General features: G+C 55.1%; 2 protein-coding genes across 3 annotated transcripts; both read right to left on the reverse strand.

Annotated features, from left to right (window-relative positions):
- Positions 1 to 9,846: 9,846 nt before the first annotated feature.
- On the reverse strand, positions 9,847 to 34,960 carry FBLIM1 (filamin binding LIM protein 1). The gene is made up of 9 exons (XM_026660079.2): positions 34,894 to 34,960; positions 24,936 to 25,039; positions 21,554 to 21,821; positions 18,544 to 18,719; positions 14,876 to 15,002; positions 13,597 to 13,763; positions 12,350 to 12,528; positions 11,366 to 11,483; positions 9,847 to 10,357 (listed from the first exon to the last, which is right to left on the reverse strand). Exons 3-9 carry the CDS (start codon positions 21,804 to 21,806, stop codon positions 10,244 to 10,246), a joined length of 1,134 nt encoding a protein of 377 aa, XP_026515864.1. The 5' UTR covers positions 21,807 to 21,821; positions 24,936 to 25,039; positions 34,894 to 34,960; the 3' UTR covers positions 9,847 to 10,243.
- Positions 34,961 to 53,300: 18,340 nt separating this feature from the next.
- TMEM82 (transmembrane protein 82) lies at positions 53,301 to 65,366 on the reverse strand. 2 transcript variants are annotated; one of them, XR_003370204.2, is made up of 7 exons: positions 65,075 to 65,366; positions 64,919 to 64,991; positions 62,437 to 62,611; positions 60,089 to 60,497; positions 58,912 to 59,099; positions 56,128 to 58,235; positions 53,301 to 53,483 (listed from the first exon to the last, which is right to left on the reverse strand). XR_003370204.2 is itself a non-coding variant. In XM_026660132.2 (6 exons), exons 1-6 carry the CDS (start codon positions 65,160 to 65,162, stop codon positions 58,113 to 58,115), a joined length of 1,056 nt encoding a protein of 351 aa, XP_026515917.1. In that variant the 5' UTR covers positions 65,163 to 65,366; the 3' UTR covers positions 56,098 to 58,112. The 2 variants fall into 2 exon arrangements, 1 of the variants encoding a protein (XP_026515917.1); XM_026660132.2 differs by lacking the exon at positions 53,301 to 53,483 and having other exon boundaries at positions 56,098 to 58,235.
- Positions 65,367 to 69,278: the final 3,912 nt, after the last annotated feature.

Genomic DNA, 69,278 nt, shown 5'->3' on the forward strand with positions numbered 1-69,278 from the left:
CTCCCATACTCTGAATCCCTCGGCTCCCCCCCCAGCACCCTTCTGCACCCCAAACCCCTCATCCCTAGACTCACCCCAGAGCCCACACCCCCAGCCAGAGCCCTCACCCCCCTAACCCTCCTGCCCCAGCCCGGAGCCCCTCCCACACTCCGAACCCATCAGCCACCGCGTGGAGCACCCTCCTGTACCCCCAAACCCCTCATCCCTGGCTCCACCCAAGAGCCCGTACCCCAGCCGAAGCCCTCACCCCCTCCTGCATCCCTACCCACTGCCTCAGCCCGGAGCCCCCTACCGCACCCTGAACTCCTCATTTCAGGCCCCACCCCGGAGCCTGCACCCCCAGCTGGAGCCCTCACTTCCTCCTGCACCCTAACCCCCTGAGCCAGCCTGGTGAAAATGAGCACGTGAGTGAGGCTGGGGAGAGCAAGCAACAGAGGGAGGGGGGATGGAATGAGGGGGTGGGGCCTCAGAGAAGGGGTGGGGCCTTGGCAGGGCTTCAGAGGAAGGGCAGGGCAAGGGTCTTTGGTTTTGTATGAGTAGAAAGTTAGCAACCCTAGCTGCTGTCAAACAACTGCCACATCCCTGCCCAGCAGTGGCTGCATTCCAGGTGCGGGTGATACTTCTGTATACTAACAAAAGGTGTCCAGACCCTTCAGGATAAAATATGCTATTATTACTGACAACCCGCAGAACGCGATTTAAGATACCCTTTGTAGGAGTGCCTGGCTGTCCCTCCCCATCCGTCTTGGAAGGAGGCCATGCCCCCTCGCTACACCTTCTACTGAAGGCCTGGGCTCCATGCCTGGGTGAACAGTCTTACCCATGAGCCAAAGGTGACAGTGGCGTTTTGTCCTGAAGAGAGACACTGTCTAGCTGAGGTAATTATATGGGGCCCTTCAATGGATTTGTCCTAACAGCTCTGGCCACTGTCCGGGTGAGGAACTGAGACGCTTAGGGGACGTCTACACTGCAATAAAACACCTGCAGCTGACCGGCGTCAGCTGACGTGGGCTCACGGGGCTTGGGCTGCAGGGCTATCAAATTGCAGTATAGATGTTCAGGCTCAAGTCCTGGCTCTGGGCCCCTCCCCTCTCCCGGGGTCCCAGAGTCTGGGCTCCAGCCCAAGCCAGAACATCTACATAGCAACTTTATAAATCCCCACCCCCCGCACGCCCAAGTCAGCCGACATGGGCCAGCTGCAGGTGTTTTATTGCAGTGTAGACCGATCCAGAGAGGCTAAGGGACTTGCTCAAGGGCACAGAGTAGCCTGTGATGGAACAAGGCCACGAATGCAGGTCTTTTAAACCCCCGGCTAGCACCCTAACCACTTGGCCAGCAGGATTCTGGTTTTTGGCTGAAACCAAAGCCAAACACTAACTTAACAACTCCTGTACATTTGAAAGAATCACTGTAAAAAAATCCAAACAGTGAATAAATAAGTAAATAAAAAAAATCAAATAAAAAGAGGGCTTTTCAGTAGAATTCCCCCATCTTCCATAAAAGCTGTAGAAACCCCTGTCAGTTCTCACCACACTTCCTGGTTGTGCATCAGACCAGGGTTGTCAAATGGCTTCTTTCTTTTTCGGTTTGGTGCCAGTGTGGGAACAGAGGAAGCCCACAGTAAAAGTGGCTGTTTAACTTTCAGTTTTATTTCATTGCTAATTAAAGATCAATTTCTCCTCTCGTTTATGTCATCACAGTTAAAATAAACCTCCCCAAAACCTACGCCTTTTTCTAGGAAGTTACAAGGAATGCAAGTGGCCAGATAAACAATGAAAAAGAGTAAAAACAGAAAGCTAAATCCAGGATCCCAGTTACAGCTGTGAATGCTGCTTCTTTTATCTCTGTAATTAGAGGGTGGAACAGATGGTGGAGACTTGGTTTAAAGGGATGTGTCCATTTAAAAACCCATAGTCCTGCGTGCTGCCAGATGACTCCTGAGTAGGGGAGCGTTTGTTCAGCTGGAGCACGGGAGGAGGAAACCAGTCCCTCAGAAAATGGCCAGAACTTGGAACAAGGTTCGCTAGATCCTTGTTCTCTGTATGAATGATAACAATGTCAAGCTTAGTAAACGTCAAAAAGGGATTGGCCATTTATAGGGGGGCCAAGTATATCCAGAGTTATCATAATGGACCTCGGGTGGCATATTCAGCTTCATGCTTCAGGGTTTAAGGCAATCTCGGTTAGATTCGGAGGAGAGCAGTGGCGTGGCTACTGCAGGGTTTTGCAACTTCTCGGACCTATCTGGCACTGGCGGCTGTCAGAGCCAGGATCCTGGACTAGACAGCCCTCGGGTTGGATCCAGGCTGGTGACTCCTGTTCCTAGAGAGGATAGGTGCTTCCGAAAACGTCAGCTGTAAAGTGCTACCAAATATTACTGTCATGGACAGCATGTGAAACTGTGGCTGAATACATACAGCCCTCCTGATCTATGTATTCAACCGCAGTATCGAACCCGGGACCTTCACCGCAAGCGCAAGCGTACACATGCGGACAAGTGAGGCAAAATAGCTCCCAGTTTATGGCTGCAGATGCTTCCCTCCCAGGTTGCAAGGGTCATTACTAGGAAAGCAGGGGCTGGTTCGGGGTAGTCCGGCAGGCTGAAGGCAGGAGATATATGGAGACGACGATAGCGGAGGGAAAGCGGCCTCTGTTTTTCATAACTCAAGCCTAACGTGCTGTGCAGAAAAACGCATTAGACCTCCCTTCTGACTCGCTGCTCTCACTCTCCTGGTCCCCTTGTATCAGCTGCTTCCCTCGCTGGAGGCCCAACACTACCACATCAGCGGAGGCTACACGTTGTCTCCCTTTTGTGCAGCGTAGATACCGGGGATCCCTTCATTCCCAAAGAAAAGTGCGCTCCATTCTTCCACGGACCTTTGCTTCCAGCACGCGCCGTTCCCCAGCCCCGGGTCTGACACTGCTCACCCTGCTCCAGCTGCCCCGGATACAGCCAGGGTGCTGTCCAGGAGGTGGAACGTGTCCAACCAGTAACCCTGTCACTACCTTTCAGGATGTACAGGATGGTGCTGAGATGCCCTCCTCTCAGCACAGGCGGAGGCTCTGTCAGGTGGCATCTGAACAGTGGGAGGCTTAGACTGAAGCTGGCTTTGTATGAAGCCCCTTTCACGCCGACATAACGCAGCCTTCTTTGCATTAGCCGCTTGTCACCCTGCTTATCGTCCAGCCCCGAGGCTGCGCCAAGCTGTTAACACAGCGCTTGGAAGGACCACGCCAGTCACAATGGAGTATACTGGCCCTTCAAGAGTAGAGGGGGCCAGAAGGCCCTGTTCCAGGGAGCTGGGATGAACAAAGGCCCAGGAGATGCCCTGCTAGCAAAAGAGAGGAAGTGAACCCAGGGAATTAGGAGCTGGGGAAAACCCCCAGAACACTGCTCCTTTAGAGGCCTGGCCTCAAGCCCCCTAGGTAGCAGGGGGCAGCCGATCAGGAGGAGGATGGCAAATAGACTGCGTTCTCCCTCAGAACAGGGGAGATGCTGGTGAGAGAAGGACCCTCCATGTGACTCTGTCCCCAGCCCAGGGCCCCCACACTCTCCCCATCCCCTCTGACACCCTCCCTCTTTGTATATACACAAACATCAACATGCTTAACTACTCACTTCTCCCCCCCATATGTAGTATTTCAGTCTGTTTATATGGAATATGGGAGTTGGGTGAGGAGCCATTTCAGCATATGTATGACTTATTAAAAGACAAATTTTAAGTAGAACTGTATCCTAAACTACTCTATGGTATTGGACCCAAACATTGCATTTCAATGGGGGATTGTAACAGGGTCGACACTCACCGGTGCAGCGCCTCCTGCTGGTCGTCCTGGGAATTAGCTCTTTTCCAGCATATGGAGTGCCCTATGCTGGCCAGTGGCTCGCCTGCCTCAGGCCCCATGTCCCTCCCAGACCCCGGCGTCCTTTACTTGGGGGTTCTGCCCCAGCAGTAACCCACACTCTGGGTCTCCCCTCCCAGGGGAACCCCCAACCCTCTAAACCCACCTTGCCTCAGTGGCTACTGCCAGTCATCATCTAGCCCCCACCCCCTGGGGCGGGCTGCAGTCTGTAATGGCCCCTCATCATTGTTAAGGGGTTAGGACCAGCTGCCTCTGCCTAACCCCAAACTACACCTCTGTAGCCCCAGTACCTTTGTAGGCCTTCACCAAAGCCTGCAACCTGGGGGGTGACCAGGCTGGAGCACCCCAGCTCCTCTTTCCCAACACTGCTCTACTTTAAGGACCTTGCTCTCAGGCAGCTAGCCCTTCCCACACCAGGGCTAACATGAGACTCCTCAGCTCCTGGCCCACAGCCCTCTTATCAGGGCCAGCTGGGCCTGATTGAGCTGGCCGCACCTGTGGTCAACTACTCAGTTTGCTTCCCTCAGCTGTTCTCACTCCTCTTATCTCAGGAGTGGGGTAACTTCCTTTATAGGAACAGACTCCTGAAACTTTTACCAGCCCACAAAAGTGGTCCATAGTCATGCAAATAGTCCCATTGTCTTCAATGGGATTGATGAAAATGATTAAGGGTTTACAGGATTAGGTTCCAAGTTTGTAAATTGTTCTGGATGAAACTGACAATGCCTGAGCTGTCAGATCAGAAGGAGCTTCATTCGACTAAAGGTGGGCAAATGTGTAATAAGTCTTAGCTCCGTTGCTAAGATGAGGAACATATTTACAGCGAAGTTCTTGGCAGATTCCTGAAGCAGCTGGCGTAAGGCTGTCAGTGTCCAGGCATTATAATCTTCACTCTCTCACCCACAAAGCTGGAAAATGAGGCATTTGTTTTCTTTGTTTTGCGGCTCCGGTTCCAGTTAACAAAATGCATGTTAGTTTGGCCTCAAAGAAGAATTCTAGGTACACTGGGGACAACGCCTGATTCCCATCAGGCTGCAGAACTGGGCTGACATCAGAATCCAAGCATCCTCTGGTCAGTGCAAGCAGAGGCATTCCTCTAATGATTTGGACTTGATGTGATGCAATATGGATGTCATGGATAATTCAGACCAATGGGGAGAAACAGAATCAAAAACACTGTTTAAACACTTTCGTCCCCCACACCCCTCCCCTCTTGAGGACTCCTGGCCAATGTAACAGCCCAATACATATGCTAACAAACTTTAACGAAGCCTTTGTTTAAATTTGTTAGCATATGTATTGTGCTGCTAAAGCCATATAAAGAATGAATGAATGTCCTCCCTAGCAGCGTTCTGCCCCTTTAAGGAGCAGAGTGCAGCGCCCCTGTCTTTCCGGTACCCCGTACCCGCTAAAAATCTCTTGCTGGTACTGCGTACTGGAGGGTACCGCCCTACTTGCACTCCTGCCTGTGAAGCACAGGCCGCGGCAAGGGGAGAGCTCTGTGCGGCTGGCAGAAGAACCAGACCAAAGGGAAAACGGGACACCGCACAGGGCCGGCCCGAGCCCCCCTACCCCTCCCGAGTCCTCCTTCCTGGGTGGGGCCACCCCCACACAGTCCTCTGTGCTCTGCTAGGGGTCACACCCCACTTTTTTTGACAAAATGAGACAAATGCCTGCATTTGCCAAAAAAGTCGGGGCTGCCGGAACAGGGCTTGAAAAAGGGCCTGTCCCAGCCAAAATGAGACGTATGGTCACGCAAGCCAGACTTCAGTATGAACCTTTGGGATGCAGTGATGGACTTCACTAGGTTGCCTGCTGGGCACTGAACTAGCCTCCCGCGGTGGGCGGTAGGACTTACAAGAAAGGCAGCAGGGACTCTGACGAGGGAGGCTGCCGCGAAGGGAACTCTGGCCATGAGGGACAGTTCAGGCCGGAGAAGCCTCCTTACCGTGATGTTGCTGATGAGGGACAGACTGGCAGGAACGCTACCTACAGGACTTCCAGGACTGTGTGACTCCAACCCCACCGTACAAATACTAACTAGTATCAACAGTTGGTCGAATCTACAAAGACCATCCACAGCTGTAGCATCTCTGCCACCATTTCAGATGCTGTGACCAGAATCAGAGCTGCTCCTGTTGATGGGAGCAGGGGTCAGACAGTCCTGCCCTGACTCCTGCGGGCATGGACTCCAGAGAAGGAGTGTCTATAGCACAGTAGGGCTAGCACCTGTGACGTTGCACCCCATAACGCTTTATGGAAATATGCTTATGAATGTAAATATGACATAACTGGAATATGTTTTATGCTACATATGCCATGTAACATATCTCTGTAAAGGTTATGATCTACTGAATTTATTCATCCTATTTGTAGGCAAGTGTCATTTTTGTATTCAAAGTTATGAATATTGGCTGTGTACTTGTTTGATTTTAAGTAGCCTTAGTAAGGCATTCAGGCGGCTTCTTTAGAAAGGAATGTGCAGGTTAAGTGCCCAATCAAGAAACACTTAACCGACAATGGATCTTGGAAGGCTCCAATCCACATAAGAAGTCTACTTGAGGACGTTCAAGGTAGCATGTGAATAATGGCTGCTACTTGTAAGTTCTGAGTCATGCATGGACATGTGACTTGCTCATGTGACTCCAAAATTCCATCTTGTAGCTGGGATTCTACACAGGGGGAGGGAGGGGTGTCCACCTACAAGAGAAAGTCTATTTAAAACCCTGGGAGACCCCTCCATTTTGTCTTCAGCTGGCTCAAGAGGATACCTGAAAGAAAGTGGAACAAAGGACAGTAACAACAGGGGGTGTGAGTGATTGCTGGACCCCGACTAGAAGGAGATTAGTCTGTAAAAGGAAGCTTATTGGAACTCCTCTGAGGGTGAGGTTTTATCTGTATTCAGTTTTCTTACTGTATTAGGCATAGACTTGTGTGTTCTATTTTATTTTGCTTGGTAATTCACTTTGTTCTGTCTGTCACTTCTTGGAACCACTTAAATCCTACTTTCTGTATTTAATAAAATCACTTTTTACTTATTATTTAACCCAGAGTATGTATTAATACCTGGGGTGGGGGGAGCAAACAGCTGTGCATCTCTCTCTATGAGTGTTACAGAGGGTGAACAATTTATGAGTTTACCCTGTTAAACTTTATACAGGGTAAAACGGATTTATTTGGGGTTTGGACCCCATTGGGAGTTGGGCATCTGAGTGTTAAAGACAGGAACACTTCTTAAGCTGCTTTCAGTTAAGCTTGCAGTTTGTGGGACGTGGTTCAGACCTGGGTCTGTGTTTGTGGCCGGCAAGCGTGTCTGGCACAACCAGGAAGGGCTCCGGAGTCCCAAGCTGGCAGGGAAAGCAGGGGCAGAAGTAGTCTTGGCACATCAGTTGGCAGCCCCAAGGGGGTTTCTATGATCCAACCCGTCACAGCACCTTTCTTAAAAAGGGAGAAAAGCAGCTATCTGCACCGGCACGGGAGTGCCTGTAAAGCTGTATGGAATACAGGTGACCACTGGCAAGAAGCATGTTTAAACACTGGTTCTGATCCTGGTATTGCCAGGACTTCGGTGCTGATACCCTGAGCAAGTACCTAAACCACTGCCCATTCCCCAGTAGCAAAAGAACGGAAAGAGCATCGTCCAGGGTCCGAGTGCTCTGTAGCTGCTGGCAGAAGCTCCATCAGTTCCGAATGCTCAGTTATTCCTTTTGAACTGCAAAGGCTTGTCAACACAGGGACCCTCAGGAAAGGTAATCCAAAAAAGTGATTTAAAATAAACTGAATTAAGGTCTCTCTAATTCTGAAAAGAGTGTCTACACAGGGTTTTAATGCAGGTTTAACTAATCCCCTTCAAATTCACACCTTTTGTTAATTCAGCTTAACTTTCATGAACATCCCCAGGAAGAGAAGCCCTAAATTTCATCAGTTTCCAAAAAGAAATCCCCAGGGAAACGAGCATATGCAATTACTTTCAATGAGCGGAAACTTTCCCTGCCAATAATTTACAGTTCTTCTGTGGGGTTTCCCCGCACTCCAAAGAACTCCACAGCCATTTCGCTCAGGGAGCGTTCCACTGCCTATCAAAGCAGCTTAATTTTACAGTGTCACTGCTACTTATGGAAAGTGATCATCACAACCAAGGTCCCAAGTTCTTTTCTCTTGAGGAGTGTTGATGAGGACAGGAGGGACGGCAACACTGAATGGAACCAGCTAATGGTCCTGCCTAGAACGCTGGAGTCTCTTGGTGGTTGAGCCCAGTGCAACAAGCGTGGTCTCCTGGCCTCCCTGTTCAGCCTGAAGCACAAAGCCAAGGGGACCCCATGGGAATGAGGAAGGGCTCTTTAAGAGGCCATGCACAGCCCTGCTAAGATTCTTCCTCTCATTTAAATATCTTTTCAGATACTGCTCTCCCTCCGTGATGTGCCGCTGGTTAAAATCCCACCCCTGAAAGGAGAGGAGAGGCTGGTGGAGTTCTATCTCTCACCAGCTGTTGTTGAGTAGCCAATGCTCAAAATAACCACCAAAGAGCAAACTGTGAGCCTTTGGCGGCGTAACGTGGGACACCGCAGGTAATTTTCCAGGGTGAAGATCCTCCCCGCCCCCCAAAGATGGTACATTTCCCCTCCCACCCATTTCAAATGGCACTCGTTTAACGTTGTGTTATATGGATCAATACACTCATGGCCGCATCCACCAACGATCGCCATCCCCGAGCTCCTATCTAGCGCTTTTCATCAGTAGAACTCAAAGCACTTTACACAGAAGATCAATCTCATTATCCCCATTTCACAGATGAGGAAACTGAGGAACAAAAAGGCAAAGTCACCCAGCAGGCCAGGGACAGTTCAGACGAGAACCCAGCTGTCCTGAAGCCCATTCCAGTGCGCTACCCACTAGGAAACACCCATCAGGCTTACCAGGACCTTTTTGGCCTAGTGATACTGCTCTCTTCTTTGACTACAGTTGAGAATGGCGTTTTGATCTAAATAGGGAAACAAATGAGCTGCTCCCCTCGGAGAGCACCCCCATTCCCACAAGCCAGAGGGTTTATCCCAGGCGAGGGGGAGAGGGATGTTAAAATACTGGCAGCCCATCAGCTGCTCTCTCTTAGTTGGGGATCTTGTATCTGGCGTCATTTCCTGATGCTGGCAAGAAAGACGTGTGATTGGCCAGCGGCAGATGAGAGAGAATCCAGCGTCTTGGCTTGTTTTAGGGAAGCTGGTGAGGCGGTGTATTTGTCAACTCCTTAAACGACGCTGAATTCTTTCCACTCCCAGCCCCCAGGTTGTGTCATGACTCACAGCCTGCGTCCACTCACCACAGAGATGAAACTGCACATCCAGTAATACCAGGAGTCAATTCCAGAACCGTGGCTCCGGCAATTCTATGTGCACAGGGCCAGCGGCTTGTCCGGCGCAGATCTGCAGGCAGCTACCTCTGATATCTGTCACTGAGGCACCGCAGCATTTCAGGAGACATGATCTTAATTAGGGGCCGATCCTGCAGCCTTCGCTCCCTCAAGTTACGACCCGAAGGCTCAGGCCCCAGGTTGCCCCTGGTAAGGGGTCATTTTCAGAATGCGTAGTGGTGTTCAGCTGCTGCTGTACAAACCTCTTTGGCACTGCTGGGTCATAATTCATAGCACTATTGCGGGGTGCAGTAAAGCAGAAGACTGTGTGTGTACATATGTGACCTGGCTCTGTGGGTAAAAGTCACTCCTGGGCAGGAGACCAGTAAAAACTTACGCACCGCTTAGGTCCTACATTAGCCCTACTTTGAGGGTGCACTGGCCTTCTGCACAGGGGTGGCCTTCACGCAGTTTTAGCATCGACCACTGTGCGTGTCCCTTCCCTTGCCGTGCTCCCAGAGCTGATAGCACAGTGCTCTCCCCCGGCCCCTCTGCAGTTTAGCAAGATCCTCCCAGAGTCTTAACTTAAAAGCAGCAGGGGAGTTATTTACACGGTGAGGAGACAGAGCCCTACCTGCTTTGAAACATCATTTTAATCAATCTCACTCGTCCCATCAGCAGCTGCTGGTTTGGTCCCGTGCACGGAGCCATTGGGGGGCAGAGGAAGCCAGCTGGCGGAGCCGTGGAAGATAAGCAGAGCCAGACTGGAGGGAAAGAGAGAAGAAGACGGTTCCACTGCCACCTCTCAGGGCTGGTCGCATGGCCGATTAGGAAGGACTTTGCTGCGTGGTAGGACTTTGCTGCTAAAGCTCAGAGCTACTAATATGGTCCTACCATAAGAGAGACAGTCAGGACAGAAAGTTGGACATAAATGAATGCAGAGGATAAGAACACTGCCATAGTACAGAGATTCGGCTCATCTCAGCCATGCGACTGCATCCACGGTTTTCTGGGGAAGCCCGCCTGGCTCTCTTAGCAGAACGATTCATTCTTCTGTTTGATGTGACAGGGCTTGCAGAGGACGTGGCTGTCCAAGGGGTAGCAGCCGTTCTCCGCTGGCTCGGTGGACAGGGGAATCCTGCAATTCTGTGAGGTAGAAAGTACGTCAATCGAAAGTCAGTCCGAAACTCGGTCATTTCTAAAGCCTCAAGCATCACAGGAATTTCTTTCCTTTGCTGGCCACACGCTACTTCAGTTTTGTCACTTTCATTCATTTGGAACTCCAGGAGCGAGCCCCATTGGTTCCAGTACACGTAGTGCTCTGAGCACCTTCTCCTGCAGACTAGCTAGCTCAGCCCCCACATTCGTCAGTTTCAATCAGCCTGTGGCATCCTGGTCATGACACCCAGACTGTCAAGCCAATGAGATGCTGCCTGGGCATGAGGATCTGGGCCCAAACCCCTCCTGCACCGGAGGAATTCAATTAAACCCTGTGCAGTGAGCCACAGACGGTACCGGCTCCCACGCCACACTTTGTGAGGTGGCAGCAGATGTGCTGGTCTTGGAACATAGCCGGGTACCCACTGCCTCCAGAAGCAGGCACCCAGCTCCACGGACCCAGCCGCCTCCAGGGACACGCTCCACGCACCCAGCCGGGCACCCGCCGCCTCCAGGGACACGCTCCACGCACCCAGCCGGGCACCCGCCGCCTCCAGGGGCACGCTCCACGCACCCAGCCGGGCACCCGCCGCCTCCAGGGACACGCTCCACGCACCCAGCCGGGCACCCGCCGCCTCCAGGGACATGCTCCACGCACCCAGCCGAGTACAAGGGGTGGGTGCTCAGTAAAGCCAGCCCGCTGCAGAACCAGGAGGGGTTCCTGGAACTCTCTGAACTGTGTGTGCTGCAGAGAGGAGGGGAGTGGAAAGCATCCCTGTTCGCCTGCATGTCTGAGCAATGGCTTGGCCACAGGAAGTGACGTGGCCGTGAGCAACCTGCTTAGTTCTCCAATAACCCAGGGAGAGAACCTGTGTTTGTGGAATAAAATCCTGTTTGTTTGGGGCTGCCTCCGGGTGGTTTCTAGGACTTTACACCCTCCGCCACCACGCGTTTATTTAAAAAATAAAAAATCGGCAGCATCCCAGCAGGACCTACCTCACAGCGATAGCAGCTTTCATGGAAGGTTCGCCCCATGCATTCTATCCTATAGGCATCTTTCCCCTCCTGTGGGATGATGGGTGTCTCACAGACGCTGCAGATGGAGGCGTACTTCCTGATGAAACAAACGGCCAACCTCTTACGCCACAGCCCATTAGCTGTAGCAATTCGCAGCACAATTTAAAGCTAGATCCACGTTACTTTACGTGGCTTCTGTATTATTGCACGTGAAACGGAAGTGGCAGACGGACTGGAATGAGCTGGGTGCCAGGCCAAGCTATCCAGGAAATCACTTGTGGCCCTGTCTCTGCTCTCCTTGACGCTAGGTTTACACTGGTGGAACTCCACTGACGACCACAGCGGCGTGAATGAGAGGAGAGTCAGCCCCGGTGTTTAGGAATACTGCAGTGTGAACTAGACGGGGGTGAATAATGGGGACATTGAACTAAAGGGGGAAACTGAGCAAAAAAAAATTAAGTCCTGCACACAAGACACAAAGTGAAGGACGCTACCCTGAAAAGCATCCCTCCAGCAGAGGGCCGTTACTCACCCTGGTGGCATCGCAGGGCCCCGGTCAAATGCTACCACGGGGGTGAATGGAAGATTCTGATTGGGTGTCGCTCACCCCCACTTTGCCCAGGGGAGTAACGCCTCCCTGAGATGCAAAGTGGGGGAGAATCGGATCTATTGCACCTGCGGGCTTGGCATCCAACCCTGCTCCACTGGCTTCGGTAGCAGCATACTAAGGAGGCACTCCTCAGGCAAAGAGTCCTGGTGAAGCCTGGTGAGTTGGGTGAGTAAAGGCTACTTGCTGGAGGGAAGGTTTGCAGGATCGGGTCCTTCAAGTTGTCTCACGTGCGCAAGACTTACCTTTTGAACAGAATCGGGCCCTCTAAGCTGCAGAGGAGGGTAGTTTAGGTGCAGAGGCGATTTCGCTCTAGCTTTCTACCCCTCTGACGCGCCACGTATAACATATCGCACCTGTAGAAATCATCCACGCAGTGCACCTCGTTCTGGTCATTCACGGCAAAGCTCTCGTCCCCGATGCTCCGCCCACACACGGAGCACATGAAACACTCGGGGTGGTACCCGTTCCCCAAGGCGCGGATGATGTGCTCCAGGATCAGACCCTGGCACTTGGCACATTTCTCCAGCGTGTCCTGCGGGAAGGAGAGAGGCAGATAAAGCGCAGAAACCAGAAGTGGATGGTACCATTCGCCCCTCGCTGCGCCCCCAATTCAGCCCTCACCTACGCAGTGAGGGAGGTCGTCCAGGCCAGAGAGCTGAGAGGAACCAGAGTTCAGTGCTGTGCGTGGTCTCAGAGACCCACCCGGCACAGTGGCAGAGCCATTCACGCCTCCACGCTAGAAGCTGCCTGCTATGCCCTGTGGCTCTATGGTCACCGTAGCCAATGGAAGACTGCAGCCTTTGCTGCTTCGCAATGAACGACACGAATGGATGGGAAACGCTCCCAGGACACAAATGTCCTTCTGGCCTGGAACCATGAGAATCCCTGGCCTTCCTGTAGCACTTTTCAGCTAGGTATTTCCAAGCCCATTCCGAAACATTCATAAATTAAGTGCATGTTGGCTCTATTTTGCAGGGGGTTCAAGTTAAGGCCCGGACATGAAGATCTAGATTGCCAAAAGCGGCCTGGATCAGGGCTGGCCGATGGCACGAACCTGGGGCCGGATTTTCAGAGCGCTGAAGCTGAAGACACTCAGTGCCACTGCAAACCAAAGCCGGGTGCCTCAAGCTGAGCTGCCAGAACTGGGGGCGCATGGAGCAAGAGGCCACTTCTGGAAATGCTGACCTACACAACTTGCTGTAGGTGACACGGAGCTGGGGCTGGAACGTGGACTCCCAGTCCCCAGCTCTCAGCACCAGGCACGTTCCCTGCTTTAGATCTGCTTGGGACTGATCCTCAGGCTAACCTACCCCTCACGACTCCTCCTGAAGATCCTGGGAGTTGAGACCACCCCGCACCCCACAGGATCAGGCCCTTGTTCTGTACAGACCCGTGTCTGAGCCAGTATCGGTGGCATTACAAAGATGGGTCTTCCCAGAGTAGGGCACTTCTGTATCTGAGGGACCCTTGCAGGTCAGCTAGTCTTGCCGAACTCTGAACCCCTCCTCCTTTCCCAGGGGCTCCCTCGGAAGCCGGATTTGACTCCTGAGAACAGAACGACATTGGCCTCTTGGGACGACCAGGAGCCAGTTGCGCTGACCTTGTAGCAAGAGTTGCACATTGGCCGGCCCTCTTTCTGGTAGTAGCGCTGCCCCGCTAGCAGGCCGTGGCACGTCCGGCACGTGAAGCAGTCCGCGTGGTACTGTCTGTTCATGGCTTCTATGGTCGGGGTCCGGGGGGCAATGGCCTTGTGGCAAAAGGCACAGACTGGAAGAAAGAATCAAGTCACTTTACTATGGCTAAGGATAGTAAATCACCTGGCACCTGCCAGCCAGTCAGACGCTGCAGAGAGCTCACCGGGGGAGGGGGCATGGTGGCACCACGGGGATAAAGCCAGGCTGTAGGGCTGGTCTTGTATATTTTGTAGAGGGGGTGAGGATCACCTAGGAATGCACCAGTGTCTTCAATCCCCCACCTCCCCCTCTCCTCCAATCACAGGCCCCAGCACCAGCCAAGCTCCTCCCCCACCAGTGCTCCCCGCATTCCTGCTACCCCTCTTCCCAGCCCCAGGCTCCCAATGCCCCCTCCCCCAACAGCTTTGCTGCCACTCCCAGGCCTGGTGCTGCTGATACCAGCGCTCGGTTCTGCCTGCTTGCTGGGCACAGACCGGACACACCGCCCCCTGCACAGGTTATGATTAACATTTGCATTCGAGTAGCACCCAAAGGCCAGAGTCGGGGCCCTGCTGTGCTGGGTGCGGTACAAACACAGCAGAAGGGATGGTGGGCCCTGCTCTGCAGGGCATTTTGCTGTGGGTGCCACATGGGTCTGTACTCCAGCCCTTACCCACTAGCTGTGCAACTCCATTTGATAGCCAAGTGTCCCTCCGGTTCGTTGAGGGTGCGTATCCCTGAGCTAACTAGACATTCTCAGCACGGCTGCCCATTCTCCCTGCAGCTTCCCATTCACACCGATGGCCAGGACTCTGCCTGAGAAACTCCTTTGCTTAAACGCTCTGTGTGTCCGGGGCCAGGAGAGCGCTGACGGGAGCTAGCAAAACCCGATCCTTCCATTACTGCACGATCGGTCCTCGCTAACAACCAGGTGAATGCCGCCCCACTGAAGTCAGAATTGAGACCTGTAGGGACAGTTGGGATCTGGTAGACAGAGCATGAAGCTGGGGATCCTGGCAACCTGGCATTGACTCTGCCGCTGACTCACTGCGTGGGCTTGGTTAAGTCACTTATCACCATGCCTCAGTTTCCCCATCTGCAAAATGGGGCTAGTAAAGCACACGCAGCTTTGCAAAGCATCATGGGATCTATGGAGGTCAAGCGCTGTCAAAGAGCGAGATATTATTAATGGACTCTGGCAGTTACCTGTGGAAATGTCTCTTTCCAGGAGCCCATTCACGTTCTGTTTCGGGGCCTGGCGCTCGTCCGCTTGCTCCAGACTGGTCGGCTGGATTTTATGCTGCCTCGGTGCCGCTGGGAAGGTGGAGGAGGCCTGATGAAGAGGAAAGAGGCATTCCGAGCTGGGGCGGGCGTCTGGCTGAGGCTTTGCGAGGGCTCCGTTGTGCAAACCCAGCCGGTCGAAGGCTTGGCTAACGACCGCAGCGTTCTGGGCCTGTGACAGCCGGTGGGGGACGATGGGGTTTGAATCCTGCCGGCTCTGAAGGCTGCCAGACAGACACGCCAGCAAGGCACCGGGGACATAGCGAAGGGCTGGAAAATTCATCCCGTTTTAAATGAAAACCTCTGCCCGGAGAATAGCGACATTTACCTTTAGAATGACACTGACCTTTGGCAAGAGCTTTGAGATCTGCTGATGACAGCGCTATTTATTACAGTAGCACATAGCAGCGCCATCACACAGTGCGAGACCGTTCCTGCCCCCGAGAGCGCAAAGTCTAAATAGCCAAGACAGACAAAGGGGAGGAGAAAGCGAGTATCGTTACCCCCCATTTCCAGATGGAGACACTGAGGCACGGTGCGGGTGTTTTGTTTTAAATGACTTGCCCACGATTGCCTAGACAGTCCAGTTGTTGAACCCAGCTCTCCTGAGTCCCAGCCCTGCCCTCGCCACAAGACCATCCTTCCTCTCATCTCAAAAAGTCCCTGACTCCCAGTGGCCACAGATCTGCATTGACAGTAGAAATCACCACCATAAACAGACAGAACCTTCTCACCCTTGGGTAACCCCATTGATTTCCCTGGAATTACACCAGGGAGGGAGGTGGCTGGAAAGGTTCCTGTCTGGCTCTGTGTTTTATTTCTGCTGTTTAGAACAAGGCCGGCTCCTTTATGTTCTTGGAACCGCTGCGGAGATCTGCCAGCCTGGGCTTGTGGCTGCTTCTCGGAGTTTGTGCGCCGTGACATCGCTGCATCGCCTCTGCACGTTCGGACGTGCCGGGATGAAACGCGATTGGGGCAGAGAATTGTACCGTGGGGCTGGACGAAACCTCGAGAGGTCAGCTGGGCCAGCCCCCCGGGCGAGGCAGGACTAAGTAAAATTAGATCATCCCTGACAGGCATAAGCAGTACCGGGTTTACAATGGCGCCCAGGCCCCAGGCCCACACTCAGAAGGGGCCCTGGCACCCGGACCGTGGCCCCGCCCCCTGCTCCACCCAGGCTCCGCCCTGAGGCCCCACCCCCACTCAGCCTCTTCCCCCCCGAGGCCCTGCCCGGTCCTCTCCGCCCCCTCTCCCCCCGTCGCTCCTCTCTGCCCCCTTCCCCCTGTGCGAGCGGTGGGCAGGGCCTTGGGGGGAAAAGGCCAAGCGGGGGCGGGGCCTCATGGCAGAGCAGGGCCATGGTTCAGGCACCAGGGCCTACAAAAGATTAATCTGACCCTGGGCATTAGTCTAGTTTATTCATAAAAATCTCCAATGACGGGGACTCCACAACCTCCCTAGGTAACCTGTCCCAGTGCTGAAGTCTCCTTAGAGTTCGAAAGGTTTCCGAATATCTAATCTAAATCTCCCTTCCTGCAGATTAAGCCCCCATCACTTCTTGTCCTACCCTTGGTGGAGGTGGAGAACAATTGATCCCCATCTTTCTAACAGCCCTTAACCTATTTGAAGACTGTTATCAGGTCCCCCCTCAGCCTTCTCTTCTCCAGACCAAACACACCAACTGTTTTCAACCTCTCTTCATAGGTCAGGTTTTCCAAACCTCTGATCATTTCTGTTGCTCTCCTCTGGACTCTCCAATTTGTCCACAGCTTTCCTAAAATCCCGATACAACAATGCTCTGTGGGCTCGGGTGGTTACTGGTCACTGCACCCATAGAGGGGACCTGGCATGGAGGGACAGAGACAAGGCCCGTGCCAAGAGCAGAAGGCGCAGGGAGAGCAGGAGAGAGAGACAAGCTTGGCTCGGGCAAGTCCATAGGGCCTCGGGAATGCAGCATGCAAACAGCAAACCAGGCAGCGGCCTAGCTGGCAATCTGGGTGTACGTGCAGCAGCTGATCCACCGTGAGATGGGAATCCAGAGAGCTTGGGATGGCGGAAGCAGGACGTTCACTGGCTGGAGCGAAGGAGCCAGCTGCTCTCTGCCTCAGGTGCCCTGGAGAGGGGCAGGGGATTGCTTGGCGCCTCCATACAAAGAGAGACGGCAGAGAGCCGTCGATGACAGAATCAGACTAAACATCCGCATCCTTCAGGCGCTGTTATTTTGGGTCAATTTCACTGCCCAAGACGGGGAGGGAAGGGGGGAAGGACATGAATATGCAGCTGACTGGACCCGTAGGGGGGAATATGCTCAGGTCTTCAGAGCCAGGGAGTTTAATGGGCAGCACAAGAGAGATGGTTGCTATTACCCTGTGGGCGAAGGCTGGGTTTGCCGGCTCAGTGCAGCTCCAAGGAAAATCTTGTGGGGTTTCTCAGGGGAATGAGTGGGTCCTTTCCGGTAAGATGTTAGGCTTGGAGGGATCTGGACAATATTTGTGCCTTGAATTTAGTGCTGATGAAAGCGAGGGACTGGATTAAGCCAAGAACGGCGCAGGTTGGAGCTGTGCCGATGTCCCTCAGTCCCAACCCAGGCCCCTACTGTTCCACCCACAGCTTTGCCGATGCCCACGGGTACCAACCGCAGCGCAGGCAGCTATCCTGGGCCTTGATCCCCGGCAATGCGGCACGCTCCTGGGGGTGGTACGTCCTCCCCAGAGAGCGGGGAGCACAGAGCCTCTATGAAGCGCTCACCCTTCAGCAGGAAAGATGCTCAGTTCCAAAGGCTCTGGGCTCAAATGACTGGAGGCTCTGCCCTAGTGCACAATTTGGGCTGATTTAGCTGAACGTGATCGAAACCCCAAAATACCAACACGCAGAAGGTCGGCTTTCTGGCGCTTCTCCTCAGAGCGGCTCCAGGCTGCATTAAACCACAGGCTGGGCCAGCGTCAGGGCTCTGGCATGGGGAAGAGAGGGGCCCAGGCTCTCTGGACCTCTGCAAAGCCTGCGGGTAACGCTTAAGGGGCCTGATTCTCCACAGATTGCTCTGGCGCTGCACCGGCGTAACAAGGCCCTGCAGGCTTGTGTCTCTAGAGCTGCGAGGTTCAGATCTCGACTCTAGCCCCCGGGACAGCAGACTCAGCACTAGGGTACGCGAGGAATTGTGACAGATTAGACAGAACAGCTGTTCAAACATACACAAGGGAGAAGGGGGAAATTCCTCCCTGAGTCTCCCAACCAATCAGCTTCTCTAGTGTAGTGACTCACACGGCCATTGCCATAAGCTCCTAGCAGCTCACAATATTTGTGCATCTCACAGTCCTCAGCACGTGTCCTCACAACACCTCAGTGTGGCAGGGCAGGACTGTTATCCCCATTCTACAGATGGGGGACCTGGGGTCCAGAGAGGCTAAGTGACTTGCCCCAGGTCACACAAGAAGTCTGTGGCAGAGCAAGGCTTGTCCCCAGGTCTCCCAAGTGAGTGACATGACCACCAACCGGCCCTCCTTCAGGGTTCTCGATGCTGTTCTTTGGGCACCAGGGCTAAAAACATCCAGGCAAGCCATGACATGAAACCTCCTCCTCCCACCTTCCATCAATACCTGCCGGCTCACAGGTGAGCTCATGTGCAGCTTCTGCAGATCAGGGCAAAGCGTCTCCAACGACGGGGCGTTAAGTTCATCGGACAGAAGATACGGCGGAGGAGACGGCAGGGGGCTCTCTGGGTCCGAGCCTGTGGGAATGTCGGTCAGGACAGGACGAGGAAAGGAGGAGAAACCTGAAACAAGCAAGGAACAAGGCTGGAGTCTGGCATGAAGTAGGGTGTATGAGGAACTGACCTGCTGAGCGAAGGGGCCCTGAATCACACCAGGTTAATTTTGTGCTGGTGAACAGGGCCGGATTGGAGATTAAAATCCCTTACCTACCCCTGGGGCTGGCAGGCGTGTGTGTTTACAGCATGTGTGTGTCCCAGGCCTGCCCCTGCTCCTCTCCTGGGAGCCCTGTCCAATCTCCCCCTTCCTCCTCCTTCGGCCCGAGACACACGGATGCCTCCACTTCTGTGCAGCAGAGGGGAAAGCTGTGTTTGGAGCAGGGTGCCCTCCCCCCTGGATCCAGGCCTTGGGGCTGGTCAAGTTTCCCAGGATTCTTGGATGGTCCAAAAGTGTCTCACGTTGCAACAGTCTCCAGGTAGCAGTGACACCAAGGGTGCCCTGGGTGATGAAACCACTTCTAACCCAGAGCTGAAGGGCCCATTCTTATCTTTGCTGATATGAAATTAACAAAGTTGATCATTACTAACGGAGAGTCCTGCTCTTGGAAAAGCACCCCCCGCCAAGGAGCATTAGTGGTGTTGGATAATTGGCAGGAGAAAAGTAACGAATGCAGCTCCCCTGCGTAGAACATCTGTTCATCACAGCTTCTCTCCTGCTGCACATCAAAGCGAGGACCCTACATCTAGAAAACAGGGCCCGTCTGTTGGGATCAAGAGGAAACAAATGCTCATTAAAGCATAAAAGAAATCACTCCAGGCAAGGGTGCAGGCGTTACAGCAGCCCCAGGCCAGCTGTGTCTGGGTACCGGGTTTGCTGGTTACTTATGCTGGATCGGCACTGTCAGGTGTGGGTTTGATCTGGCTCTTCGGTCAGGGTTTGGGCAGCATTAGCCCCAGCATCACTGAACCTGCACCGTCAATACTGCAGCCGCGTAGTGCGTCTCCAGCACGTGCTCCTGGCGATGCACAGGCTGTGAGTGATCATGCCACCCTCAAAAAGGACGCACGCCGGGCCACTGCTGAGGACTAACGGAGGTGATCCTTCAACTCCAGCTGTGGCTGCCTGTGCTCCAGCTAACCGAGCTCTCCTTTAGATCACGTGGGAGAGGCCTGTGGGTCCAGGTTCTGGTCCCACTGCCCCACATGGCCTCTTTGTGGACAGGGCTTGAAAAACCTACTTCCCAAAGCCAGGGGGAACTTTGGACAGGCGCTTGCAGGCTGCTGGGAGCTTTGCAGGAGAGAGAGGAGGCGGGAGCAGCCCCCGTACTGAGGTAGAGCTGCTGGGCTGACTTTGTGGGTTAGTGACTGATGGGCATGTTTCTCAGCCTGTGTGCGGCAGGTGTGTCGTGTGTGCCCATGGGTCATTTAACAAGCGTGCCCAGCTGTGCCCAGCCGGGAGGGGCCACGCATTCCCAGGGTGCTCGGAACAGGAACTTCAGCGATACGTTTGCCCTGGGGAGACACGGGTGAACGAACCCAACTGGTTTCTGTGCTGATGCCCACTGCGTTTTCACCTGGAGATACGAGGGGGAAGGGGGGGTGCTAAGCTGCGCTGGGCTTTGATAGTGCATCCCCACTCCCATGCTGCATGGGGCCATGGCTTGTTTGGGGGAAACGAAGGCCCTGCCCCCAAAGACTCCACTATTTTATTCAAAGGAAAATGTCTCTCGAGCTTGGGAACGGGGGGGGGGGGGGGGGGGGGGGGGAGCAAAGTCAAATTGTTAGCTTCCTTCTCAGCAAATGCCCTAATAAATCTCCTCTCCTGCTGTTTGTTTGACTTGCAGCCAACACGCAACCTGCCCACAAAGCAAACTGCCTTTACCATGCAGCAGGCAGCCGGGCTGATTTGGCCTGGTGGCTGCAAACACTGCTGATAACCGATCAGTGATAGAAAGCAGATGGCAGCCGGGAAGATGGGGGGCCCCGGCCGCGGGGGGGGGGGGGGGGGGGGGGGGGAGACGGGCCGGGGACCCCAAACTCATGCATTTCAATGCTCAAGGAAATGAACCCCCTTCCTCTCTGGAAGCCCCTGATCCTGGTCCCAGGGGAGCTTTGTGGCTGTGCAGAGTCTGTCTGCACGGCAGCTAGGAGTGGGCTTCCCAGCGCACTAAAAATAGCAGCGCGGCTGCCACAGCACAAGCAGAGGCTTGGGCGAGCCGCCCGAGGACGTACCCAGGGGCTGGGTGGGACCGAACTTTACTAGCATGTCACGTGCAAAGCCCCCCGAAGTCAATGGAAAGACTCGGGGCTCGGCCCCAGCGATCTGCACTGACACACACCGAAGGGGAACGGTCTCGCCTCCATCTTCTGCTCCCTCTTCCAAGCAGGTGTCTTGCCCCTAGCCCGCCAGCCCAAATGGTGATTTGCCCCCTAGAACCTCTAGGAGCTAATTCACTTCCACTGCTGGGGCTGCCAGCTGGCCAGCCTCCCTGCTCCTGCAGCCATGCCTGGTCCTGTCGGGCTCGAAGCAAGGACCAGCAGCAGGGGGACGAGGGGTCATATTGGGAGCACAGGCCAGGGGAATAGATACGGGCTCCGGCAGGAAGCTGCCCCACACAAGAACACCACCTGCCCTGCCTCCCAGCGGCGGCTCACACCTCCAGCCCGGCACAGAGCCTCCAAGGCCCCCGGGCAGTAAACCACTGCCCAGGCACCATCCTGCTGGGAATGAGGCCATTTCCCAAGACGCTGAACTAAATCTTCCCGAGTGCAGGGGTGTTTGGAATCCAGATCTGGATCCCAGCTGTGCAGCGGGAGCCCGTTTCTGGTCATTTACGACCTACTCTCCCTCTGACGCGTTTCACGGGCCCTGTGCAGTCTGTCCCCTGCATTCATCTTACCTCCGTTGGACAAGCCCGCCGCTCCCGACGAGGGCCCGGCACTGCCCAGTGTCCTGCTGTTGGGCAGTTTCTTTGGTGGCGACCCTTGGGGCTGGTGGGTCCCATCAGATTTCGTAGCCTCCTTTGGGTGGTCTGAGCTCGGCTGACGTGCCTCTGGCTTTACATCAGCCTTGATGACCGTGTCCCTCCTGGGAGGGGCCAGGGTAATGTATACGGAGGAAGCAATCCTCTTCTCCACCTTCCCAGACAGCATCTTCGAGCGGGGGCTCTGCAAGGAACAGAAGCAATGAAAACAGAGCCAGGAACGGCGCTCGCTACTTCTCCAGATGCTCTCTGGTCTCTCTCTTCCAGGGGAGCATTGCACACAGCCCAGCCTAACTCCCACACCACGTGAGCTGAGAGCCGCCCCCAGACAAGCACCTCCCATGCTGAGCGTCTCCTGTTCCCACAACCTAAGGCGTGTGTGCAGGGGTAGCTGTTGGAGGCAATGCCCGGCTGCTCCCGAGGCGATAAAATTATTTTGGCCGGTGCACACTCAGTGTTATTACGCTGCACACACCCTGGCGTTCAAAGTCTTCTTTCCTGGAAAGTCAGAAAAAAACAAAACCAACCAACCCGTGCAGAATGAGATCCAATAAACTGGCTTGTGACTCCAAGGGGAGTCTAGCCAAGTGTTTGAATAGCAAAGTGCTGCCAGGGCCCCGGAGTAGGGTCTCTCAACAAACAAGGTGCAAAGACCACATTCCTCACTGCCCCCTTCTCTAGAGACAGCTGTTATTACTGAGAAGGAAGGTGGGTCATTAAAGCAGGGCAAAGGCCAGTTTCTGTTCTGCACCCATTTTCAAGCAGGTCCCCGTGCCTCAGTTTCCCCACCTGTAAAATGGAGATGATGACACTGATCTACTTCACAGGGCACCACAAGACTTAATTCATGTAAATCCCTTTGAGATACTCAGAGCAAAAGCGTTCGAGAGGTGGACAGACTATTATTATAATTGATGTTCATTTCTATAGCCCTGAAACTCAAAGGCCTCTGAATGCCTCATACGCAAGCACCGAGGCCCCATGAGCTCATAAACAAGGGGAGTGGATGGCTCGGAGCATTTGTACTCGGTCCCAGTGTGGGGGTGTTTTTGTACTGCAAAGTCACTAGTTCAAATCCAGCTGAGCTCAGTATTGATCCGAAATGAGTAACGTAAGATATGCACGTTGGACCCAAATGATAAAGTGGGCTGACTGTTGAGAGTAAAAATTAAATATTGAGCAGCACCCTCATTCACTGTGCATTGTCCCTCCTGCTCTCTTTTACTCCAACGGGCTTGGATCAGGCCCTACATGAGTCAAGTGTCCTGTGGAATTAAGTATATATTACTAGAAGCTGTAGCATGATGCATATGCACAAGGGGCAGAGTTAAGGTTATGTGGGCAACCTTCACATTGGCATTTCTTGACTTATAAGTGCTTCACTTTGCAATCTTAATGTTCTTTTAATGTAGATTTATGTAAGGAATAATAACTACACTTAGTAGTTACATTGTGCTTTTCTTCTATAGCGCTTTAGAAAGAGGGCACGTTACAAAGGAGGGCAAATATCATTACCCCTGCTTTCCAGGTGGGGAAACTGAGGCACAGAGCAGGGAAGTGACTTGCCCAAGTTCACCCAGCAGGTCAGTGTCAGAGCAAGGAACAGAACCCAGGTCTCCTGAACCACGCTGCCATCCCAAAAGGGACACAAGTTCTTAACCTTGCTCAGAAGGATGGTACTGAGGGTCCTGGCTCCCATTGACAAGGGGAGCATTCTAAAGCAGTGGGGCCTTGGCATAAGAGCAGCCCATCCTTGGGATTATGCTGCCCTGAGAGCCAGCAGCTCCAGTCCTGCCGATCTCAGTGTCCCTGGTGAGAGGTGGGGCAGCAGATGGCTCTTCAATTAGACTAATCCGCATTGTTGTAAATTACCGTGAGACCCAGCATCCCCCTCACTGGGCAGGGGCTGCGGAAGAAACTTACACGGTGAGCTGTTCAGCACAATCTTTGGGGATAAAGCCACCGCCATCGTCGGAAGCCGTTGGGCTAAATCCCCCTTGCAAGCCGTGCTGGAAATCGATCCCCATGCGTTAACGAGAGGATAAGCCATCGCATCTAATCAGGGGCAACTGAAACCAGACAGGCTGTGTGATGGAGGGGGAGGCAGAGCCCTGACAGCACGGGGAGGCCCGCGCTTATGCAAACCGATATCTCGGCCAGGTTAATTCAGTGCACTGATACAGTAAGTGCACAGAAAGGGCGGGGGAATTTTCCTTTGAGATCTCCAAAGGAAATGCAGCCCTTGGAAGATCAAACAGTGAGCAGGCGATGTGATGAAAGGCTCCTTTGTTGACTGGGCTGATAGCTTAGTTACAACGTAGGAGCTCTTTGACCCACACAAGCCTCCTCTCCTGGTGATCTTCAGGAGCACATGGGTGGCCCCAAGCGCTGTGCGCTGGAACAGGGAGCTGGAGACTTTGCATCTCTAGAGCACCTGAGCAAAACGGGATTCACAAGAGGGAGGCAGCAGAGGCCAAGGGCTAAAAGCCAAGATGTCAAGAGAGCTGGACTCTCTTCCCAGCTCTGGACTCTCTGTGTGACCTTGGGCAAGTCCCTTCCCCCTGCCCCCACCCATCTATGCCTCAGTTTCCCCATCTGTAAAATGGGGGAATGATACTTACCTGTCTCATGGAGGGAGACCTGTGAGGCTCAATTCACTAGTGTTTTTTTGGATAGTGCTTTGAGATCCCCAGGGAAGAGCACTAGGGAAATGCAGGGTCTTGTAAGACCGCCTTGTACCTCTCATATGGCATTATTAACATAGCCCTGATCTACACTGGGGGGGGGGGTCGACCTAAGATACACTGATTTCAGCTACGCGAATAGCGTAGCTGAAGTCGGCATATCTTAGGTCGACTTACCTGGCCGTGAGGACAGCGGCGAGTCGACCGCTGCCGCTCCCCCGTCGACTCCGCTTCCGCCTCTCGCGAGCTGGAGTTCCGGAGTCGACGGGGAGCACGTTCGGGGATCGATTTATCCGCGTCTAGACGAGACACGATAAATCGATCCCCGATAGATCGATCCCTACCCGCCGATCCGGTGGGTAATGAAGACCTGCCCATGGAGACGCAAGACAGAGAGTCAGTGACTTGCCAGGAGTCAAGGTGAATGCCTAGGTACCTGCTTCTGCTGGTTTTCCCTCTGCTTTGCATGGCTGGAGTGGCCGAAGACAGCCAGAGTCGGGGCCAGAACCTGGCCCACGTATTTCAAAAATACAGCTAGCCACCTTAGCCAGCCTGGACAGACGTTCTGCTAACCACACGGAGCAGGAATTTGAAATACATTTTTAGTTTCTTACCAGGTTTTACTTTCCTCTGACAAGTCGGCAAAATCCCTCTCTGCTTTCCCAGCATGCACTAGGAGCAGTGATGTGAGTAGCGGCTGCGGTCAATCCAGAACGGCCTGTCGGGGAAAAGGCACAGCCAGTTATAATCAGTGCTGGGCAGGTGTGAACAGAAATCCCAGCCCTGACGCTTATGAACCATATAAACTGCCTCAGAAGAGATGGACCTAATGTTAAAGACACAGGTTTCCTCTAGAATCCCATTTCAAAATGGATGACATCGCTTGGTGTAAACCATCGGTAGCTGGGACATGCAGAACTAAAGGGACATTCCGTTCTGTATAAAGAGACTTATAATAGTTTCAGGATTTATTTTAATTTAATTTTATTTATTTCAATAAAAAGGGGAGTGGGTGGGACTTGTAGATGACTTACGGAAATAGTTTTTAATTGGAGTTTTTGCCTTTATTATGGAAAAAGAAAAAGAAAGCCCGGAACAGTTTTGTTCTGGAGGATCTGTTGGACATCTCAAAGGCTGGACTTTAATTCGAGGAGTAGAGGGATCACATCTTTAACCACGGCTTCCTTTCTCCAAAGTGCTCATTGGTCATATACATGAAACAGACGTTAGCGAAAACAGTGTGTGTTTTCAAGGGTCTGATGAAAAGTCCTCTCTTCTCAAGAGCTCAGCTTTTGCTTTCTTCGCTCTTACAATGTCCTCATTTCACTCCTACTCCAGGAGGGTGACCAGACAGCAACTGGGAACAATCGGGACAGGGGGTGCGGGGTCGTAGGTGCCTATATATAAAAAAAGCCCCAAATATCAGGACTGTCCCTATAAAATCGGGACATCGGGTCCCCCTGTACTCCAGCCACCCTGGAGACGTCTAGGCTAAACATGAATAGACTTTCTAATGTTAAACTCAAATGGGGGTGCTGGGGCCTTAAATAAAACCCTGTCGGGGTTTCTTCATCCCCTGTAAAGAAGCAGAGGACAAGCACGAACCCTTTGCAGGTCACATTCGAATGTAAACCTTCCCCATTAGAACCAGGACCCAAAACAACTGGAGCTGAGAAGAAGAAAGGGCAGCCCAGGAGAGCTAGACAGGCTAATCTCACTTGTAACATGATGCCCCTCAATGGATCAGCAGTAGGAGGACTCTTGGAGCCAAGGCCGCAGCAGGCTCGTTAATCTGTAGGAGGCCCGGCCCTCACCAGAGGCGGACGGGGGTGCTCCACTCAGCGGGCACGGCTCACTCACGGCTCCAAGCGCAGAAGAGCAGCCCACCAGCGTCCCGGACGGAAAGTAAACTGGGAAGTGTTGGTTCCATGGTGTGGCGCTCAGGGCGGGACACGGGGGGCTGACTGTAGTCTGAGCCATCTCAGGCATTGTCAAGTTGTTTCAAAGCTTTGACTGTTTATCTGGATCATGTCCCTTTAAGGCAGAATCCCCCTCCCCCTCTTCACCATGCCAGGGGAACCTCTGAGCAGCTGGTGATTATACAGACCATACGTGCTGCGGAGCCACGCGTGTGCAAGCCGTGTGTCACAGCAGGCCACGGCAGGAGGTCCCTAGCTCTGCACTCGGCTCCTTTCATGGGCTTTAAACAAGCCCTTTGTCCATCAGTGTATTATATGTTAATATCACCTCTCATGTTTCTTTCCTTTATTTTCACTCAAAAGAAAAAAAACCCAAGACAACATAATCCCCCGGCCCCTTTCCTGTGCATACTGAAGAGCTGTTGAGATGGGGCCCGGTTTGGAAGATTTATTTCCGTAAGCAGGATGAATTGGAATCAGGAGGGGCGGATTGGGACCACAGAGCCGACCAGCCCTTTCTGGAGGAACTAGGACACTGATCCTGCAAATCCTTACGCCCCGAGTAACTGAACACGCGCATTAATTGGTGGCTGCGGGATCAAGGGGTGATGAAACGGAGAATGATATGGACTTTCTTGGCATCTCGCAGAGGAGAATCTCACATCCTTTCACAAACAGTAATTACACCTCTACCCCGATATAACGCGACCCGATATAACGTGGTAAAGCAGTGCTCGGGGCGGGGGGGGAGTTGTGCACTCCGGTGGATCAAAGCACGTTCGATATAACGCAGTTTCACCTATAACACGGTAAGATTTTTTGGCTCCCGAGGACAGCGTTCTATCGGGGTAGAGGTGTAATTAGGCCTCCCTCCCGCCCAACTCGGTGAAGTCAGAATGTATTTTTTACCTTTGACAAATGGGGAAACTGAGGCCCAGAGAGGGGGATGCGACTTGGGCAAGATCAGCAGCAAGGCTGGGAGTGGAACTCATGAAGTCTCACTGCCAGGCCCCTGCTCTAACCGCTAGACCACACACCCTTCCTGGGTAAAAAGGCACAGGGCAGCTGTGCAGCTGTTCACCTGAACTCCCAGCCCCTGCTAGGAGAGCTGTGAGGAGCAGACTGTGGGGGTTGGGGGTGGCCATGGGGCCAGGCCCACAGAAGAGGGAACTGCCCCACTGAGCTGCCTTAACAGGAAAGATCCAGAGCCCTTGGTGCTGCCCTTAGAATCCCCTGCCCACCTCTGGCAGCTTCCATCCATGCATCTCACAGCCCGTGGACGCATGCCCCCGGGAGAGAGGCAAACAGCGCCACCCGGATTTTACAGAGGGGGACACTGGCAGAGAGAGGAAGCCGCTTGCCTGCGATCCCACAGGGGGACTGGTGGACAAGCCTCCTTAAAACATTCCCAATAAGCCCGGGGCTGTTCCCAGGCCAGGAAGTCATTTTCCAGGTAGAGAGAACAGGGCAGAAACCTCCCCACTCCGCACTTACGACCCCCCTGTGGCTGTGGTGGGAAAGATGAAAGGCTCAGGGTCTGTACAGCCTTCCGGCCCAGAGGCCCAGGGTTAGGGATTAGTGGAACTGCAGGCTGTTAGCTCCCTTACCCAGCCGCTTGGGGGGCCCTGGATAAAACCTGCAGCTTGGCTCTGGCTCCTTCCCTGAATGGGGCGTGAGCCAAGCCCACGCGCATACGCTGGCATCCGTCCTGGCCACCTCTCCATGGATTCTCTGGTTCACACGTGTGGAGCCACCATCAGACGGTGAAGACTTTCAGTCACTACCCACCTGGGCTGGACTTGAACCAATGACCTAGAGGTGCACTGATCCAAGGAGCACATCCCCTGAACACTGGACCCCAAACTTGCTGGCCTGGGAACAGTTAAAGTGTGTCATAGATGCTCCACTTCACAGCTACATGCGGTAAAATTCATCAGCACTTTGTTCTGATGCCAGGATCCTTTAGCCGCAGGGGGACGGATGGCAGGGAGGGAGGGTGGTTCGGACTTACGGGATTCTCTTTGATCAGACATCTCTGCTAGTCTGTAGCAAGTCCCACCGTGGGATCAAGAATTAATAAAAAGATGGGGAAAGGTCTGTCTGGCCTTTCCCAAGCAGCATCATAGAGAGGACAGGTTGATGTATTCCCCTTCAGCCCAAAGCTTGTTACAGTTACTGAATTAGATAGCCATTTGATAGGATAAGTGAGGGGCCGAAGAGACGGTGTCCAGACCCTTGCTAGCACTGGACTCCAGTTCAGGGCCTGAGGCCCAATCAAGGCTAGGGGTCAGGTTCATGTTCAATGGCACAGACCTTCTCAGCAGCTGATGCAACTCAGCCTAAAATGGCTGAATGGCTGAAATCCTTCCCAGACGCATTGCAGTCACAGAACTAGAAAAGGGGTCTCTGGATCCAACCTGGACACCAGATGAGAAGAGTGGATTTGCCTCCAAACACACACATTGAAATTTCAATGGGATATGGATGCAAGGTTCCAGGTTTGGTTCATCGCTAGTTTTAGAGGCCTGAATTTTCAAGGGTCCCTTCGATTTCGGTCGCCCAACTTCCTGACCCAATTTCCAGAGCGTGTGAGGACCAACAGCCGAGTCATTGGGAGCTGCGGACGGTGAACACCTCTGAAAGTCAGGACCTAGGTGTCTCACGCTGGGCACCCCAGATCCAAGGCCCCTTTACACTGCTTGACTGCAGTAAAGGGGCCTTAAACTGGATGTAAGTTATGCTCCAACTTAAAGGCTGCTTGCAAAGGGGGTGCTGTGGAATGATTACCAGCCTCCCCGAATTTAGTAAATGATCCAGAGATGACAAAGGCTTTTTCAGATTTGTTTAAAGATATCCACAACGCGCGTGCGCGCACACACACACACACACATCATGTGTGTTTTTATACACAACATAATCCAAGGATTTTAATGCCCCTGTTTAAAAGCAAGGAAGCAAACGTGCCCACTGCACTCCTGCCCCTTTGAAGCCAACACATCATCTCTTCTATTCCCTGCAATCGGAACGGGTGGGAAGGGAATTCAGGCCAGTTTGTTTTTATTCACATGCCACAGGAATTTCTCTCGGGGGAAATGATTAAATTGAGTTTCTTAAGAAGGATACACACACATTTCCTTAAACGCTAGGGAAGAGATTCTCTGCTTGGCAGATGTTGACAGCTGTGCAGACGGCTCAACCTCTGCGCCGCATGGATGCTGCCAGGGACTTTGATCCTAGCACAGCAAGCCAAGCGTTTCTTCAGGGTCAGCTGGATCTCCGTCAAATGGGTGAGCGCTACACTCAGAGTACATCTACGCTGCACCGTGAGCCTGGGCGCTGACTCAGGTTTGAGGCCAGACCCTGGGGAGATGATGTTTCACCTCATGACCGTTCTGCTGTCTCCCATCTGACTAGCCCGCGCACAGGCCTGGGAGACAGGAGCTCTGAGTTCTAATCCCAGCTGTGTCGCTGCAGCTTTGGGTCAACCACTTTGCCAACATTTTCTAGGGTAGCCACTGATTCCTGGTGTCCAACAGGAGACACCTTGGGGCGGGTTTTTCAGAGGCACGCAGCTGGAGTGCTGGGTGCTCCCCAGCCCTAAGGAGCCTCAAGTCAGGCACCCCAGCAGTGAAGCACCGAGAGTCATTGGATCTGTTTAAAGCTGGGGCCTTCACCTTCATGTGGGCCCCACCCTGGCTGCCCACAGCACCGCTGAAAGCAACGAGAACTGATGCTAGGGTTTGCTGGAAAATAAACAACAACCACCCAGCTTACAAAACGTGCTGAGGTTTCCAAACTTGTTTTTGTTTTGCTTGGGAACGAAAAATGAGATCTTCCAAGTTTTGGGTCACAAAAACAAGAGCGAGACACCCCAGAATAGCCAACAGCCCCATGTTTAGGGCCCTCATCTGGGATATAGCAAACCCAGGTGCAAGCCCCTGCTCTGCCTCCCCCCGGGGTCTCACCGAGTGCATCCGACATGCACGGTGCGCTGCTTAATACGCCCATCATTCCCCGCAGGAGGGATCCTCCCCATTTACTAAGAGGAGGGCTGAGACACAGAGGGTCTGTCTACACAGCAACTAGACACCGGCAGCTGGCCCATGCTGGCCAACTTGGGCTCGCAGGGCTGTTCCACTGCTGTGTAAACATCTGGGCTCAGGCTGGGCCGGCCCCCAGGAATCACCTTCCCCTCAGCCGCAGGAGAGCGAGCCAGCCCCGCGAGATGGGGAACTAGCATGGGACGCAGGACCCGCACCGCTCCCACTCCATAGCACCGTCTGGCTGTGTGGACAGAGCTTCAAACCAATCTCTAGCTATTGGAGACCAGGATGAGACTAAGTGAGGGGCGGATTATCCCACCTCGGCTGCTGGCCACTGTTGGAAGCAGCACCCTGGGCTAGATGGACCTTGGTTCTGATCTAGTCTGACAATAACCATGTTCCTGTAACCGCACCCAGCTCAATAAAAGAGGCACAGGCCCACATCTTCCCTCTTCCTGGCCGCTGGGTTTCATTTAGGCTCTTACCAGACCTGACCAACCTCGGGCTCCACTGTCGGGGGTCTTAGGCCGGCTGCTTGGGAGAGACAAGCAGTGAACCCCCGGAAATTCCTTCTATCTTTTGTAAATTTTCAGTTTTGGGGGGGGGGGAATTTCAGGTTATTTCATGTTACCCATGAAATATGTGGTTTTATTTCTTTTTAGTACATTTACGTTAAAAAAAATACCTCAAATGACAGAATAGAAATCCCGACGCCCTGCTCTGCTCTCCTCTCTCTGCCCCACATCCAGCCCTGCTCCCTGCCCCCAGGAAGGAGTTGTCATTGCAGCCTGGAGGGGGCAGGAGTGCATGGACCGGGCACCCCTATCCCAGCGGTGGTGGCACAGGCTCCCCCGGCCCCCATCCAGTTCACTACCAGGCCAGGCTGCAGGGGGCTCATTTCCAACCGCCAGCCCTTGGATGCCGATGCCACTAGCAGGGACCAGCCGATCCACAGCCAGCTCCATGCACCTCTGTCCCCCCCCGACAAGAACAGCCTGGAAAGGGTGCCCCGGCGTTGTGACCCCAGGCACTAGGTCACAACGCCACTCACTCAAATTGGGCCAAATCTGAGTGAGTGGCGTTGCAACCGGGCTCGTGAGGCCGCACTGCTCGTCGGCAGGAGCGGAGGTGCACGGAGCCGGCTGCGGAGGGATGATGGAAATTGCGGCAACTCTAAAAAGGGATTTTTTCATGTTATTCAGGGATCTAACTAGGAGCTGCAACTAAGCCTGGCCACTGGCACTCCCGAGGCCGAGGGCTCCAGGCTCTCAGGCAAGGTCAGCTGGTTACAGAATTCCTAACTGCCCTCCACCCACCGAGCAAACCTAGCTGTTTAACCCTTGCTGGCCAGGGTAAGATCCTGTGGTAGAGGCAGGGGTTTCTTCCCCAGGCTACCCGGGGGAGCGGAGGGGGAATAGGCTGTCAGGCCGCAAGCTTTCTGGTCCAAGCCCCTAAAAGCCACTATGCTCCGTCACAGGGTAAGCCCAGAAACCACAGCGGGGGCATCAGATGCAGGAAGCAGCTGGTGGTGCCGCTGGTCCTTCTGGTGGTCTAGCAGGTTCCTGCTTGACATAACCCTTTTGGTGCGTCTACCCCTAGTGTGCTTTGCAACCATGGCTGAACCAGTGCATTCTGGGAGTCCTGAAGCACCTATCCCATAGGGCCTAGCACTAGGGTGGCCACTCACGCATTCCCAGAATACCGGACATTCCGGGGCCTGCCTGCCCCAACCACCATTTGCAGCACCTGTATGTCATAACAACAGCTCTGCACACCAATCCGTTCTAGCACACTGGCTGGAGCGCTGGATTGTACAGCTCTTTTTAACCTTGTTTGGCCCCTCCCTTACTGACTGGCCAAGCCATGCTGGAAACCACTTCATCTGGAACCATGTTTAGACGGGGCCCAGCCCAGCCCCCAGGGGCCAAAACTGCATCTGGCATTTATTCTCAAAGGAAACCGAGAGAGGAATGGAACAAAACACTTGGGCCTCCGCAGACTTTTCTGCTTTGCCTTTCAGGAATAAACAAGGCACAAGAAAAGTGGAGTCTCCTGCCACTGATGATTTTGCCTGACTGTGGTCGGCTGCTCCAATAATAGTGGAATAGCCCCTGCAGCTAGAGCAGAAAGAGCCTGTACTCGTCCCCACTGGTACCAGGGATAAATACTTGTGCTCAGCCTCAGAGGGGAGTCAGTCAATACAACTCGACATCCTAGGCTGTGGCAGGGCCCGTGTGCTCGTGATCCCTAGCGTTAAAAACCAACCATTGCCCCCTTCCACCCACAGTCCGTCTGCCCATGTTCTCATACGGGCACCCATCACCACTGCATCAGGGCGCCTAAGCGTCTGTGTGTGGCTGGAAACAGACCTCCCCGCCCCCAGAATCCTTATCCTGAATCCCTCCCCTCCAACCCCCATGCAACGTGCCCTGCTGCTGGAATACCAGCACTTCACAGGGGACAAACCACGTGCACAGGAGAGGTGGGGGGTGGGGCCCATCCACAATTTATCACACAAACCCCCAATAACTTGGGAAGGATGGCCCAGCGGCTTGGGCACTGGCCTGGGACTTGAGAGACCCGTGTTCAATTCCTCGCTCTGCTACAGACTGCCTGTGTGACCTTGGGCAAGCCAGTGGGAGTTAAGCATCTAAGTCCCTTGGTGGATCTGTGCCTCAGTTTCCCCTCTGTACAATGGGATAACCGTCCAGCCTGGCCTTGCAGGGGTGTGTGAGGCTAAATCCCCTAGCGAGGGGGAGGTGCTCAGATACCAAGGCAATGGTACCAGATATGTATCTTATCTAGAGATTAGTTACACAGTGGTTGTGTGTTAAAGCCTCTAGTGACTAAGCAGCTGATTAAAGTGGGGAAAGAAGGGTGAGGCTCTTAGCTATGGGAGAGTCAGTGAAAGCAAACTAAGGTTATTGAAGACTATCTCATGGCCAGCCTCCACCCAACTACTTAAACCCTAGCCTTGGTGGCCATCAGATTTCTCCCTAACAAGCCAAGTTGCCCCTTGGCTACTGAAGGGCTAGGCTGGCTGGGCACCGAGGGACTAATATGAACCATTGCTGGTTACATTCCTCATTGTAGAGCTCACGGCTTCCTCATGCTCCACACAGCACCGTCCCCTCCTTCCTGGGGGAATCAGATACCAGCCAGGCAGGCGGTCAGAAGGTTATCAGCCCCCTTAAAGGAGGGAGGGAGGGAGCGAGCCTGCAGAGCGCAGCCTATTAGCTCACTGCAGTTGCTGTTTGGATGGGGTCTAATGCAGTGATTGGATGTGTTATAGGTCTCCAACCCAACAGGGACTCCCGATCAACAACAGAGGGGCGTCTTAGGAGGCTGCGCTGGCTCTGCTGGGGTCCTCCTAGCCTTGGAAGGAAGCCTGTCTCCTGTCGTGCCCCAGGAGCAGTTATTACAGCACAGCGGGCGCGTTCAGCCTGCCCAGGGATCAGATCTTGGCATTGACAGCCATGCACAGGAGCCCGGGGAGCGAACGCCTGCCTCCGGCGCACGCTTCACGACAGTCGCAGCTGCACGTCTAGCGCTTAGAGCAGCGGACTGGGAGTCGGGACTCCCCGGTTCTATTCCCGCCTCTGACACTAACTCACCATGTCCCCATTGGGAAAGGGATTAGACAGCTCTTCCTGTTGGTTTCCCCAGCTGCCAAATGGGGCTAGATCAGGGTTTCTCAAACTGGGGTTGGGAGGTTATTACATGGCGGGTCGCGAGCTGCCAGCCTCCACCCCAAACCCCGCTTTGCCTCCAGCATTTATAATGGTGTTAAATACATAACAAATGTTTTAACTGTTAAGGGGGGGGTCGCACTCAGAAGCTTGCTGTGTGAAAGGGGTCACCAGGACAAAAGTTTGCGAATCACTGAGCTAGGGCCTCCCTTCCAGGGCGCTGCGAGGCGAGGCTCATTTGCAAAGCACATTGAGGCCTTTGGGCGAGAGGCTGGTACCGGGCGCTTAGTGGGGAAACTGCCGAGTAAAGCTGAGATCTCCTCCACAGCCCCAGCTGTGCAGGGGGGATGACGGGAGACAGCTGAGCCCCCCCAGACACAGCATCTAGCTAATCTAAGAGCACATGTAAAGCCACTGCCCCATATCCCGGCACTGTATGGGGATTACAGATGGCTCCAATCTCTGCTCACCCGTGTGTGTGCTGGGGGGGTAATGGACCGGATTATCTTTGAGCTGCACCCAAGCAGTGACCCCATCATACCGCCTCCCGCTGGGTGAGAACAGAGACAGGGCCCCCCTGTGCCACACAGCCCACCCCCACCCCCAGTCCCGGGGCGCTGAGACAGGAGCCTGTCCAGTCACTCCAGCAGACCTGAAAAACAAAGGGTTAGACAAACGGGCCCTACAATAAACACAGCCCTGGGGCGGGGGGGGGGTCCTACACAGCCCCCACAGCTAACCGCCCCCCCTTTCCTAGCGTCTAGACGGGAGCGCTGGGCCCCCCAGGCTGCCCCGCTCCGATCAGCCCCACCCCGTGGCCGCTCCATCTGCCCCGCTGCGCCCCTCGCCCGTCGGCTGGGTCCCCGCGCGGGTGCCAGGCTGCCCTGCGGCCCCCGCCCGGCTCCCACTGTCCCCCCTCACCTGGCCCACCGGCGGGCGGCTGCCCGGGGTCCCTCCTGGCTGCGCGGCTGCGTGCGCCGGTCCCGGCCCGGTCCCTGCGCGGCGCACGGCTGCCCGCGGTCCCTGGCGCTCCTGCCCGGCCGCGCCTCCCGCGGGGGGCCGGGGAGCCAAGGCAGAGCCGCCCCACTGACATCATCGCCCCTTCCTCCCCCCCCCGCCGCCTGCCCCCCGCCCCCTCCCTCGCACGCCGCCCGCAGCCGCCGCTTTACCATAAAAGGGGAACGGCTGCGCGGGGAATTGCGCGGCCCCCGCAGGAAACCAGCCGGCCCGTCCGTCCCCTGCCCCCCCGCGGCGCGTCCCCCCGCGCCCCACGGCCCCCGCACCGCCACCCCCGCGGGCTCCTTCCCTCCCGCCGCTCCTCAGCCTCCCTCGCCACCTGGTTCCTTTGTTTCGCTCTTTGGATCCGTTTCCTTTTAAATCCCTGAGGTTTGGGCGCTTCGGGGCTGGGCTGGACAGGGACTGGCAAAGACAAGGCTCCATGCCAGCACCAAGGGCTATTCATTGGGGCAGAGCTGGGGGGAAGGGAGAGGGGCACAAATCCCCCCCCCCCCCCCCCCCCCCCGAAGATCTAAGAACAGATCTACATGAGAAAGTTGCACAAAGGTCTGATTTTAAACCACCTCAGTTAGGTTAGTGCCAGAGGCTCCCTGGCCAGGTATTTCAGTTTTCAGCAGGCTGATGTCAGTTTGTCTTCTAAGTCAATTCCTGACTGATTTGACAGTTCTACCGTATGAAATTATGTCCAACTAAGTGACAGACATACAGTCCCTGCAGTTATTACGTCACTTGTGCACGTCCACACTGCGCTGCTTGTGTCTGCAGTGCACGTCCTCGCTAGGAGCCTTGGTATTGATGCAGAGAGCGGTGCACTGGGTAACTCGTCACCACTGTAGCACAGGGTGTTTTGAGAAGGTTTTACAATGCCTCATGGGGCCGAAACAAGTCATGCGGGGTGACTGGGAACATGGGCTCAACTTCCCATAATGCAGTGTTCTCAATCCCATAATTTCATCTGCATCCCATTACCGGCTGGAGTCAGGAAATCCACCGCAGGCGCTGTTGTGGTGCAAGTGTGCAGGGCCATGAATCGCCTCCTGCTGCGCAGGAGTGTGACTATGGGCCATGGTTGGTTTTGCAGCAATGAGGTTCCCAAACTGCAGTGGGGCGAGAGCTGGCATGCATATCCCTATTTTAGCACCAAACCACAGAGTGCATCAACTGAAAGGGCTGCTGGATCACCAGGGAGGCTTTACTAACACCAATGGGGGCTGGTCAGGGAAGGTGAGTGATGCGCCTGCTTTAAGAATACAAGACTGTTCAGAAAGCTGCAAGCAGGGACTTTCTTTCCCGACTGGAGGATTACCATTGGCAAGGTTGAAATGCCAACAGTGATCCTGGGAAACCCAGCCTACCCCTTGCTCCCACAGCTCATACCAGCCACCTCAACAGCACCAAGGAGAGGTTCAACTACAGGCGGAGCGGGTGCAGAATGACAGTTGAATGTGCCTTTGGTTGGCTGAAGGGTTGCTGGTGCTGTCTACGCACGAGATTGACGTCAGTGGGAAAAAAAGTCCAATGGTTATAGCTGCCGGCTGGGTCCTGCATAATAGCTGTGAAGCAAAGGGGGGAAAGTTTCCACCGGGGTGGAAGGTGGAGGTGAAGTGGCTGTCTGCTGATTTTGACCAGCCAGGCACAAGAAGAGGTCAGTGCAGAGCTAATCGGCGCAGGGAGGCAGAGGAGTGTGTGTTGCTGTTGTGTGCTCTGCCTGGCCTTGCTCTTTTGCAGCCCTGTATGAACCCTTGGGTGAGTGCTGTGTGTGCAGTAATATAACATTGCCAATACCCCTATTAATGCTGTCTGTGAATGAGGAACTAATAAAGATGAATTATGTTTCCAAAACCACATTTTTATTGCATAACAATGTGGACAGAAAAACATTTATAGCTTAATAAATTAAGGGAAAAAGAACAGTCATTTCTATTTCAGATGCACTTATGCTGAACTGTGAAAGACACGGTTGGCGTATGTGCGGCTGTGACTGTCTGTACTCTCCCCCTGGGCGGAGTGGTAGGAGTAGTGCACCAGTCCTGGACGCCCCATGGAATATGGGGGTGTGGGGGGGATATAGGGAAGTCCCGATATGCAGTTCTCTAGGGGCTGCAGCATGGGCGGTGGGCATCGTAGGCAGGGAGAGGCTGTGCCTTCCCAAACAGCCTAGCCTGGCCCAGCCCATGCTCTGACCCCAGGCCAGGCCCCCTCCTGCAGTTCCCAGCGCTCTGCCCTGGCTGGCCCAGGCTGGCTGGCCTGCCTCCCACAGGGACTTGGCAGCTGGTGCTGGGGCCGCGCTACCCGGCGCACCGGGGCTGGAGATGGCCCAGCTGCCCAGCACTCCAGGGCTGGCCCCCGTGGCCACGCAGCCTGGGGCATCGGGGTTGGGGCCAGGGCCTGCAGTGGGGGTGCTCTGGGCTCCTGTGGGGGAAAGGGCAGATGGGGAGGGTTGGGGCCTTGGGCACAAGGGGAGGGGTTGGGGGTAGCCTCCCCCAACAGCTGGGTCACCAGCCACCCATGGGCGGCAGAGGGAGGTGAGCACAGGACTGTTGAACTTGCAGGTCCACCAGAGTCAGCAGCATGTCTGTCTGCTGCCTGAGAAGCGCAAGTATTGCCTGCTGCACATCCTTTCTCCTCTCCGCTCTGCCCCTGCCCATGTTGACTGCAAGGGTGAACCTCCAAGCCCTGGGCTCGTTATTTGAAGCAGTGGAGACTTGCAGGATCTCTTGGGACATGTCATCTCTAGTCCTCTTCCTTCTTCTCCTTAGCTGGCTCAGCCATTCTGCTGGGGTGGCCATGAGGGGGGTCTCCACCCGCATTTCCAGCTGCTGAAGATACACTACACAGAGGTACCGTTGTCAGTGTATTCACGATAGAAGTCGAAACTTAAGATACTGAACTCACCCCCTTTGATCCACACAAGTTGTAAGCACTACACTCTCACGTCTCCTTGGGACTGACCCAGCGCCAGCCCTGGTGAGTACGGCAGGCGGTGAATCGGGGAAAGGAGCGGGGATAGCTCATGGGCATGAGCATATGTGCACAGGGCAATTGAACTGAATACTGGCACCGTTGCTGGTGATTTTAACTAATATCCTCAGGAGTGAGATAACAGAGGCTGACTGGGATCAATCAGGGTGCCGCCCGGGTTCACATGCTGCTAGTCTGTGTGCTGCAGTGGTTCCCACTGAAGTAATCAGTGAGCAGTGTGGGAAAGTGTCCTCCCGCGGCAGGAGAAATAAGGCCGAAACCTGCAGCTGAGGATTGCAGACCACCTGCAGGAAAGTTTCATGGAGGTATCGACAGAGGATTCACAGGACATCCCAGTGCATATAAACACAGTGTTCCGCGGGGCCCCGCGAGGGGCTGGGAAGCAGAGCACAACTCTACCTCCCTTGGTTGTTTCATTCAAAAAAACCACATCCTGGCTTGCTGCACAGCTGGACCCCCGGTCACCTGTCCCCCACACTCCTCCTCGCTGTTCACGGTGGGGGCCTCTGTCTCTGTCTCTGCCTCCTCCGAAGTATCCACAGGGCTCCTGAGCTGGTGATGAGGTCTGCTCTGAGAATGGCGTGCAGCTCTTTGTAAGAACAGCTCCCGAGTGCTTGTTAGCCTCCCTCACCTTCCGGTACGCCTTCCGCGGCTTCTTGGCTTTCACAGGCCACTGCTGCTGGTCCCTCTTGCAGCCCTTCTCCTCCGGGCCCCGAACAATCTGCTTGTAGCTGTCCACGTCTCTATGGCTGGGTGGGAGCTGTGTCTCCTCTCCACAGACACAGGAGCTCCAACGCCTCCTGTGTACTCCACACTCAGCGAGGTTGCTCTCCAAGCCGGGCAACCAGGAAATAGAATTTCAAAAATCCACAGGGTTTAAAGGGGAGGGGTGGTTCCCTGGCCAGCTGGCCGCAGGGCAGCAGAGTTCACAAGGGTGACCAGAGCTGACAGGGTGGGACGTTCCTGGAGGCCCCAACAGTCGATGTATGGGTACGTCTTCACTACCCGCCGTATCGGCGGGTAGCAATCGATTTATCCGGGATCGATATATCGCGTCTCGTTAAGACGCGATATATCGCTCCCCGAACGCGCTCACCGTCGACTCCAGAACTCCACCAGAGCGAGCGGCGGTAGCGCAGTCGACGGGGGAGCCGCAGCCGTCGATCCCGCGCCGTCTGGACCCCAGGTAATTCGATCCAAGATACTTCGACTTCAGCTACGCGAGCGTAGCTGAAGTTGCGTATCTTGGATCGATCCCCCCGCCCCCAGTGTAGATGAGTGTCTACACTGACACTGCATCGACCTAACTACATTGACCTTGACTCTACGCTGCTGGGGGAGCTGGTGCTAGTAAGTCAGCAAGACAGGGCAGTTACATCAGTGGGAGCAAAAAGTAAGTGTAGATGCGTACACCCGGTGACAGTGACGTAAGCTGCCTTGGATCGACTTCCCCGTGTAGTGTAGATCAGGTCTATAATTAAACTGAAATAAGACAAGTTTAAAACCAAAAATTAGAGCCTTTTGCACATCATCAACTAAGGGTATGTCTACACTACGGGATTAATCCGAATTTATATAATTCGAATTTGGGAAACAGATTGTATAAATTCGAATGTATGCGGCCACACTAAGCACATTAATTCGGCGGTGTGCGTCCATGTACCGGGGCTAGCGTCTTTCAAAAAAGATTTCAGGTAAAGTTCTGTGTGTAGACAGTTTTCTAGCTGAAATGACCTCCCAATCCCTTTAAGTGCTTAACTTTTTATAGACCACCATCCATCGGAACAATCTCAAAGCGAAGCATCAGGAATTCAGTCTCAGCACCCTGGTGTGGTAGGTCTGTAGTAAACTGAGGCACAGATACAGTGACAGTCTGAATCAGTGGCAGAGCCAATATAAGCCCCAGACCTTTCCATTGACCAGCAGGCCACTCTCCATCCCCCTCCTCAAACATGCTCAGCCCTCATTGTTCATCCATTTCCTCCCTTTCCCTCCCCAGGGAACTTCCCCTCTCTGCTCATGCCCAGAAAATGTTTGCAGCCAGTGGGGTCTGCTAGTGACCAGAGCTGGGAGTCAGGAGTCTTGGCTTCTGTTCCTGGCTCTGCCCTGCCTTTCTGGCTGTGTGATGTTAGATGAGGGGCCTGGGCTCTAGGAACAGAGCTTTGGCTAACAACAGATGCCAGATAGGCTCTCACGGCGGAGCAGGGAAGGCCCCCCTGGGGCAGACACAATGCAGCCAGCATGCTCAGCCACTCCTAACAGGAGTCATTAAATCCTCAAATCAATCTAATGTCCAACCACGTTTCTAATGTTCAGTCTAATTAATCCACCTTCCGCCATGGTTGAGGGCTCCCTGGGGGAGGCGTGGTTGACACTGGCTAATTTTCTAGCCTTAGACAGACTTTACCCGTCTGTCCCTCAAGTTCCTCCCCATCTGTAAGAAGAGGCATCATAGTCCTTGCCTTCCATGCAGTGTGTCAGAAGGGTTCATTCATTAATGAATGCCTGAAAAAAAGGCTTTGAATTAGTCTGTCCTCCAGCTGAGGGTGAGCATGGTCCTTCCGTGCAAACAGACCGGGTGGGATAACAAGCTTGTTCAGGAAGGGGTGTGGGCCAGTCAATAGGGTCCTGGCCTGGCCTTTAGAAAACCTAAAACCTAATCCCAGCTCTGCTACTGACCTGCTGGGTGACCTTGGGTGAGTCACTTCACTTGTTTCCTCTCCTGCCCATTCTCTGCCTTGTGGGTTTCGGCTGTAACGTCTTTGGGGCTGGGAGTGTTGCTGACTGTAGGAACACCTTCACTGCGGAGATAGCTCAGGTGATGGGCACCCGGGGGAGCCTAGCCTGGATGTGGGCAGCCACAGTGCAAAGCCCCAGCTGTGCTCAGCATGTTGGTTTAGCAAAAACATGCGCGAGTCAGGAAGGTTTGGCTGTTTACTCTTTGCCCTGCTCTGCTGTGCAGCAGCGGGTCTCAGCCACGCTTGGAGGGGAGATATTGGACTTGAGGGACCGTGGTTCTGATCTGGAATTGGCAGTTCCTCTCTAAAGGGGCTAGATTAGCAAGCGTACCTAGTGCCGTACAAGACATTAGCCTCACATCAGTAACACGCAGCACCGCAAAATGATTCGCAGTGAGAGGCAGCCCAAAGGAAGTGACTCAGTGAGGAGGCAGGGGACGGGGGGGTGCGGCGGTGTGGGTGACCATTCCAGATAGGAGTAGCCCAAGGAAGAGCGACCCTAGCTGCAGAGGGTCATGGGAAAGATGAGGGAGTCCACGGAGAGGGACAGTTTTAAATGAGATCTGCAGGAAGCCAAGAGAAGGTGCCGGAGGAGGTGGCTAGGGATGGACTGGAAGCCAGGGAAGGGGACAGAGGATGACGGGGAGGGGATGGACAGAAAGCCAGGGAAGGTAATGGAGGGTAAATAAGTAGGAAGCCAGTAAAGGGGTCAGAGGATGGGTGCTCCAGGGGCGCCACTGGCTAGCACATGGTACTTATAAAGCAGCATAAGCTGAACAATGCGGAGGTTGAGTCTGAGACCTACCTGGAGTACAATATTTCGGTGAGGAGTGTGGTATAACAACCCAGAACAGAACAGGAGGGGAGGGAGCAGGTGGAGAGATGTCTAGAGCAGATGGCGGAGGACGAGGGGACAGATGGGTAATGGGGCACTCCGGTCCGGTCGGCTGGGACAAGGCTGGCTGCAGGCAGCACTTGGGGCTCTTGGAAATGTAGATTAGGTTCCTTAAATACAAATCCAATATGCCATCAGCATGTCCCCCGCAGAGCTGCCGATTTCCTATCAACCCTTCTCTGGTCTGACCAGACGGGCTCGGGGACAGCGTCTCAACATTGTGGTGGCGAATGTGTGTGTGCTAAAAACCCCTCCGCCGTCCCTCACCCCGGGCGTCCGTGTGAGCAGCCACCCGTCAGAGCCCCAGTCTGCAGCCAGCAGTCGCACTGACTGGTGAGAACAACAGCTCTCAAAGGCAAGGGAGCTTCCCCCAGCTCGGCGCATCCCGCCAGCTCATTCCTGTGCGGCCAGGAGTTTTTTTACCCTCAAAGGCCAAACCCTTCAGTCCTTACTCAGCGTCAAGCTTCCTGCTGACAGCACCGGGAGATTTGCTCGAGGCTGACGTGCTGAGTTTGGCCCCATATTTGCAATAGCCTCTCCGAAGCGGATGATAATGGGCGAGACAGTCTGGGCTGCTGGTTAGACACGAGGGGTGGGATCATTGGACACAGGAGCATTTTAAGGGAGCTCAAATGATAGTGCCCCTCCCCCTCGCGGAGCAGTCTCCCTTTAAGAACCAGTTATAATTGGGGGGTGGGAGTGGGCAGAGGGCTTCCCCGCTGGGATGACTGGGGCAGCTGATGGAGTGTTTGCATCTGTGCTCAGACAGCCCTGCTAACAGCTAAGCCACAACCACATGCAAGGAAGAGGGGAAACCCAGCAGCCCCGTCTAAGCCTGTGCATGGGGGAAGCGATCAGGAGAGCTCTCCATGCCCAGCATCATTGTGCCTGTGTCCATGTCAACCCACAAGCAGTCAGTGCCTGCTGTGCTCCGCTCAGACACCCCCGGGGTTAGCGCTCAGGCGGCCGGTTCCTGGGCACATTCAGTGTCTTTGTCTCCTTTGCGGAGACGCTGTTTTCCTCTGAGCTGCTGGAGGCTCCGGCAAGACCCAGCATGCTGCCTGCATCCCTGGGCCTAGGCTCCCCCCCGGAGCAGGAGCGGTGCCGACAGGGAGGAGAACGCGCCACCTCCAGCGAGCAGGGAAAGACGAGTTCTGGGCTCCCTCAGACTCTGCCAGTAGCAGGCCCCACCCTGCGAGCCGGTGCAGCGGGGCCCCAAAGTCCAGCCCTCAGCTCCCCCTGCCCCCTCATTAGGGGTGAGAGCCTGCACTCGATCCCTCCGCCGACCTGGCTACAGACCTGGTCCTTCGGACTGGGCGCCAAGGCCAGCCCTGCTCTGGCCCATGCTCACGTGAGGGCTGTCGCTCCGTGGTGCGCTGCGCCCCATGCCGTGTCTGCCCCTGCACCCCCTGGGCCCCACTGCCTGAGCGGCCCCTGGGCCACTGACTTCGCAGGGGCCAGGATTTCACCCCCACTGAAATGGGGATTCTAGCAAAGCAAAGCCATGCGCAGCAGCAGCATTTGTGAAGCAGGCAGTAAAGAGACTGCATTACCACGGTTTGGGAGTGGGGCAGGGAGGTCATGCGAGGAGGCCAAGACAATGCATTCAATGACTAAAGCCTAGTCTGACCCACAGCGCTGCGGCAGCCCTCCTCTTCCTCACCTCCCTAATCCAGTGATCCCTGCCATTCAGCCAGCCAGCAGCCTCCCTCCGGCTGCATCTCCCAGCTGGGCAGGCCTGGACCTCTCTCTTGCTCCCGGCAGCCTGCCCAGATGAACGTGCTGGAGAGGGAGCTGAAGCGACCCAAGTGTAGTGTGGCGAGTCTGAGGTAGGAGCTCTGCTATCTGGCCAAGGAGCTTATGCTTCCGGCAGGAAAACCTGCTGTTCCCTGTGGGCCCTGGTGGATAATAGCAGGGACAGATTAACCCCTTCAGCTGCCAGAGACTGAGACCACGGCACCCCAGCCCGCTCTTCCGAGAGGACAGATCCTTGAGGAGGAGGCAGGGGATGGGGGCAGGCAGGGGATGTGAACGTGGCAGGGATGGGTTTGTACGCCTGAGGGGGACAAGGAAAGCAGGCGTTACCCGGGGAACCCTCGGAGACGTGCATCAGCGCAGGGCCCTGCACGATCTGCGGAAGCCAAATCAAGCTAAAGGTGCTGGATTTCCTGCTCCGAAGGAAATGACGAGTCGTCGAGGTTTCCCTTGTCTCTCCTGACCCCTGGGTGCTGCCCCAGCAGTAACTGCAGTGAGCGTAGGTGAGCGCGGGGTGGCGGAATTAACATGGGGAAACAAAGGCCATAGATGGTGTCTTGAAATACAGGCTCATGAAGTGTTATTTCTCCAGCTCCCCCGGCTCGGTCCGTGCCCAGCAAAGGAGGTCGCTGAGCTAGATGTCGGTTTATTTTCCCCATCCAGTGAACGGACCTTGGTTTCATTCACTAACAGCTCAGGGCTGAGTCTGGGCTTTTGGCTGTTGTAACACCACGTCTCACATTGCTGCTTAATGTCGGTTCACAAGGAAGGATGGGTCAGTGGTCACAGGCAGGTTCAATTCCCTGCTTTGCCACAGACTTCCTGTATGACCCTGGGCAAGTCACTTAGTCTGCGTGCCTCAGTTCCCCTCTGGGGAGAACAGTCCCGCCCTGCCTCGCAGGATACAGCCATTACAGATCGGGGCACTCAGCTCCATGGCAAGGGGGGTCAGTACCTCCGGTAGATAGAACTAAGGAGGCTGCAAGTGCTAATGCAGGAGGTTCCAAACCACCCCCAGGAAGATGCCTTCCTCTCCTAGGGCAGGTCTGTGAAGGGGCTGCCCTCCGGTTTGCAGCTGTGTTCATGCAGTCGCGTTACGACACCACCAAAACCTTTGGTCTCCGACACCCTAATCTGCTCTCATGCCTGCTGGGGCCAGCTCAGAGCACAGTCTCCCTGGCTGTTGGGTTTACACTGTAACTGAACTGGACCCAGCCTGGCCCCCCCACCCCTTCCTCCTGCCCAACTTTGCATTGTTCCCGCAGCGTCTCCTGATTGGTTTTCTTTGCCGGGGTTGTGACAGGATGCAGCTGGAGGGGAGCTCAACTGTGCCAGCTGTTGACACTAGATTAGTCACCTCTATGGCTCTGGCTGCCAGTGTCAGCTCTGTCTGGCTAGGAGCAGCCAGTTCCCACGGGGCTCTTGAGTCTTGTCTCCGGTGAGAGTGACGAGGGCAAGGGAAGCTTGCTAAACCGCCAAAGGTTTGGTTCTGCAGAGGTGGAGAAGGGGCAGGTCCAGAGCGCATAAGGCAAGAAGGCGCTGCAGGTAGGAGTGGGCAAGTAATGGCCTTCTTGGTTCACTGGCTACTCAAAAACAAAAAGAAAAATGTAGACTTTTTTGGCAAGTCAAAAAGTAAAAAAAAAAATTGAGTTGAACAAAACGTTTTGTTTAGATGTTGAGCAGGTTTTAAAACTTTAAAGAAACAAAGAACATTTTGAATTGAAAACTGTAAATTTGGATTGATTCTGGAATTTGGGGATGGGTGAGGGATGTGTCTTTTCCCCCCAGTCAAAACAGATATGAATTTGTTACGTGTTTTGGGATCACCAAATCTGCACTTTTGGCTGAAAAAGTTTCGGTTGAAGAGTTTTCCCCAGTTCTCACCACGGGTAGGTGGTGCCGTGAGGCCATTGGATCTCCTGTACTAAACAGGGCCAGCGCTTGGTTGGGAGATGTCCTCGGAGAATCTGTGTGAAGCAGAAGGTCAAGAGGGGGCACTCTCCCTCCGAGCCACTGCCTTAGCACAGGGCAGCGCTGCGCTATGGAGGCACCGTCTTTCTGCTGAGATGCAAAGCAAGGTCTGAGATGCTCAGAGGAAGATGCAGGCCTGTGCAATCTCCCTCGCCCCAGACATCCCTGCAGCAGGATGCTTTCCTGGAATAGCTCTAGGAGGGAGATCTGCTAAATGGAGAGGTTCTGGCCAGGCTCCCTGCATTGACAGAGCCATTAGCAAGCACTGGTGGGCAGTGAGCCCATATCCTTTTCAGAGCACCAGTAAGATGCAGTACACAGCACCTCCCTGCACTGGCTGGATGGCTCAGGGACATGCAGTGAAGCCTGCATTGCTCCCTCCCCCACACTTAGGTCATCTGCAGGTTGTGAACCCAGGACATCCTGTTTTAGATTCACAGATTTCAAGGCCGGAAGGAATCATTAGATTCTCTAGTCTGACTTCCTGCATGGCACAGCCAGAGAACCCTCCCCACAGTTAGCCCTGCAGAGAGCCCGATATTTCAAACCGCAAACCTCCACTGCTTGGGCTAAAAGGAACAGGCCCTTTAGCTCAGGGGCAGTAGCAGACCCATAAACCTCTATGCATGGACCAGCCACTAGAGAGGGGGCTGGCTTCTGTATGTTCCTGCTTTGGAGAGGGCACGCCGTCCGGGCCTGCTGGTATTTCCACCGTTGCAGTTACAGGGTCTCCATCCCCCTTGGGTATGATTCTCCCTGACAGCCTGGTATTTCGCTCCTTCATTTGCTGGCTTATTTCACTCCTCTGTCCCACTCCCATACAGTGGTCATGCAGTATCTTTACTACCTGCTTCGCAAATGCTGCTGCGGAGCACGGATTTGCTTTGCTAGAAATTCCCCATGTCTTCGATCCTTGATTTCTGGTGTACAGTATCTTTGGGACTAGCCATTGCAGTGGGTGGACTGGCTGCAGCCGAGGCTGCTAATCAACAAACACAGGACACAGTGGATGCATGAGGGTAAAATCCCCAACAACGACACCCCTGCAATCCCATTAACACCAGCCTGTTAGCACAGGGATAAATGATAGGGACTGAAAGGCCACTTTCCCAGCACTGCGCTGGCTTCTGCAGGGCTCACAGAAATAAAACGGGGAGTTATGCATCCGAAGATATGCAAGGAACAGATCACTGGAGTAAGAACTACTTTTTTATGCAGTAACTTGTAAGCTTGTAGGTTTCTCCCACCATCTTTCTACACCAATGGGCCTCCACCAGCAGGTGGCGAGATCACACCACGTGCCGTTCACAGTCCCAATGCCCCTTACAACAGAGGAGGCCTGTGTTCACACCAACACGACATTGCACGAGGAGGCGTGCGAAGATGGACTGCGTGTGACCCAAAGCTGCTATTTCCAACTCTCCTGAGTAAGTCTGCTATGGCTACGTGCGCCATCCAATTGCACGTGAACGAGTCTGCACTCTCAGCTTGCCCAGGGCAAGCTGACATTTCCCGAGGGAAGCGTGTCTCTGTATCGAGCCTTTTGAGGATCCTGCAGGCACAGCTCAATTCCTTCTCTCTCTCTCTCAACTGCTATTCCTAGCCCAGGCTTTATGTCTCATCCTCTGGGTGCCTTGATCCCAAATCAAGTAATCAGGTATCAGAGGGTGGCCGTGTTAGTCTGTATCCACAAAAATAACGAGGAGTCCGGTGGCACCTTAAAGACTAACGGATTTATTTGGGCATAAGCTTTCGTGGGTAAAAAACCCACTTCTTCAGCTGCATGGAGTGAAAATTACACATGCAGGCATTATCATCAAGTAATCTTTACCATCTCCCTTCTTGTGGTCTTGGGGTGAGAAGTGTCGTACTGTTGAGGAGTCAGGTTATTTTGGGTTTCTGCAGGAGGCTTTTATTTAACAGTTATGCCAGCAGCACGAGGGATGAAAACACAGCGGCGCGAGCTCTCCTGATATATAGTGGGTTTTGTAAAGCTCCAACTGCTGGAATCAGGTTATGAGTTGCAAAGCTCAGCTTACGTTTAAAAAAGTGCGCTCATAGATTTAAAACGTTTTTAGACAGTGACTGTGTATGCTAGTGGTTAGAGCACTCAGGAGAGCTGGGTTTTATTCCCACCTCTGCCACTGGCCTGCTGGGTGACGTTGGGCAAGTCACTGCCCCTCTATGCCTCAGTTTCCCCATCCATATAATGGGGATATGGATCCTGACCTCCTTTGTAAAGCGCGTTGAGATCTATACGAGAGCAAAGGACTATTATTAATAATACAAAAACTGACACCAGGAGCCCAAGCCATCCCCGGCATAAATCTGTTTCCACAGCAGTCACCGCTCTGGTGGTTGACGACGTTTCCATTTCAGAGCCTTCTGCAGATAAACTCAGTGGCACTTCTGGTAAGTGGCTACAACAGCAGGCGCTTCCTGCGCTGCCGCTACGGGAGTGGAGTTTACTTGCACCCGTGCCAAAGCTTTCGCTGCACCGGAAGCAAGGGCTGCGGCGTCTGCATCCGCTCCCTGCTCTTGGCTTGGGAAGCAGAGAGGTCACGCTCAGGCCAGGGCACAGGAAATACGCGGGCCACTAAAAACAGGAACTAACTTGACCTGCTGTCTAGGGCTCCAGCCAGAGTCAAGTCCTTATAGGGTGACCAGATGTCCCAATTTTATAGCGACAGTCCCGATTTTTGGGTCTTTTTCTTATATAGGCTCCTATTACCCCCCACCCCCTGTCCCGATTTTTCACATTTGCTGTCTGGTCACCCTAAGTCCTTAGCACTTCTCCAGCGCAATCCATCTATGGATCTCACAGGAGGACAAGTATTATCACCTCCCTACGAATGCAGCAGCTGAGGCCCCCAGCCGTTAAGTGATTTGCTCAAGGTCACACAGAGAGTCAATGGCAGACCCACAAAGAGAACCCAGGAGTCCCGAGGCCTAACCCTGCACCTTTGCTGCCTTCTTTGGTGTTTCAAACGAGTCTGACGAACCTGCCTTGGGCTTTTTGGGGGTAAAAGTCACCACCAAAAAGATTGCTGGCCTCTGTGGTTTTGGGGAGGATGAGTTGACCGGGAGGAAGGATGGTCCTAGGCTGTAGTAGTGCTCCTGTTCTGACACACACATCATGTGTGCCCTTGGGCAAGTCATGTAGCCAGTCTGGGCCTCAGGTCCTCACCCCCACTGTGCAGATAACAGCCCTGCCCAGCTGCACAGGGATGTGAGAGGATAAATGCAGTGAAGATTGTGAGGTCCTCAGCTCCTATGGACAGATGATGACCCATTATTAATGCCTTCTTGTCATGCATTAGAGCTCACATGAAGGGCAAGTTCCTGTCTTACACGTTTGTAGTGTTACTGCGCTCTGTTAGCCGCCCTGTTCCCCCCCACCCCAGAGGTGGCTGCATTGCAGTAGTGGCGCACATAACATTTTTCATCTGTAAAACTCTCTGGAAAACACAAATGACAAAGTCCTCCGTGGCCCTGCGAGACAGGATCTATCACTGTTTTTCAGATGAGGAAACTGAGGCAAAGAGGCTAAACGAACGTACCCAGAGGCCTCATAAGAGGTTAGTGGCAGAGTCAGCAATAGATTGAGAGAGACTCTTATTATTTATTTGTATTACAAATAGAGCATCTCCATCTGAGACGGGGACCCTGTCACAGGCCCAAGGGGTCCCATGGGGAGGCAAATTAGCATTGTATGTTTCTAACGCGGTTGCAAGCGTTGCAAGGCATTTCGGGGAAGGGTCAAAGGCGCGTGAGTATGAAGTGGAAGATTCCTTTGCAGGTTGCGAAAGGCCAAAGGGGGAAGGAGGAAGAGCGCAGAGAACGGGTTAACTCGACACTTCAGCGAGCTCCGTCTGAAGATAAGACGCTGGCCCCGGTCCAAGGCCATGGGCTCGACACGAAGTTTATAGCTGCATTCACATCTACCCAACCCCGGCCAGCCGTGAGAAAAGGAGAGCGGAGCTGAGCAGGGCTGCAGAGATTGCAAAACGAGCGAGACGGGGAAGGCCAACGGTGCGGGGGAAACAAAGTCTCTGAAGCCGGTGTTTTGGGAAAGCCAAAAAGGCCACAGCGAGCCGGTTTGGACTGGTACAAAGAGCACCAGGAGCAGAGATCCCTGAACGAAACACCCCTCAAAAAAGCCCAGGACTTAAAAACCCTCCTGAGAGCCAAAGCAAGTCGGAGATCACAGCGAACCCTGGACGACCCGGGCACGGGACAAGAACTCCCGTCCACCCTTCCTCCCTTCTTCTTACGTTACACCCAGGCTTGGCCAGCCTCGGGTCGTGCGTGTGTGAGTGTGAAAGTGGGTTAGGGCTGGGGCACGAACGCTTTCTTTCTTCCTCTGAGCGACATGGGAGCATTCCCAGTGCTCGCCGCTGTTATTTTATTATTTTATCAATAAAGCTTTAAAAAATTTAGTCACTTGGTGTGCTCCTCCACCTCCTCCCCTAAAGATCCTGCGGCCTCAGCCTGATCACCTGACGCCCCGGGCAGATTGGTAACATAAATCTGTCGCAACTCCCTTGTGCCAGGCACTGCCCTGACACATAGCAAGAGGCCGGCTCCCCAGAGCGCTCACCGTCTACATAGAGAAAGGGCAGGAGGGGAAGAAGAGAGGTGAAATCACACAGCAGAGCTGGACATTGAACCCAGAAATCCTTATGCCTAAGAGCTAGGCTACATTCGTGAGCTGGCAGCCTCTTGCCTGGCAGGGCCTCTGCAAACCAGGGGTGCAAAGGGAGGGGAAGGGGTGCTGCAGAAGGTTGTGTTCACCCAGCAGCTGTGCAGGGCTAAGGGAGTCAATCATGTTCCCTTTAACAGAAGGAAGTTGTTAGAGCCCTTTGCTTCTTGTGCGCAATGTGCATCCCCTCGTCTGCGCCCCTGGGGTCCCCCTGGCTCTCCGCTCTCACCAGCAGCTCTCTGGCTCTGAGTGCAGACCGACCAAGCGGTTCGTTTTGCTGAGCAGGGTGACCCCGGGCTGTGATGAGACCGATGCCAATGCCACACGGGGTTCACGAGAGACCCGTCAGGAAGTGACTGGGGGAACCGCGCACAGCAGCCGCTCACCCCCGTCTGGGCAGGAAGCAGAACTGGCGGGCAGGGGAGAGGGGTTAGAGCAGGGCTGGACGTTGTCCCATCCCGCACGCTGCCTTGTTTGTGCTTGGGCCAGAGCAAAGCCCCTGAGAAACTGTCCATGCCCTTCCCAGAGAGGGTCCCCCTCAGCCCCAGGGAGATGGGGTCGAACTAACACACTGGACAGGCTCAGGCCAGCTAACATCAGCCACTGCCCACTCCCCTTTCAGCCTGGCCATCTTCCCGCACTGGGGGGAGGGAGGCTGCTGGCTGATCTCGGGAGCATCTCTGACTGCTGGGAGGAAGGACCAGGTGACATTCTGGCCACACCCAAACCAGAACTAGAACCAGAAGACAGGCCTGTCCTAACACCAAAGCCAAAGGGGAGGCTCCCGAAACATCCCCACCCTGTCTATCTCTGGTACTTACGTGGAGCCGCTCACAATATTTAATGGGTTTATCCTCACACCCCCTGCGAGGCAGGGCAGGGCAGGGCTATTATCCCTATTGTACAATGGGAAACTGAGGCACAGGGCGGCTATGTGGCAGAGCAGAGCAGAGACTTTAACCCATGTCTCAAGTCCCAGGCTAGTTCCTGACCCACAAGGGCCATCCTTCCAGCCTACAGAGCCTGTGACAGTTCTCGGGGTCCCCAGGACTGCAAGAGAGGCAGCCTTGCCCATGGTGGCTAGCTGTTAGCCGCTCACGCACTCCCTCTGGGCTACACCAGCCCTGTCTTTGCCTTGCAGGTTAATGATGGGTTCAGCCCAGTCTCCAAGTCCCTTTGAAACATTCCCCTGTGACAGCCAGCCCCTGACATGGCTCCTCACAGAAATCTCACATCCTCTGCCCCCAAGGAGCAGCGTACCACAGTTTTACCTTAAACCACTGCTCCTGTATAACACCCAGCACTTGCTAGCACTGTCAATAAAACCAAAGTAGTTTTATTTAAAAGAGACTAGAGATTCACCTGGAAACAAGTGGTTACGATACCAAACAAAGTCATAAGACACAAACTAGGGCCGACACTTACTAATAAAGTAGATTCCTCCCACACCCCAAAGTTCAGTCTGTTGCCGAACTGGCTGGTTGGCTTTACAGGACCCAGCATCCAAACCCACTCTCCACCAGACGTCTCCTCAGTGACCAGAGACAGAGGGCCTCTCCCAACTCTGGCTTAAGTCTTTTGGCTCTGTTCATAGACCGGGCGATCCCTGGCCTGTTGTAATGGTCCTGTTCACCTCCAAGTGGGTTTGACTGTTTGCAATTCTCTGATGGCCTTGGGATGGAGCATTGCTAGACGTCGGAGCCTTGCATTACATCACCAGCTAGCCAGAGAGAGTGGCAACTCCCTCCTGCTTGAATGGGCCATCACCACGACACATTAACCCTTGGTGACGAACATTTGCATCCAAGACCATAAAGCAGACTTTCAACATTGTTACATGATTTCTTGAGTGTTACCCGTACACATCTCGCAATGATCACGATTCTTGCTAAATTACAAGCTTTCTGTAGACACCTTACATGTTAGCCTTTGGATAAAGACCCTGCAGGACATGTGTTTGGTGTGCTGAGTTTGTCAGGTCTGAGATGAGCGTTGTTTGCAAAGAACAGGGGACCCTTGCCAACTGAGCTCTGTCACTGTTGTGAACTGATGTTTTGGTTTGGGGTCTGTTTCTGGTTTTAGACATGAATAGCTCTCAAGTCCGCTTCTGTTTAATCCTCCCATCCGGTACCATATTAAAACAGAGTTTGGCTAAACCAGACAGTTTGGGCAATAGCCACTTACATACCCATTTAGCGTCTACTAAACAGCAGGCACGTCATTTTTGCTTATGGTGAATGGACATCAAGAACCAACCATTACGGCTGTTTGAAAATTTTACCACCAAAATGGTTATTTTGACAGAAAACTGGGATTTCAACAAACAATTTTTTCACAAAAGGTGTCTGTTTTCCACAAAAAAAATTGATTTGTTTTTGGAAAAAAAACAAAAACAAAAACCTGACCACCCCAACACCAAAATATTTTGGACAAACCCAGAAATATTTCAATTGGACAATGCTATCCCAGTGCCTCATGGGAATTGTAGTTCAGTTGCCTCATGTCTCCATTCTCCACTATGGGCCAGGCTCCTGGATGAACTACATCTCCCATGTTGCACCATAGCCAGGGACTCCCCATGACACACTAGATGACCTCTCCAAGAGGGAAGATCAGGGTGCATCTTGGGAAACATAGTCCAACCAGAGAACATAGTCTATAGAGGCAAATAGGAGTATTAGGCACCTGACCTACAACACCCGTTTCTAAAAACCAAAATATTTTGGATTTTGGCCAGAATTTTTGGTATTCAACTTCCTGCCACTAATCAAACTTATCCATCCCCCTTTTCCATCCAGCTCCACTAACCATGCTGATAGGTAAAGCAACATTTCTCACCTCTCCACACCAGAGCAATTGCAGTCTTTCTACACTGCAGGACCCAGCCCTCCTCTTAAAGTAGGGTCTCATTTTTATGGGCCTCACAGGGTTGTGTGTCTACTTCTGGCCATCACATGACCCTTGCACTTCTTAAAGAGACAGTGGGTTACCAAACATCTCTAATCTTGCCTTTAAAAAAGCAGTAGTGGAGTGGAACCTTCACTCCAAACCACTCGGCATGTCAGGGTACGCTGGAGTTTGTGGAATCAAGTCCCTGGATCTGAACCTGCTCCTACGGCGTTGAATTCAGGTTTGAACCAGCAGCAGAAGGGGTCTGTTTTACAGCTACAGGTCAGGTGCTGTCGTTCTCAGTACCTTTGTCCCAAGATGGCAGAAATCCCAGTAGGACAGTGGAGCTCCCAAGAGCCCCACCATTCAGAGTGGCAAATCTTGCAATATTTTCTTCAGTGCCTCTTATGACATTTTCTACCTGTCTGAGCTGAAATTTCATGAGATGAGATTGGGAGATTTTTGGCTCCTTTAGATCCAAATGCAGACCCCTCACCCAGATTCAGTGTTAGACCGCTCCTGGAGTCTGGTCCAGATCCAAACACACCTCCTCAGTCCAGGTCTGTTAGAAAAAAGACATTGTATGCTACCAGTGACATATGGGCTGGATCAGTCTAGGCGTTAGAACAGCAGACTGGCATATAGGAGACCTGGATTCTATCCCCGGCTCCCTGTGTGAACTTGGGCAAGTCATGGCATTGCATTGTGCCTCAATTTCCCCATCAGTAAGACAGGGATACAAGTGCTTTGAGAGCCTCAGATGTGCGGTGCCGTGCATGTGCACAGGACTAGTATTGCCCGGTGAGCTGGCAGGGGCTATAAAGTCAAATGTTGACCGGAACAGAAAAGCAAAGCCATTTCCATCATAATGACAGCAGCCTCCTTTAAGGCCTTTCACCCACCAGCCTGCGCCTTCGTGTGTAGGCACAAGTCCAGGCAGGGTGCGGGTTGGGGAAGGAATGTTGCCGTCAGCATTACGCTGGCAGGGCGCTGTTCGGCAGCGGGTAGCTACAGGCCCTGAAGCAGAGCCTGGGATGCCCGCTGTTCGGCGTTAGAGCAGGGATTCCTGCCAGCGCCCGGGGGACACAGGGAGAGCTGTCAGTGCCCGTGAAGAGAGCTGGGCACGATTCCCGAATTTCCCAAGGCCTCCCAAGGCTGAGTGGGCATCGCCGCAAACGCTGCTCTTCATCGTGATGAGGGGGATCCTCAGCCCACCCCCTCTGCCGCTGGCCAGCTGTGCTGCCAGCCCCGCAAGCGGCACATGCTGCTGTCCGAGGAGCGGATGCGACAAGTTGACGCAGGCCGAGGGGAATCAGCAGCAGAGGTGGGCTGGGCTGACAGCACCACAGACCTGTGGGAGAGCCCCCCAGGGCCTGCTCTGCCCCTCTGCATTGGCATCACTCGACAGCAAGTCCAGCTCGGATCTGTTCGCACCCAGGTTCATTCCCAGCCAGCACTGCTGACGCAGCCCTTTGCTGGGACACTTGTGAATAGCAACAGTGACACCCTGTGGCCGGCTGGTTGGCCTAGATCCCTGCTCTGCATTTGCGGGAGAACCAGCTGATCCCAGCACTCAGAGCCAGGGGCTACATCCTGGCCAGCCAGTGCTCAGAACCCCACTGGAAGTGTGATGCCCATCAGAGATAGTCACGGGTGGGGGCCTCAGTAGCTGGGTGGCTGCAGGAAGTGGGCTGGGGGATGCAGTAGTGACTGGGGTGGTGCTGATACCATGTGGTGATAGCACTTTACAACCCACAAGCTCCTCTCTCTGTTACAAGCCCCCGGGCTACTGCTCCCCCAGCCCCTCAACTCCCCTCAGTCTTTTCTGCTACCCTCTGCTGGGAACACCTGCCTCTGCCCATGGGCTCATGGTCATCCTCCCTCTCCTCCTTCGCCCTGGCCATGAGCGCAAAGGAGAGGGGCACTGGGGGTGCAGAGCCAGCGGCCGGGCATGGATCTACATCAGGGTAAGTTGTTCCAGGAGACGGGGGCTTTGAAGGGGAAGATGGTCCTGCAGCTAAAGCCTGTAATAGGCCTCTGGGTTCCGCTGCTGTCTTGGCCTTGTGCGGCCTGGGGCCAACTGCTGCCCCAGTTGTAAAATGCGGGTTGTGATTCTGCAGGAACATGGGCCCTGCATCGTGGGACCCTGCCGTGGCTGGCCCTGCACGCAGCCGAACTTCACAACGGTGAATGGTGCAGTGAGCGCAGAGGGAGGTGTTTTCACCCTGGATTTCACAGGCTGAGTGGGGCTGTGCCCAGGGCCGGCTCCAGGCACCAGACGAGAAAGCACGTGCCTGGGGCGGCACATTGTAAGGGGCGGCATTCTGGCTAATTTTGGGGCAGCCAGCCCAGCCCTGCAGGGGCACGAACTAGCGATCCCGGCCGCTCACCGTGCCCCCCGGGACGCACCACTCCCCGCCGCCTGCACCGGCCTCCGCCACCCGCGCCGCTCTGAGCCCGGCCCGGCCGAGCCGCCTTTAAAGGAGCGGCTGAGCCAGCACCTCCTGCAGCCCCCGGGGAGAGGCACCCCAAGGCCGGAGGGCTGCCCACGGGCGGAGGGAGCGGGCGGGTGCCGCCCTTCACCCCCCTGCAAGCCGCCTTGACCGCCCTCCACGCGCTCCGTTTTTTTGTTTGTTTTTGCTTCGGCAGGCTGGCTGCCTTTTGTTTTTTTGCCTGGGGCGGCAAAAAAGCTAGAGCCGGCCCTGGTTGTGCCTCGCAGCTCAGGCCCTTGAGTTGACCCATTCCTTAGTCGTTGGGACTGTACGCTCCCGGGGACAGCAAGGGGGGCATGGGGTTAGGGTACAGTCATAGGAGGCGGGAGCCCTGAGGCCAGTTCCAAGCCCCCGACTCTTGGTAAGGTGACAAACTCTCTGTGCCTCAGCGTCCCCATTTGCAACGAGGCCAGTACCACCCGCCTCCCACGGGCTGGTGAAGAGCACGGAGATCCCACCCGGAAGGTTTTAGGGCCAAAATCTCCCCGTTACTTGGTCCCTACTGGAGAAACATGATGCGGCCGGGCTTTGGACTGGGGCGTGCGTGCGTAAAATGAGCAAATCATGCTGGCTTGGGTTAAAATAAAATCACCACCATAACCCTTCCACACAGGGAGCGGGAGCCCTTCAGCACCACTTAAGAGAAGACGATTTTTTATTTAAGCTTCTCTCCCAGCCCAGACATCAACTCCCCACAAAATTTCACATCGCCACCTGGCTTGCAGCCCCCATCTCACCAAGGCAGGCAGTGCCACCGTGAGACCCATCAGTCAGGCCAGGCTTGCTAGCACTGTCTACTAGCCGCCCGCTACTGGAGTCCGTGCCTGCTCCGGTCCTGGTTTACAACAGGTGGCAGCAGGGTTTACGGTAGAAGTGGAAACGGTTCTGCAGGACCCCCGCCTGATGTGGAAGATAGGAGCCCAAGAACTGGCATGTTGGCCTGGCCCGTGATGTTACCTTCACCCATCATCTTACTTGGCTGGATAGGCCAAAACTAGTGAAATACAAATACCGATCAGCCGGAGGAGGGCAGGGGCAGGGCAGGCTGGTGGGGGGTGAAGAGAAGATTGAAGCACATCAGGCCACGTAGCTCCAAACATTTCCCGTCACTTCGATTGCCACTGATCAGGTCAGGACCCCCCCGAGGACAATGATAAACAGTCAGAAGCGCAGTAATGAGGGACAGGGCTCTAGCCACCCACCCTCCAGCTCAGTGTTTTAAACTTTATTCTCACGTATGGCCATACAATTGACAGTACAAACCTCCATGGATTCCCCTCTTCCACCGAACTCACTAGACAGGGAAGCTGATGGGCACCGCTCCTCACGTCTCATTATGGGACGGCGTCTGGAGCCCAGCCCAGGCGCTCACTGCAATCACAGCCCCAGAGGATGTGGCCCAAGGGTTCTGAAGGTGCAAGGTCGGGGAGAGCCTGAATGGGACAGCGCAAACCCATGGCCCAGGGGGACGAGGCAAACCTGGAGCAGGGGGTCCGGACAGTCCCATCATGGGCTGCTCAATTTCAAGGTCAGCTCCAGCCTCACAGGACGGCAGCAATTCAGAGATCCAGTCCAGCTGCAGGCTCATCCCCTTCAGAGCCCCTGAGGAACGGCTCTATGCCCCCGGCACAGTTAGATGCTAAGGGGTACTGAGGGACACCCCAGCCCCTGGCACAGAGGGACGCTGGGGAGGTGCACACGGAGGGGAGGGCTTGCCTGCTGCTGTGAGATGAGAGGGAGCCCCCACCTGCACCAACACCCAGTGAGGAGGGGTATTTTCTTGGCAATGAATTAGGAGTGAATTCTTTACAGGAAGTGTGTAGGTGCTGGATTAACAGGCCTGGACCTCCATCCCCCAGCTTGTCTCCTCTGCTGCCCTGCCAAGGGGCCTCAGCCTTGACTTGAAGGGGGAACCTCCAGGAGGACAGCAAGGCCCATGTCCATTCACTCTCTAGCAGCTGCTGAGCAGGGGGCCGATGGGGACTGAGAGTCAGGCAATAGGGACACCTGTGCATGGATCCAGCTGGCCACCAACTCATTCCACCCAGGCCACCAAAAACCTCAGATGGCAGCCACCCCGCCTGGCTTTGACCAAGCTTCTCCTAGCCACCCCGTCCATCATGGCCTCTTCTCCGCCACCCACCTCCATAACTGGCCTTATGCACCAGTTCAGTGGGCAAGACACTTGGCTTTGGGGTTGATCCAGGGACAGCTGGGTCCTGACACGAGCACTGCAAGCTCAGGCCGCCGGAGAGGCTGGCATCACTAGCCCACGAGAGCTGCTGGTCGGGGCAAGCTAGAGACGATCTGGAAAGAGCCAGCAGGGAAAGTGAACCCTTTCAAGACCAGGCGTGCGGGGGGGGAACGGTTTCCCATTCTCCAGTATGCGATGCAGCCCGGAGGGCCATGGGGGCCTCCCCATTTCCAGGGAGCAGTGCAATTCGACCAACCGCAGGGTGTTGGGGGTGGGGGGTTGAGGGGAGCAAAGCGTCATCTAGGTAGTTAACCTGGGACTGTGCAAACAACTGTCCATTTGAGAACGTCCTCAGCAGATCGGCCCCGAGTCTGGTTTGCTACTGGAGCACGTGTGAATTAAGCCGCTTCAGCGGGCACGGCCTGGAGCTTAAAATGTCACATTTCAGTCCCGGTCGCTGGGGTTTTGCCTGTCTCGCCATCGCTGGAGCATGGCAGCCCCCTTCTCACCTCTCGGCTCCGGCCCCTCCACTGGAGGACCTGGTCACGGAGCTGGATTTTCTGCCATGGGCCTCAGGCCTAGGCTGGGGCTGCCTGGAACCGGATTCTGGGAACCTTTGAGAAAAATCCTGCGGAGAAGCAAAACCCCATCCCCCACCACACAAATATTAGACAGCGAACAGCCTCTCCAGCCAAGAGCCTGCCCTCACAGCCTGCCCGAGCGGCATCAGGCTTAAGCCAACCGGCAGGTACCTGCGCCCCATAGCTGCACAGCCTTGGCCCACTCCCCAGACAGGAGCGCCCTGAGGAGCTGCTACCTGTCTCCCTCCGATGCTCGGGGCCCAGGTCTCTGCTGGAGTCAGTGTCATTCCACCCCAGAGAACTGGGCCCTTGCACTGGGCACAGATGTTCTCATTGGCTCCATTGTAACCGGTTGCTGGCTTCATCCTCCTGCCTCCATGGCAGCCCCTTAGCTACCCATCCTCGTTCCCGTCGACCCGCTGTGCTTAACATCCTTCTCCTCTCCCCTCACTTCCACAATTCCTCCCCCCTCCCCCTCAACGGAGTTGGTGAGGCCCAGAGCCCGTCATGCGAGTGCCAAGCAGACTCTCCTGAGATTTCCAAGGCAGGGGAACAGTTCTGCCCTTGCAAGCCGACTCACAGTCCCTCGGAGGTTAGATTGCACAGGGCAGGGCTGGATTTGCCCCGAGGAACACAGGAGACCATTCGGCAACACTAGGGCGTCTGGCCGCCCTCGTGCTCCTCCAGGTGCAGCATGTGCCTACAGTACGAGGGCAGTCTCACCTGCGCCCGGCAGATGTCCAGCATGATTCCTGCCCGAACCAGGCACCAGATCTCACCCACCAGCGAGATGAAGATGTTCATGATGTCCATCCACCGGCCCACCGTCATGAGGAGGATGAGCAAGCCTCCCATCCTGACAAACACCGTCTGATAGACCATCTGCTCGCTGGGGTTATGCCTCTGCTCCTCTGTCAGGAACAAAACGGTCACGGCATGAACCATTTCCTCCCCTCCCCTTGGGCTTGGGCAGCAGCTTCAGCCACGTGGCTGCTATGGCCAGGAAAATGGTCCCTTCCTAAGACATCGGATTCAGCTACACTGGCGCTGGAGGTGTAACTCCCAGCTCGGGCTGACATATCTCCACTAGCTTTGACCAAACTAACGTGCTAAGAACGGAAGAGTAGCTGCAGCGGCACAAGCGGAGGGATGGGCTAGCCACCTGAAGTATGCACCGAGGGTCCCGTGCTACGCGTCAGCATAGACGTGCCCTTTGCAGCCGCGGGAGAGCAAACTGGCGTCTGTTCTGCCTCCAGGGAGGGGCTGCAGGAAGCCATGCTCCTGAGCTGCTGCCCGGGACAGTCCAGATCTCTCCTCTTGGCAGAAATCGGAGAATGGATCGTAGGCGTTGGAGTCCTATGACCTGAGCTAGGCAAGAGGTCAGAGGAGAGGATCACAGCGGTCACTTCTGGATTTATAATCTGTGGATCAAGGTGGTGAGAACAGTTCCCAGGACAGTGCTTCATTGCAAGGGCAAAGCTAAATGCGGAGGTTAAGAATGAGAGAGAAACATGCCTGAGCGTTACCAAAGCTACACAAGCAGCAGGAGAGAATTCGGTCCCATTCTGGTTCCAAACATTCCCGCCCACCACACTCGCTCCACCAACGAAGCGCAAAACAGAAGCAGCACATCATCAGAACGAGCTCCCATTGGCTGATCGTACCCTGGTGGGCAGCTTGACCCCTTGTCCTGCGTCCAACGGCTGGACTTGCTCATTGGGAGGTCTCCATTTAAAGGTCCCGTTTTGAGCGGTTAGTCCCCACGAATAAGACCAGGGGGTTCCTCCGTCATGCCTGGAAGTGCACAAAACAAATCCCCTTGCCAAAACAACCTAGGGGACTTGGGAGCATCCGGCCAGGAAGGAGCTCAGCTGGTTTCCAGCTGCCACGGGGACCTCACCTTGCATGTAGATGACCAGCAGGGTGTAGCAGATGGTGAGCGGCGTCCAGAAGCGAATGGCCTCCGAGGTGGTGAGGAAATCCCTGTTGATCAGCGCGACAGCGGCCAGGTCAGCCACCACGAAGGTGATCTTGAGGGCGTTGCAGAGCAGGGCGGGGATGCCGTGCCAGGCGGTGAGCAGGAAGATGCAGACCCCGCAGTAGCGCTCCTTGCTGTGGAGCTCGTACATGGTGCAGACGTGCCGGGCCAGCCTCCAGACGTAGCAGGTGATCAGGCCGGCCAGGCCCAGGCTGAGGAGCAGGTTGCCGCTGCGGTGGGGAGCCCCCTCCAGGAGGTAGCTGAGGCTGCAGGAGATGCCGCACCCCAGGGAGTACTGGCACAATAGGTACAACTGGCTGCTGTGGGCCCCCTGCGGAAGCAGAGCATTGGAGATGCAGCACGTTAGCTACACGCCCGTGGGATGGCTATTTATACACGTTCCTCCAGACGGAGCCCAGTGGCTGGTCTAATTCCCCGGCACAGCAAGTGGAAACCACTCAAGACGTCAGAGAGCAGCCGCCAACTTGGGGCGGCTAATGTTACACCACAGCTCAGATCATGGTGGCGTCACAAGACAGCGGAGTAAGCGCTGGGACCAGACCGCGGCTCCTTCAGCTACCCACCTACCACCTGAGCTAAGGGACTGCCCCAAGACAGGTAGCTCCTTTGTTCTCCGTTGCCCTCTAATGTCTGGCACAACATCTCCTTGCCTGTCCTCCCCTCCACATCCACACCCCCTCGTGGCCTGTGGCCATGAGTTAGGACTTCGTAGACCTCTGCCTTGAGGTTTCATGAGCTGCAGACCCTTGGGCGGAGGAGTACTGGTAAAAACGGGGAGCTCCCATCCCACAGCAGCCCAGACACAGGACGGTCCGATGAGCAAAACCTCTGGGCCTACACTTGCTTCTAATCACTGTCATTGGACGCTGCCCAGGAAGGGTGGTCCAGCGGCTAGTACCCTAGGCCGGTGGTTTTCAACCTTTTTTTTCTGGCAACCCAGTTGAAGAAAATGGTTGATGCCCACGACCCAACGGAGCTGGGGATGAGGGGTGTGGGAGGGGTCAGGGCTCTGGGCTGGGGGTGCAGGCTCTGGGGTGGAGCTGGAGTTTGGGGTGCAGGAGGGGTCTCTGGGTTTGGGGGGCCTCAGGGCTGGGGCAGGGGGTTGGGGTGCAGGAGGGAGTCAGGGCTCTGGGCTGGGGCAGGGGGTTGGGGTGCAGGAGGGGGCTCCAGGTTTGGGGGGGCTCAGGGCTGGGGCAGGGGGTTGGGGTGCGGGAGGGGGGTCAGGGCTCTGGGCTGGGGGTGCAGGCTCTAGGGTGGGGCCAGGGATGAGGGGGTTGGGGTGCAGGGGGGGCACAGGGCTGGGGCAGGGGATTGGGGCACGGGCTTACCTCCAGCTGCTCCCGGTCAGTGGTGCAGCCGGGGTGCTAAGGCAGGCTTCCTGCCTGACCTGGCACTGTGGACCGCGCTGCGCCCCAGAAGCGGCCAGCAGCAGGTGCAGGCACTGCCCCCCCAGCTCCTGGGAACCGGCCAATGGGAATGTGGAGCCAGTGCTCAAGGTGGGGGCAGCGCACAGAGCCTCGTGGCCCCACCGCCTAGGAGCCGGACCTGCTGCTGGCTGCTTCCAGGGTGCAGCGCGGTGTCACACAGGTAGGGGCTAGCCTGCCTTAGCCAGGCAGCACCGCCAACGGGCCTTTGACTGGCCCGGTCGATGGTGCTGACCAGAGCTGCCGCAACCCAGTGCCTTCCATTCCGCAGTTTGAAAACCACTGTCCTGGACTGCCACTCAGCAGATCAACATTTGACTCCTGGCTCTAGTCTCTTGGTCCTCGGACCAGCGAGGTTTGGAGAAGTAATCAGAGTCAGCTCAGCAGCACCTCCCTCAGGCCAGTCGCAGGGGTGTTCAGAGACATCAACTAGGGCTGGACACTCCCTGGGGCAGGAATATTACAGGCAAATGGAAGATGGAGAACCATGCACAGTGTGGCCTAGTGAACAGAGCACTAAACTGGGACTCATGAGACCTGGGTTCTATTCTTGGCTCTGTGTGACTTCGGGCAAGTCTCTACTCCACTCTGCCTCTGTCTCCCCTTCTGTAAAATGGGGATCAACGACACAGATCTCCTTTATTAAGCATTTTGAGATCTACTGAAGAAAAGTGTCCTGTCAGAGCTGTGAGTTATTACTACAGTGCACTACACTATACATCAGGAATCCACCCTCCTGGTCCAGGCCCAACGATGGCTCATACACGACTACAGAGAGTATCAGGAGATTATTACACAGGCCCTTACCTAGAGACGACAACTCACCTTATTCAGGGACAGCAGCATAGACACAGCCCTGAGGGAAAACTCCAGCACCACCAAAGCAGCCACGCGATACCCAACCACCGTGAAGATCAACGTCAGTAGAAAGAGGTGGACGTGATCCAGCAGGGACCACTGGGAGCGGATGGTCTCCTTCTCCTTCTGCCTGTCCGGGTCACTGGGAACAGAGAGACACACGCTCAGGATCACCCCTCCGACTCCCCCCATTACTCCAACCAAGAGCAGCTTTTCTTGCTTTCGCCTTTGGTCCATCCAGGCCCCTCTCCTGCCTGGAGGATGCCCCCTGCTCCCCAAGTCCTCCATCCAAAGCAGCTAATAACAACTACCACAGCAGCTCAGGATCCCAAAGTGTTACCCGTCTGCTCTAGTTTATGCATAAAGGCCAGCTCTGCACATCCAGCCCCAGCGAGATGCAGCCGACTCTGGGGAGAGGAGCTTGAGTCAAAGACACCAGGCCTCAGCCGTACGCTTATGAACGAGGGGCAGATCTTCACAGAGCAGCGGGACTCGTGTGGGTCTTCGGGTCTGACCCAAGAGATCCAGGCACACAAAGCTGCCCAGGGTTGGCTCCACCTGACGGGCAGCGACTCTAGAATTCTGGCCACACAAGAGGCCCCCTCAGCCGGAAAGTAAATAATAACCCCCAAAGAAACCCAGTTCCAGACTCTTCCCCCACCCCAGCTACCCACCCATTCTCCCAGAGCTCTTCAACCTACACCAGGTCCCCTGTCCCAGGCCCCCCCGGCAGCTGTTCCTCACAGATCATCTCCTGGGCTCTGGCCATGGGGGAGAGTGGGTCCACTCTGGTGGAGGGTTCAGGGCCAGGGAGGGGGGTGTTCCCCTTTGGCTTTTGAGGTGGCAGGTCTGCCCTGAGCAGTGTTGGGGTGGGGGGCAGATGTCCCAAGGCTGGAGCAAGGAGAAAGGGAAGGGACCCCTTCCAGAAGCAGCTGGGGCTGGGTTGAACAAGCGGCAGCCCCTCCATGCAGGGGTAGCCTGGTGCTTTCTCCTCCCGGTGCTGCAGGCAAAGGCTCTGGGGTGCACCCCCATAGGCACCTAGAGACACCCAATTCCCAGCCACAGGGGCGCTAGTGGGTCGAGGGCCGAGCGGCTCGACCAGCAGAGGTTGCCAACCATCCAGGATTCATTTCATGCAATGAAACCTCCAGGAATACCGCCAACCAAAATTGGCCACCTGGAGAGTGGCCTGTGCATTGCTGGATGGGGCACAAAGACTTCTTTTTTGCCAATCTTCCCCCCCTTCCCCAAGTGTAACTAGTATCTGGCCCCTGCTGGCCCCCAGAGGCAGCCTTAGGACGGTGGGGCCAGCCAGGGAGCTGATCTAACACATTGGCCAAGCCAAGAGAGGCCCTGAACGTGTGTCTATAACGCGATAGCTTTGGAAGGCCGGGTCTGGTCAATTCCAAAAGCCAGGGAATGTTCTAGGCATCACTGGGCAGAACCGTATTGATTGGGGGGGGGGGGGGGTAAGAAAAACCCAAGGGGGGAAGGGGGGGGGGGGGGAGACCCTGTCATGTGGTTGGCAGAGCCAGCAGCTTCAACCAGGCTTGCAATCCTCCACAGATCAAAGAGCTGGTGGGGGACAGCCATGAATACCATCCAGCGTCACACCACCCCAACCCAGCTCTGCCCATCCTCCCCATAGAGGCTAACATGCTGACCCCCAGAATGACTTAGCGCCCAGACAGAAGGAATTAATAATGGGCTTGCGGGGGGGAAGGGAGGCCCCCAGAGCCATGGGTATGGGGAAGAGGGAATGTGGGTACAGAGAGCCCCTGGCATGCAGGGCAGAAAGAGAGAGAATTTTATGGGGGAGGGGGACACCCTGTGCCCTGGCATGAGGGAGGAGCGGGGGGATTGCAGGGAGTCCCTGTAGTAGAAGGGGATGAGGGGGCAGCACACAGGGATCCGGGGGAGGGGGGGGCAGGGAGGGAACAGAGGGATGTGTGCAGTGAGCTGGGCCTACACAAGGCATGAAGTGTGTCACGCCCTTGTTGTATAGGCTAGTAACCAGCGTGTGTGAGTGAGAGAGAGAGCGCGGGGGGGGGGGGGCAGCCTAGCCCCAGATGCCAGTTAATCTTTGCAATCAGCTCCAAGGCTCTGCCCAAGGGAAAAGAGCTAGAGACTCAAACAGCTTTTCCTCCGCCAGGCCCAGGGGCAGCTCCGATACCAGGGGACTGGCAGGAGCCCAGCAGGGGACAGAACCCGCCATTCCAGACAGCCCGGTATGGTCCCGCTGCAGGCTGGTAAGCTGCGACCCGCCTGGATTTTAATGCCAGGCATCAGAGTCCATTCTTCACCACGTGGGACTCATGCAGCTGGCGTGCCCATCTCAACGGAACCCGCAGGGCAGTGGGCCCCGGGGGCCGGGAGAAAGGGCTTGGAGGAAATCAAAGCTGCTCAGGGAATCATTTTTGTTGGGACGAGCGATTCCTCCCCCACTTACTTCAGACACTGGATGTAGAGATAAATCTTCACCAGGCTGCAGAGGACAGACACGGCACAGGCTCCTATTAGCCCTGCAGGGGAGAAAAGAGCCGGGTGGGTCCTGGGGAAGCCAAGGAGACCAGCGAGGGAAGCTAGGAAAGGGCTCTAACCTCACCTTGCAAGAGAGAGTCCAGCAGGGTGGAACCCCAGGCCAAGCTGGGGAAGCCAGGGAGCCAGGAGGTCAAGAACTCAAAGGAGAACATTTTTCACCAGCTCTGAGCAGGCTTGGAACCAGGTGTGGGGAGCTGGGCTGATGTCAGTCTCAAAGGTCTGCAGAGAGGCGTTTGATAAGAGGCACCAGGAGGGGGTTAGAGTGCTGGTGAATCATTCTCCATGTGCCCTGCCTGCAATCAGTTGGCCAGAGAGGGCTGGGGGAGTGGGAAGGGCTCTTCACAAGGTTGCCTGGAATTCCTGTGTTAAAGGGACCCAGCCAGGCAAATTCATTCTGCGGTTGGGCTAAAGAAATCGTTCCAGTCGTCGCCCCATTCACAGCCAAGGAACAGATTTCTGTTCAGCACAAAGCATTCGCCCTGCCCATTTCACAACCCAAACACTGCAATGCTTTGCTAGCCTAAGGCAGCCAGGCCCGGTGGCAACATGGAGGGGAGAAGCTGGGTTCCGTGCTTGGTTCTGCTACCAACTCAAAGCCCGGGATATGGGGCAAGTTAGTTTGCCGCTTGTGCCTCAGTTTCCCCATGTGTAAAATGCAGCAAATGCTGCTCACCCTCCTTTCTAAAGTGCTTCCAGACCCTCTGATTAAAACTCTCCTTGTGTCCTTGATATTGTTAGTAGTGCATGAAAACTGACCCACCCCCACTTCTCCGCTAGCCTCCGAGCATGAAACAGAAACAGCCAAAACGTGGCAAAGTACCAGTTTTAAAAAAACCCTTTTGGGTTGTATCAGCTCAGGTTTTGGTGCTCACCTAGGGGGGAAAAACTGGTTCTTTTCTTAAAGTGATTTTAAGCCTGACCCCGCCCCCCATGTGTGTAGTTAATCAATGTAAGCGTGGGAGCGGGAGCCGATACATGGGAGAGAAACTAGAGGAAAAGTTGGTCTCTGTCCCGCTCACCCCCTTTCCTCCGCTCTCTTCTGTCTGGGTATTTCTGCCGAGCCAGGTGGGATCTATGTGGAGAAGATGATGGCAAAGAACCACCCTCCGTTTACACGTCCCTGCCCCAGGGTGGAAGGTGTGAATGGTCCAATATAACATTTCTCAGCCGGTTTCTTATCACAATGGCATTTGGGTGTTTGAATTAACCCCCCTTTTTTTCAAGCAGTGTGGCCAGACACGGAGGGAAAGGGACTTAGTGGTTGGTTAAAGTAACCAGTGATTACTGTGATGCCCGGATACTTTAACCCCTTCAGAGCTGCAAGCTGAAGGCCCCACTCCTATGATTAGCTCTGTGTGGGTCAATGCCAACACATGAGCCCTGCATGAGCCAGCCCATGCAGGGCTCATTGCTGGCTGAGCCTCATCATAGAGCACGTGAGTGGAACATGCTTCAAATCATAGCTGGGTTTTTAGGAGAGCAGGGCACCTTTGGGGGCACGAGCCCAAATCTGCCCCACCTCGCTCCCTGCTACTAGAAACCCTCCCCAATTCTTGGAGTCGCAGCCCTGCCTGCAAACCTTCGAGAGCATCTAGAGGCGGCCAGGTGTCACCTCTTTGGGACCTGGCCAGCTTCCTACAGCTCAATGCAGCTTGGCTAGTGGCCCCCATCCCTTATGGCACATGGAGCTGTTTGGGGCAGGAGGGTTAATGGTTTGTGTCAGTTATTCTTGGCGCTGGGTGGGTTTGCTCCAGCCCACATCCATGGCCTTACAGCCCAGCTGCCTCTGGGATGCTTTGAAGGGTGTGTGTCCTGCAAGACTTTCTGCTGGTGCAGGGGGATAAATTTGGAGGGATGGGGTGGGACTGTGATTTGGGGGTGGGGGAGTTAGAAGGGACAAGCTGGGTGCTTGACAGAAGGGGCAGGGAGTGGATGGAGCTATTCATGGCTTGATATAGGTGTTGGCCACCTAAAGCATCATCATTTTAAGCACCTCTAGCCCAGCCACCCCCTACCAGCTGGAAGCCAATCAGTGACGGTCCTGGCCTTTTCAGAGTGCTCCCCCCCCCCAACTTTCAGAGGGGCGGGGGAACTGGCTAGAGCAGCCACCCATCTAGGGCTAGTCTCAGGGCCCTTTCAGAGGGGAAACCCAGCACTGAATTGGGGCGGGGGGGTCTGGATATTGCAGAGTTTCTGTGCCACTCGCTGGTGGCATCAGGGCAGGGCACCAGGGGGTGATTCTATGGGCCATGCCCCTTTCCGCAGAGCTGTATGCCCTTTGCTCCAGGGGCACAGGCATGATGCCAATGAAGTATAATTGGTCACATTTCCTGCATGTCCCCAGTAGGTGGCAGCAGGAGTCCACAGGGACCCAGGTGAGCTAGGCCTGGACTCAGGGCCAGGAACCGGTTTAGTGCCTGGTGCCCAAGGCTGGGATCCCAGCCCTGCGTGAACACACTATGGCTGACGTGCCTGGGACTGAACTAGGAATCTCCAGGGCTGAAAGCACAAGCGTCTACAGCCTGAGCCACAGCTGGGGGCTGTGAGAGATGCCCCGAGGGCCCCGTAACACACTCCCCAGCGGGTTACAAATGCCTGGCAGCGCCTGCCCTGCTGCCAGTACTGGCATTGGCCGGCTGCATGTGCAGCCTGGCACAGGCACCAGAGGCCGACTAGCAGGTGCCTAGGGCGGCAGCTTGGTGGGGCTGCCTGAGGGCGGGGGCAGCTGCCAGCTGGGGCTCTGAGGAGCAGGACGCGGCCCCCTGCCCCTTCCCCGGGTGCTCCCCGCCCCCAGCACAGGTAAGGCCGGGGCTCAGGCGCTGAGCAGCTCAGGGCTACTTCTGGCAGCACCATGAGCGTGGCTGGGTCTCCACCTGGCTCCATGTCAGTGCCCAGCCCCCACGGGCTCTGCTGCCCGGGCATCCCAGCTCCTGCCCAGCTGTTGCTTCAACGCCATGGTGTCTGGGCTTTGGGGGCGCTGCCACCGTGTCCTGGCTACGAACCAGACAGCGAGGTGCTCATCTGGAACAGGCGGGGCCCAAGCTGGGGGGGCAGAATGTGGGGCACTGGCAGTGCTGGGGCTGAGATGTCGGGACCCCCCCACACCCCACTCCCTGCGTAAGGAAGATCAGTGTGCCCAGTCCTGGTGGCGTTGTGTGGGGCCGGGGGAAGGAGGGGGACGTGCTCCCCATTAACTGGCGCCCTATGGGCTGGGAGCTGCCCCCTGCGGGGACATTGGGCTCCTTGTGGTTGAGCTGAGCCACTCCACGGGGAGGAGCTGCTGCTGCCCGAGCCCGAGCCCGTTCCCCTCTTGGGCCCTGGGCAGCTGGACGTGCCTGGAAAGGGCCAATGGGCAGGGCACCCCTGGGTGAGGGTATTGCCTACCCAGAGGGCAGGGCTCAGTGGCTTGCAGGGCCTAGGGCTAAGGCCGAGGGGGTCTTTCATCCTGGACTGGCCCAGTTCATCCCGGCATCTGTCACTGGGACACAGTGGCCGCTGCAGCCCCAGGCCGGGGTCTGTCCCAGCAGCCTCCAACCCAGCAGCACCAGGTCTGGGGGCGGTGGTAGCAGCAGCAGGGGAGGTGCCGGGGCTCCACTGCAAATTTCTAAAGGGGTGGGCGGCAGAGCATCTTAAGCGGCCCCTGGCGGGCACCATGTTACCAGCACCGATCTCCGTGCCCCCCAGATGGCTGCTCCCCGCCCAGTTCTGCTGCTCTCTGGCCTTGCACTCCCGTGCTGCCCTGTTCACACGCCAAAGTCAGGGCTCTGCCCTTCCACTTCCCCAGCAAGGGGCTCAGTGCCTGGCCTTGCTCTGATGGGCCCGGCTCGTTGCACTGGTTTTTCGTTGCGCTTTCCCCTGGAGCACCCCTCTGGATTTGATCACCTCCTTTCCCCCCACAAAATACACCGACAGTCAGCTAGGGTCCCTTCTTACACTGTGGCCTGGCTCCCTGGACAGCAAGAGCCAGAGAGACGTCATTACTGCTCAAACAACAAGGAGTCCAGTGGCACCTTAAAGATTAACAGATTTATTTGGAGAAGTGGGTTTTTACCCACGAAAGCTTTTGCCCAAATAAATCTGTCAGTCTTTAAGGTGCCACCGGGCTCCTTGTTGTTTTTGTGGATACAGACTAACACGGCCACCCCCTGAGACTTGTTATTCCTGCTGTTTATCCCGGCACCGGGGGAGCTGGATTCGAGTCTGGCTCATGCAGGGGACCTGATCACTAATTCCAGTTGCAGAATCCCTGTTCCAGGTGCCGACGCGGG

Source organism: Terrapene carolina, unplaced genomic scaffold (genome assembly GCF_002925995.2).
Source record: "Terrapene carolina triunguis isolate 2854851 unplaced genomic scaffold, T_m_triunguis-2.0 Scaffold714, whole genome shotgun sequence".
Classification (NCBI taxonomy): Eukaryota; Metazoa; Chordata; order Testudines; family Emydidae; genus Terrapene; species Terrapene triunguis.

Excerpts from the sequence above, each read along its gene's own strand:
- FBLIM1 (XM_026660079.2), bottom strand. The coding sequence starts at position 21,806 with ATGCTGTCTGGGAAGGTGGAGAAGAGGATTGCTTCCTCCGTATACATT. Across the intron at positions 13,764-14,875 it reads GGAAAGAGACATTTCCACAG|TCTGTGCCTTTTGCCACAAG; the intron begins GTAACTGCCAGA and ends TCTTTCTTCCAG. Across the intron at positions 12,529-13,596 it reads TGTGCAACTCTTGCTACAAG|GACACGCTGGAGAAATGTGC; the intron begins GTCAGCGCAACT and ends TCCTTCCCGCAG.
- TMEM82 (XM_026660132.2), bottom strand. The coding sequence starts at position 65,162 with ATGTTCTCCTTTGAGTTCTTGACCTCCTGGCTCCCTGGCTTCCCCAGC. Across the intron at positions 64,992-65,074 it reads GCTGGACTCTCTCTTGCAAG|GGCTAATAGGAGCCTGTGCC; the intron begins GTGAGGTTAGAG and ends TCTCCCCTGCAG. Across the intron at positions 62,612-64,918 it reads CTCTACATCCAGTGTCTGAA|TGACCCGGACAGGCAGAAGG; the intron begins GTAAGTGGGGGA and ends CTCTGTTCCCAG.